At 35.5% G+C, this 71,526-nt stretch overlaps 5 protein-coding genes and 2 pseudogenes across 5 annotated transcripts in view; 5 read left to right on the forward strand and 2 right to left on the reverse strand.

Annotated features, from left to right (window-relative positions):
• Window positions 1-5,706: 5,706 nt before the first annotated feature.
• LOC149895169 (uncharacterized) lies at window positions 5,707-6,927 on the forward strand. The gene has a single exon (XM_090119235.1). The coding sequence runs from the start codon at window positions 5,722-5,724 to the stop codon at window positions 6,874-6,876; it is 1,155 nt and encodes a 384-aa protein (XP_089975361.1). The 5' UTR covers window positions 5,707-5,721; the 3' UTR covers window positions 6,877-6,927.
• Window positions 6,928-6,935: 8 nt separating this feature from the next.
• LOC149895170 (uncharacterized) lies at window positions 6,936-9,943 on the forward strand (annotated as a pseudogene).
• A 34,559-nt stretch (window positions 9,944-44,502) lies between these two features.
• Window positions 44,503-45,345, reverse strand: LOC149895171 (uncharacterized). The gene has a single exon (XM_090119171.1). The coding sequence runs from the start codon at window positions 45,343-45,345 to the stop codon at window positions 44,503-44,505; it is 843 nt and encodes a 280-aa protein (XP_089975297.1).
• Window positions 45,346-50,800: 5,455 nt separating this feature from the next.
• LOC149895172 (uncharacterized) lies at window positions 50,801-55,037 on the forward strand. The gene has a single exon (XM_090119232.1). It carries the CDS (start codon window positions 50,816-50,818, stop codon window positions 51,968-51,970), a length of 1,155 nt encoding a protein of 384 aa, XP_089975358.1. The 5' UTR covers window positions 50,801-50,815; the 3' UTR covers window positions 51,971-55,037.
• Window positions 53,078-55,037, forward strand: LOC149895173 (uncharacterized; annotated as a pseudogene).
• An 11,097-nt stretch (window positions 55,038-66,134) lies between these two features.
• Window positions 66,135-66,710, forward strand: LOC149895174 (uncharacterized). Its single transcript, XM_090119172.1, has one exon. The coding sequence runs from the start codon at window positions 66,135-66,137 to the stop codon at window positions 66,708-66,710; it is 576 nt and encodes a 191-aa protein (XP_089975298.1).
• A 4,420-nt stretch (window positions 66,711-71,130) lies between these two features.
• Window positions 71,131-71,526, reverse strand: part of LOC149895175 (uncharacterized) — a 1,953-nt gene continuing 1,557 nt past the window's right edge. Inside the window, exon 3 of the mRNA XM_090119173.1 lies at window positions 71,131-71,526. This exon is cut by the window's right edge and continues 16 nt beyond it. Coding sequence (XP_089975299.1) covers window positions 71,131-71,526 — 396 coding nt within the window.

Here is a 71,526-nt window from a genome sequence, read left to right on the forward strand (position 1 = left end):
GGATGGCATCTAATGATTGCTGTGAAAATCTGGAGAACTCAGACAAAGGACCGAGAGATCTGGAAGAAAATACTGGACCAGGCCAAGGCCCACTAGCAGCTGTAGAGCCTCAGATGATGATGATCACTCAGCGAGGAAACTCTTGTATTTCATGATAACTTTTTGGGTATGAATTTTTCGTTTTCTTTTTCATTTTCTTGAACCATTTGTAATATAAAATCATCTTTAATCTCTTCATAATAATGACCTAAACATAAATATTTAAACAAATTATTATTGAAACAATGACATAAACTTTAATACGCCATAAAATTAACTTATCAAAATATTATTAAAACGGCCTATTTATACATAATACACTTAAACAAAGAAAGCATTTAATAAAGTACAGGCATAACGAGAAATATGTCGTTACCTTTAGAATAGTTGATAATACAAAAATGACTTAATATGATTTAAGTCACAATTCAAAAACTGCATTTTAGTACAAAAGTGACCTAATACGAATAAAGGTCTTGTTAGGATTAGAACATTGACATAATATTTACTTACCTTTCGGTAAATAAACGCCGCAATCAGGATTAAATCACTTTAAAACTAAGAAATGTAATCACCGTGCCGACATAATACTAAAACGGTCACTATTTTAGCGGAGGGACGTTTAAAATACGCAAATTATAAAGAGACGCAACATACGTGTTTTTCGGTTTCTAGGTGACATAGGATAGTTTTTGATTTATTAAATGATAGAATACCTTATTCTGAGTCATTTTATGAGTATAACTCATTTTTGCAAAATTTTGAGTTAGGTCACTTTCGTTCTCAGCGTGCGAATTATCTTACACATACAAGCTTAAAATTTTGAATTAATAAAGATTTAGTATTGATATATAGTTTTTTGTCTCTCCTGAAAAGTGCTGTTTTTGAGTTATTCCCTTATTCACTGGAGGCACAGAATATATGGACGCCAATGTGAATTTGAATACATAAGTAATTACTTATTTCTTTATTTGAAAGAGTAAGGTGTGCAGATAGTATACCTACCAATAAATCACACAAATTTTTATATTATATAATATATTAACAATCCCAGATGAAAAGTTAATCAAATAAGAACCAAAAAGTAAATTAGATTTAGATACATTTATTTCAAAGGATTTACAATTCACTTCTAACGTTTTAGAATAATATTATAAACTTGTACACCTTGACAAAAAGTAAAAAATTGCGGGTGAGTTTATTTGAAAGAGTAGTAGTAGTAGTAAGAGTAGTAGTAGTAGAGTAGAGTATTCCGATGTAAATGTCTCGTTAAATAGTACGTGGTTAGAATTCTGGAAGTAGGATCAGAAATTTAAAGGAAAATGGTATGGAAATATTCAAGAAGATTTACAGAGAAGACCTTGGTATGATGAGCTGGATGTAACTAGTCGTGAGTTTATCATCACAATCAACAGATTAAGATTTGGCCACAATAAACCAATAAATCACTTCACACCTTGCAAGACTGAACATAATTAATAGCAATATATGCACTTTCTGTAATGAGAAGATCGGCGATATGAAATTATTATGAACCATCAACCTTATTATTTTCTTTGTTTTCATAATCTTCAACAGTCAACTGTTAAAACCATGCCAAACGCCCAAACAGCCAAAATACGCAAGTCGCAACTTGTAGGTACGCAACATTGATTTGAATTTTGACGTCTATCAAATTTATCTTCGAAGAGAGGTAACCTGCTTAGAAAGTGAAACATCGATTATAGTGAATTAATCGGTACTGACTAGAAACATGTGTCGCTCGAACTTGATACACATGTCAATTTTAAAATTCATCAAGCGAATCCCTTTTAAAGTAGTATACTTTCTTTCGTAAATTTAAGGAGCAAAAAAGGGCAAGTATAATAAAATAATTTGGAAAATCCAAAAGTGCACGCCTCATAATTTTTTTTTTAATAAATATTTATTAATTATTATTTTTGTTTATTTAATAACAATTAAACCACATCGAATCAGACCCTGAAAAATGAAAGGGTTCTATTCCTGAGCATACTCAAGCGTAAGAGAAAAAAAAAGACTCGATTAGTAAAGTATTTCGGTCGCTATCGTGTTAACCCTTAACACGGCAAGCCCTGAAATAATGTACCCAGATATGACCTGAATTGGTTTTTGTGATAGTTATTGATTAAAAAATACTATAGTAGAGAAAAAAATAAAACAAATTTTCTGTAAGTAGGTTTTTCAGGATGTCCGTTAAAACGGCCTTTGCCAAGAACCCCGTCTTCAATGCTGTCTCAAAAAACGGACAACGCTGTCATACAGCTTATAAAATAAGAGTGAAAAAAATAAAATTCACTTAATATAACACAATTGAAAACAATTTCAAGTAGCATTTTATTGTTTTATTGTAACACAGTATTTTCACTATCTAATAAAACAAAAAATTCTTCAATTTTAACTAAATACCTAACAAATGATAATTGAGCCCTCTCGAGCTCAATCACACTATTTAGTTGTGTACAATACTACAATTTCCACTATCTTTAGCGTAAATCTGCGAAAGCGCCAGTAACGACTTTCAATTACGCATTTAGATGTTACTTACAAAATGAAGCAACAGCTGATCCCGACGAGGCAAAAATACCTCAAACTCAAACCTTTATTTATTCAATTAGAACTCTGCAGAAGCACAATTGAACCATCTTAACATAGAATTGCCACCTGTCTCAACTCACACAGTATTAACCCAACCGGACAAGAAGAGACCTTGGTCCTTACTTTTGGGGTCAGAAATAAATTTAAAAGGTCACCCCTTGAATAAGGCAATAAAATATCAAAACAGGTAAACGGTTTTAATTATAATACAGATTTTTAACATCCAACCAAACCGTGCGGTATCTATTAATGTTTAGAGCCAACGCCACCAATCATAATCTAAACATGGCTAGTACTTTCAGTACAATGCATGAATTATTTATTTAAAACTGATAGGTCATAAACTCTGTACTGGAAACAAATATACTGAACTCAAGAGACTAAAATGATAAGGAGCTTATCTGTGTCCCAAAACTGCAATTACTACAGCCAAGTACGTTACTTTTAATCAATTCGGTTTTAAAATATAATTATGATTTACATCAGAACTTATATACCGAAAGCCTCGGGCTGACTTATTTATAATAATTGTGTTTGTGCATAACACTAGGCAGTCAACAGCTATATGAACGTCAGATAGGAAAAGAGCCAAATTTATCCAGTCAGTAACAAAGGATTTTAACTATAGGTACTTTATTCTAATTCAACCAACTACTACTAGCTACTCCGTATGTCTTTTGGGTAGACGGAGGCAAATAGGATTTTTATTCCAACTATATCATTTGATATTTTGAAAATGTACGTTCGTGTACGGTAGGTACATTTTCATACCGTCAGAGTCATTTTGCAGATTATAGTGGTGCAGCACTGAACACTGTCTATTAGGTGGCTGGTGCTGCCGACCGGGCCTTCAGTTCCGCTTTCCAGAATACCTTCACCCTTCTAGGTGCTACTACTACTGAAATAGCGGTACTCTATCGCGTCGTTCAGGTCTCTAACTGACAGGATTTCTCATATTATCGTAACAACCTCGCTCGTTCTAACGAGAACAAATTATCGCCAAGGAATTCTGCTGCAGGATAATGGCAAGAGAGATTATAAGCTTAACTATGCATTATTATGTTCAGGAATATGGTGGATTTTGAATACTATCGTCGTCTGAAAGTATCTCCTTTCGATAAACTTCATTAAGGATGCAGATCTGATCCCATCTTTGTTCCGTAGGAATGCTACGACAGTCTAAACGTTACACTGTACAAAGAAAATTGCCCTAAATATAGTCGGTTGTTCCAACATCCGTAATATGGCTAGCCTGCCTTGCTAGCCCTTGATTGTAACTGCTACCAATGGAGGCATTGCTCTTGTGTTGTCCACAGTTGTGCGAGTGCAAAAATGAAGAACTGAGCTCGTGGGGAGCTATGTCGAATGAATCTGTGTTAAGATTATGACAGTATAGGACAGTTAGCTGTGGATGCGAAGACAGGACATTACTTTATTCATCCGTAAACACGCGAGGCAGCCACGGACAGCGATATAGCAAGAACTAAACCAGCAAAGTTTAGTTCGCTTACCAGACTTATATTTTAAAAGCCGTATAGTCTGTACATTTCATTTATTGCCCCCCCCCCCCCCCCCTAAAAGCAAAGAAATGAGAAGTCATTTGGCGGAGCTTTCTCGTAAAGGGTAGGGGTTCCAAGTTTAAAGCAGATACGAATCTAACGCATTCTCATTTCAGTCACCTGTCGCACCCACTGCACTCACACCTTACGCTGGCTGCAGCGAGGCTCTCCGCGAAGCCTTCTTACGGAGAAACATCCCATCGGAAGCTGTCGAACTAATGTTGGCATCGCTTTCCAGTAACACTAAGAAGCAATATAACGTAACTTATAAACTATGGTGGCAATTTTGTCTAGATAGAAATATTTCCAATTTTGAAAGTACAGTAGCGACAGTTATATCGTTTTTAACAAATGAGTTTAACAAAGGGGCTTCATATGGTACTTTAAACTCGCACAGGTCTGCCTTGTCTTTAATCTTAGGAAATAATATCGGGTCGGATGAATGCATAAAACGACTCCTAAAGGGAGCATTCAAATTGAAACCCAGTAATCCTAAATACAATAATTATTCTTGGGACCCACAATTAGTTTTGAACCATATCTCAAGCTGGTTTCCTAATATAAACATTAATTTGGAGCAGTTGACTAAAAAAATAGTAATTTTACTTGCGCTGTGTACAGCACAGCGGGTCCAAACTTTATCCCTTATCAATCTTAATAATATTTATTTCTCAGACAGTGGAGCTAAGATTTTCATAACAGACTTGATAAAAACTTCGGCTCCGGGTAGAGATCAACCCCTTCTTATACTTCCATACTTTAAAGAAAATATAAGTATTTGTCCCGCTACTGCACTTTCTGATTATATCAATGTCACAAAACATTTGAGGAATGAGGAGGACAATAGATTAATACTAACTTTTAAAAAACCTAATAAACCCGCCACAACTCAAACAATCAGTCTTTGGATCAAAAACGTGTTATCGGAAAGTGGTGTGTTGTGTTTTTTATTTCATTCCCACTTCTGTTCCTAAATTCAGAAGAGGGATAGTGATTCTCACGCGTCCTTAACCGTTTGCTTTCTGAAAATGGCAGTTTGACTCTTCAAACGAATTAGTTCATTACACTTTTAAATTACCCTCAATAATACTTTATAAACTTTTCATTGTTTCGTTTAAGTGAAATTAAAATAGTAGTTGTGTGGCTAAGTATATAACGCAAAATTTTGGTGAGTATATTCCGATCATTTGCTATCTAAGGAGAAGCGAGCTTCTTATCAATTTATAGCTTAAAGCAGCTTTGGTATAGTAATTGAAGCATTTATTTAAACCTTTTGTGATTTATGTGTTTTGTTTAACAAAATTACAGCATATGATTTAATTACGCTTATTTCACCTTTGTATAGTACGATACGTATTCTTTTTTAAATGTACCCGCAACTTAGTTTTTTTCTTTACGTTAACGAAATATTAAGTTAATAGTTTTTTTTTCTTCATATTTAATTTTTATCGTTTCCTTGTATCGACATTTTCCTCCATTGTAAAAAAAAAAAAAAATTACGTACGAGATGCCTAATAAGAAGCACAAAGACCGAAGCCGTTCTAGGAATCGTAGTGCTACACCTCCTATACGCAGCCGACGACGGTATAGTCCTTTCAACGATGCATTAACACAACAAATGCAACAAATTTCAGATAGACTAAAGTCGTTAGAAGAACGTCACTCTTCTCCGTCACGACGAGGATCCAACACTGGCGGTGTGACAACAACGCCGCCGAGGTCACGGATCGTCGAGCCCGTCGCTGTGCATCCGGAGCCTGCGGCGCACTCAGGGTCGGCGGTCCCTTCTTCACCGGGACATTCCGGGAGCGCCACAGTCGGCTGCGATCGTAACGCTACTAATCGTATTGTTGATGCTATACGATCAATCAATACGACGGTGAGGTTGAGCCAATCTTATTACATTTCAAATTTTGATCCGAGTATAAACGATATAGAAACCTGGTGTGAGGAGGTCGATTGCGCTAAGGTTATAAATCAATGGAATGATAATGAGTGTCTATCTCGTATAGGTAATTGTTTAAAGGGAGATGCTAGGACCTGGCTCAATGAATGGGTAACATCAGACCGTAGTTGGAGCAATTTTAAAAAAGAATTTAAACCTTTGTGTCCTAAGAAACCTGATATCGCGAATATTTTATATGACGTTATGAGTACCAATTCTGATAAATACCTAACGTATGCAGACTATGCTCGTCGCTCTCTTCTAAGGTTGCGTGTTGTTAGGGGGTTAAGTGACGAACTTATATCTGCAATAATAATACGAGGGATTACGGATCCGCAGATTCGCGCTGCAGCCATTAATGCAAAGCTAACGACAAATGAATTGGTTGAATTCTTTTCAATTTACGTTAAATCCAATTCCTCCTCAAACAGACATTTTGATCACAGGTCGCGCTATGATCGTTCTTTAAAATCTGAACATGTAGTTAATAATCGTAAACGACGATTTAACGAACAGAAATGTTTCTTGTGCGGTCAACATGGTCATACACAATCAAATTGTTCTAAAAAAGCTAAGTCGATTCTTTCTAATCAAAGTAATGACCATAAATATTTTTCTATTAATAATTCGAATAAATCTGTATTGTGTGATTTCTGCAAAAAGCCCGGCCATAAAACTGAGGCGTGTTTTGCAAAATTAAAGTCGGGAGGCACGTAATACAAACAATGTTAATTTTTGCGAAGAAAACCCGAACAGTAAGAATAAAGATTGTTGTAGCTGTCATCCAGGGAATCCCAGTCGATGTCTTAATCGATAGCGGCTCTAGTATATCATTATTTTCCTTATCATTATTAAAGCATTTGAAATGTGCGCGAATGCCTGCATTTAGGATCTTGCGTGGTATTGGTGGGCAGGAAATTGAATCGACTTATTTTGTCACTTTACCAATAGAGTTTAATGAAATTACTTTAGAAGTAGATTTACACGTAGTTAGTTCAAAATTGATGAATACACCAATCATCATTGGCACCGATATATTAAATCGTGAAGCCCTAGTTTACGTCGATGATGTCCTCATTATGAGCGGTACGGTTGAGGAGGGTTTGTCGATTTTACGTAGAGTTCTTAAAACTCTTACAAGCGCGGAGTTTTCCATAAATTTAAAGAAATGCTCTTTTCTATCTACTTAAATCGAATATTTGGGACGTACGATTAGTCAGGGTCAGGTACGACCGAGTGGTCAAAAGATTAAAGCTTTGGTCGAAGCACCGATTCCAAAGACCGTTAAACAAACCAGACAGTTCAAGTTATTTTCGACGTTACATAGCTGGCTTTGCTATAAAGGCTGTGCCTATTACAAAGTTGACGAAAAAAGGGGTACCTTTTATTTGGAGTAGTGAACAAGAAGAAGCACGCCAAGTAATTATTTCTCATCTTACCAGTGAACCTGTGTTAGCTATGTATGATCCGGCTTTACCTATTGAAGTTCATATAGATGCCAGCTGTATAGGATATGGTGCAGTGCTTCTTCAGGTTCATGAAAAGGGGCATAAGCGGGTGGTGAGTTACTTCAGTAAACAAACTCAAGGTGCTGAGCCAAGGTATCATTCCTATGAGCTGGAAACTTGAAACTTTAGCCGTTGTAAAGGCCTTGCAAAATTATAGACACTATCTGGTTGGTGTTATTATTTGTAAAAAAAAATACATTGACCATTGTTTGATATGTATAGCACATAAAAACGCACATTTTTCCAAATACTGTCTTTTGTAATTTGTATCCTATGTTTGGTCAAGATTCCACTGAATTAAAAATATTTTTTTATAATGTTATCTCTTTGTTTGGGACCTCTAAAATTATTTGTGGCAGATCGGGGTCGAATGTTTCAGAGTTCAGAAATAACAAAACTTTTTACTGACTTGGGCATTGACATGCATCTCATAACACCAGAGATGCATAATTCAAACGGGCAGGTTGAACGTTATTGTCGAACCTTACTCAACATGGTTCGTATAGAATGCAATCACCGACAAAATGATTGGTCTGATGTCATATGGCGACTACAGCTGGTTCTGAACATTACAAAACAGAAAACTACAAGCTTTTCACCTCTGAATCTATTGGTGGGTATTAAAGCTGCGTGACCTGTTTTACGTTACCTCATTGGTGACATCGCACTAGAAGGCTCTCGTCCCAATCGCGACGCATTACGAGAAATGCGTAGACAACGTGTTTCTGAGCGTTTAAAAAAAATATAACCAACGTTGGCAAGACAAAACTGTGAATGCTAGCCGAAAGGCATCACGGTTATTTGAAATTAATTCTTTGCTTTTTGTTATAAAACAGGCTCAAACAACTGGCAAACTCGACTCGGGTATGCGCGGCCCATATCGCGTGGTCAAAACGCTTCCCCACGGTCGATACGAGCTGCAGTTACTGGAGGGCTCTTATGGCAAATCGACGCAAGCTGCGACAGAATTCATGGTGCCGTGGCGTGGGGAGTGGACTCCTGAGACATGTGCTGCGTTTTTTGAGGGTGAGCTGATCCCTAATTTGTGATAAGCGAACGACGTGCCTATGTCACAAATTATAGTTTTCCCATGATAAGCTAACGTCGTGCCTATGTCATGTGGTTGTTTTATTTTCTATGTGTAACGTATAGTATGCTAACGTCGTGCCTATGCTATACAATTGTCTTGGACTCATGATAAGCTAACGTCGTGCCTATGTCATGTGGTTGTTTTATTTTCTATGTGTAACGTATAGTATGCTAACGTCGTGCCTATGCTATACAATTGCCTTGGACTCATGATAAGCTAACGTCGTGCCTATGTCATGTGGTTGTTTTATTTTCTATGTGTAACGTATAGTATGCTAACGTCGTGCCTATGCTATACAATTGTCTTGGACTCATGATAAGCTAACGTCGTGCCTATGTCATGTGGTCGTTTTATTTTATATGCGTAATGTATAATATGCTAACGTCGTGCCTATGTTATACATTTGTCTTGGACTCATGATATGCTAACGTCGTGCCTATGTCATGTGGTCGTTTTATTTTATATGCGTAACGTATAATATGCTAACGTCGTGCCTATGTTATACGTCATTTGTTTTGGACTCATGATATGCTAACGTCGTGCCTATGTCATATGGTCGTTTTATTTTATATGCGTAAAGTATAATACGCGAACGTTGTGCCCATGTTATACTGTCATTGGTGTCAGAGATAGCGAACGTAGTGCTTCCTCTCTGTGTATTGCGCTTACCTGTTATAAGGGGAGTGTAATGTTTATTAGTTGCTAATACCTTATCATTAATCCTTCCCAGATGCTGCCAGTATTGAAGATGAGGAGTCCACAAATGACCCAGTCGTTGTTGTTGAACCTGCATCAGGCACTTCGAGAGGAGCCTGTACTTCTCCGCATAAAACAAAGGAGAACGAGGACGTCCTCCAGTCAGGAGAGGCCGTGTTAGACAAAAACTAAAACAGCGCCAATAGAGGGGATGACAAGTGGTGGCGGATTGCAGATAAAAGCGCTGGCGCGCTCATTCGCGGCACCATTCGTCGCGAGTCAATTGACATACTACAACTCTGCCCGTTTGTGAAGTCAACTGCCTAGTTATTTTCCTTTGTATAAGATTTTTTTACTGTAATGTTTAAAGAAATTATTGTGGAATTAGTGTAAAATTATTTTATAATTTTGTATTTTGTATTTCGTGTTCTTGGTTTTAAATTTAAATGGTATTAGTGTTAATAAAGTTATTAACGAGTTTTGTAAATAATTGTAACGTTGTGTTTTTTATTTCATTCCCACTTCTGTTCCTAAATATACAATATTTTCAACTGATATCGAAATGTACGAAAATAGTAATAATGTAATTGAACTGAGAACATAATATTTTAATATTCAGACAAAGCTGTATTGTTTCGATATACGTAGTTTTTATTGTAAACTGCACATATTTTCATAGAAAAATACTGTAAAACAACAGATGATGAAATTTTCAAAAAGAAAAAAAAAATACAAATTTGCCGCGCAATTGACATTAATTGACAGTTTTAAAAGTCGTATTTGCATCCAAGGCACCTTCAAATCTGTGCTTAATTTTTTCATAAAATCTTTGCGGCTCATTGTATTTTATTTATTTATTTATTTTTTTATTTTTTATTGTGTGATAGGGAAGCGCTTGACCACGATCTCGCCTAATGGTAAGCTGAGATGTGGCCTATGATGGAGCGCGCTTCCCTAGAAGGAAGCATTAGCATTTATCTACATTATTTTGATATTATATGATATAGAAATTGTTAAAATTCTATATCATGCCGTAAAATATCGCCACTGACCACCTATAACTTTTCCTGTATTAACTGAACATACAGGAATATGGTTTTCGGGCTTCTCTTATCTCTTTATAGTGCTTGTATCCTCAATGTATACCACCATGACATTGTGGCGTTGCCACTTTTATTATCTATATTTTATGTGCGGATCCTTTTTCTTGTTAACACGATAGCGACCGAAATACTTTACTAATCGAGTCTTTTTTTTTCTCTTACGCTTGAGTATGCTCAGGAATAGAACCCTTTCATTTTTCAGGGTCTGATTCGATGTGGTTTAATTGTTATTAAATAAACAAAAATAATAATTAATAAATATTTATTAAAAAAAAATTATGAGGCGTGCACTTTTGGATTTTCCAAATTATTTTTTGTCTCGTGTCACTAAAATTATTAATATTTTGTTTTTCTTTTAAAAAACCCTCTTGAATGGCCTAATGATTTTACCACTTTGCATTTTGTGTACTGAAATGAAATTAATTATATTGAAATAGATGGTAGTTTCTCGACTGAGCAAACCACGAGCAAATATTTATAACAGTGATACATAGATACTCAAAAATTAACGAATCGATTTTATCTCCGGTGCGTGAAGTAATACTAAACTTAAACTAAAGTAATCCTCTTGGTGAATTATAATTTCAGTTCCTTTGCTAAAACTAACGTTATAGGTTGTATATATGTATAGCGGTAAGAATTACATTAAGATGTAGAAAAGTTATTCCCCGACAGGCTGCAGTTAGGTTAGGAAACTCGCATAAATTCATTGAATTTTTATTTCATTCATTCACGATCATAACACGTCACTGTTAAACCGAATGCCGAATAGGTTTAACAATAAGCATTGTAAATATCATTATCATGTAAGAATGGTTACTTATTTTTTTTATATTTTAAATTTTTTATGTGTGCATGGCGAAATCATTTCATTGGGAGGACTCAAACTTAGGGTGTAGCGTATTGAACAGATTATAAGGTACCTGCGGATAGACCGCGTTGTCGCGGTTTAGAAAAATTAATATCTATATGTATATATCTATATGTATATATCTATATTTATATATCTATATTATCTACATATAATAATATTAAAAGAGGAAAGGTTTGTTATTATGTATGTATGGTTTTCACGCATAAACTACTGGACCGATTTCAAAAATTCTTTCACCATTAGAAAGCTGCAACTTCACTGAGCAACATAGGCTATATTGCATTTTCAATAAAATTAGAGATCCTTACCAAAAATGCAATAATGTAACCCAAGGTGTAAAAAATTCCTCAATAAAAATTCTGTCATCGCGTGCGCTGCGGAATCGAAGTACGAGCTTGAAGTACGAGGGTGGTTCTTATGAAAAAAAAACGTAAACATTTAGGTACCACGGGCGAAGCCGGGGCGAACCGCTAGTATATTATAAGTTACGTAAAAGTACCTACAGCAGTTTTCGAGATATTGGTCGTTTTCGAATATTCCAACCAATACAACCCTTTGAAACTTAACATGAAATATATTTTTATGAACCGCCACAACGTCCACTACCCGCTAGTGTAAAATTATCCATTCATTACGGAACACCCTGTATATTGGTTGGAGTTCACATCGGCGGAGCGGGGTTGGGGCTCCACATTTGAGAAAAATTGTATAATATATTGTGTAATTGTTGTGCATATTACTTATAAATTATTGAATATATAGTTGCTCTTGTATTTATTTATAAGGATGTGCACAGATATTTTAATATGACTTGAATATATTTTGCCTACGCGCTTGTTAGTTATTTTATTATTGCGTAGTTTTCTCTCAGTGAAGTATTTTGTAGATTACAAGGATATTTTTTCTTCTTTCCATTCATGCATCTGTGCCAATGACTTATGTTATATACTTTTTATTTATAACAATATAAGCGTGATCCGGGGGACTTGTAGATATGGTTGAAGTCCACGTTGGCTAGCGGGGCGGAGCTGCCAAACTAATTTCATGAACTGGGCTGTGGGCTTTTGATATTTCTCAAATAAACCATCCACCCTAAGATGCGTTTCCACCAGAGATGTGCGAGGATGCGCAGCGAGGGATGGGTTTGTAAAGAACCAATCATATCATTTCATATAGCGTTTGAGGCGATACTATTGGTTCTTTACACGTGCCTCGCTACGCATCCTAGCTTATCTCGTGTGGAAACGCAGCCTTAACCTGAAATCTCAAAATGCTTCAGATATTGTGTGGTGGCCGGCATCTTTGACCGATTTACATGAAACATGGCTAATAAAAAAACCGCATTCATCCTTTTTAGAGCTAACAGATCTACAATGCCACATAAAGATACACACACGGACAGTTATTTACGTCAAACTTATATACGACCCTATTTTTGTGTCTGGGGTTAAAACCACAGTTTAAAACGCTAGTAAGACTTGAGTAGTAGTAACATATTAGATATTTAGTGAAACTAATTTCGTGAACCAGGCAAATAGCTAACATTCCTCTAGTAATCTTTTAAAATGAAAATTATACATCATTCAAGGATACGATACAATCCTTTAAATAAAACATCTGACAGTCATAAATCGATACAACTTTACACATATATATATATAGATACAAATTCAAGTCTAGTTCATGGAAAGAGTGTTAAAGAAATTATTGGTCGTGTTCATTGAATTTGTACAAGTTTCGGAGTTGGACTTGTACAAATTACGATTTTCATTGAACAGTAATTTCTTAGTATACTTATGTAGTCTTGTACATAGTAGTGCGTAGAATTAGATTTCTATAACGTAAGTATTAGTACGACGAAATTTTTTTTTGTCTCGTGTCACTAAAATTATTAATATTTTGTTTTTCTTTTAAAAAACCCTCTTGAATGGCCTAATGATTTTACCACTTTGCATTTTGTGTACTGAAATGAAATTAATTATATTGAAATAGATGGTAGTTTCTCGACGGAGCAAACCACAAGCAAATATTTATAACAGTGATACATAGATACTCAAAAATTAACGAATCGATTTTATCTCCGGTGCGTGAAGTAATACTAAACTTAAATTAAAGTAATCCTCTTGGTGAATTATAATTTCAGTTCCTTTGCTAAAACTAACGTTATAGGTTGTATATATGTATAGCGGTAAGAATTACATTAAGATGTAGAAAAGTTATTCCCCGACAGGCTGCAGTTAGGTTAGGAAACTCGCATAAATTCATTGAATTTTTATTTCATTCATTCACGATCATAACACGTCACTGTTAAACCGAATGCCGAATAGGTTTAACAATAAGCATTGTAAATATCATTATCATGTAAGAATGGTTTCTTATTTTTTTATATTTTAAATTTTTTATGTGTGCATGGCGAAATCATTTCATTGGGAGGACTCAAACTTAGGGTGTAGCGTATTGAACAGATTATAAGGTACCTGCGGATAGACCGCGTTGTCACGGTTTAGAAAAATCTATATCTATATGTATATATCTATATCTATATGTATATATCTATATCTATATATCTATATATCTATATTATCTACATATAATAATATTAAAAGAGGAAAGGTTTGTTATTATGTATGTATGGTTTTCACGCATAAACTACTGGACCGATTTCAAAAATTCTTTCACCATTAGAAAGCTGCAACTTCACTGAGCAACATAGGCTATATTGCATTTTCAAAAAAATTAGAGATCCTTACCAAAAATGCAATAATGTAACCCAAGGTGCAAAAAATTCCTCAATAAAAATTCTGTCATCGCGTGCGCTGCGGAATCGAAGTACGAGCTTGAAGTACGAGGGTGGTTCTTATGAAAAAAAAAAGTAAACATGTAGGTACCACGGGCGAAGCTCGGGCGAACCGCTAGTATATTATAGGTAAGTTACGTAAAAGTACCTACAGCAGTTTTCGAGATATTGGTCGTTTTCGAATATTCCAACCAATACAACCCTTTGAAACTAAACAGCTGAAATATATTTTTATGAACCGCCACAACGTCCACTACCCGCTAGTGTAAAATTATCCATTCATTACGGAACACCCTGTATATTGGTTGGAGTTCACATCGGCGGAGCGGGGTTGGGGCTCCACATTTGAGAAAAATTGTATAATATATTGTGTAATAATATATTACATACAAATTGTTGAATATATAGTTGTTCTTAGTATTTATTTATAAGAATTTGCACAGATATTTTAATATGACTTGAATATGAATTGCTTTTGCCTACGCGCTTGGTTAGTTATTTTATTATTGCGTAGTTTTCTCTCAGTAAAGTATTTTGTAGATTACAAGGATATTTTTTCTTCTTTCCATTCATGCATCTGTGCCAATGACTTATGTTATATACTCTTTATTTATAACAATATAAGCGTGATCCGGGGGACTTGTAGATATGGTTGAAGTCCACGTTGGCTAGCGGGGCGGAGCTGCCAAACTAATTTCATGAACTCGTCTTTTGATATTTCTCAAATTAGACAAATTATAAATCTCATGATGCTTCTAACCAAAGAATATCAAACTATACAAGTGATAGAAATACTGCGAGCCCACGAAGTCTATAAACGCCAAATTTCTTCAACAGCCTGGCAGCATTAACAACGAAGTAAAATAAACACATGAAATTTCAATCCTAAATATCCAAAGCACGATTAAAAGAAAAGTTCATGAAATTATTGATAAAGAAATTATTGCCTAGGTTCATTAAGTGGTCACAACACCTACAGGAGAAAGCTACTATTGACCTGAGCAGTAACTTCTTTCGTAGAGTAGAATTCTTTAGTGAGTAGAATAAGTACGTATTAGTATATTGCAAATCTAGAAGTCGTTTCTCAAAAGTTAGTAGAAGAATTGGCACATATGTCCCATTTTGATTGACACCCAAAACATCGGCGGTTCTGAATTTTCCGATTTTTCTTACAACAAAATTAGAATCAAATTATCATCATCAACATCAGAAGGAAATCATCTCATCCTCACGGAAGATCAGCATGGCACAGTAAGCTATACTATGACGAGTGAGGTGGCTGGAGACCCATTCTCCTATAACTGCAAAAATGTAATGTTAATGCTGGCGAAATCGCGAATGCTTCGCGCAAAACAATGCGAATTGATGCTCCTAGTGAAAAGCTACTTTAACTTACTTTACTGGTTTACTGCATACTAATGCTGTTTGTAAATATAATCTGTGAACCACATTATAGTTGTAATTGTAGATATTGCATGCGAATAGTGAGTAGTAATTGTATATAAAGCGTGGCGAAAACATGTCTAGGAGGACTCATGTACAGGTTATGGTTGGAGTTCATACCGATGGAGCGGGGTTGGGGCTCCACGTTAAAGTAAACTGAATAATTCAGCTTATATATTTATTTTGATTAAAACTTCTGGATATGTTTTATTTCACTTATCTATCGACTGCAATGATATATATTGCATGAATATATCAATCAGAAAGTGTAAAATAGGCTATCAATGAATTTATAAGCACGTCGTGGCCAAACTAGCGGACGGATTTTGCTGTGGAATTTTTGTCTTTTATTATTTTTGTGCTATTGTGACCGTGCTTACCTTCTAAAATAGGGGTTATCGAGAGGTCTTGCGTTCGATTCCCGGTGAAGGAGAATAACAAAAATAATTTATAAAGTTAAAGAACACACTTAAACTCATGAAATTATTATTATCACAGATCATTAATAAGTTTATCAAAATCGCGTAGTAAAGAGACGGTTAAATATTATAAACTTATTTGTGAAGTTAAAACAAGCGTGTTAAAAAGATCTTCGCCAGAAAACTGAATTATTAGTTCGCAAAAACTTGATTATTGAAACAAAAGTAGGTATAACACGTTTGCCCTATATCTCTTAAAGGTAGGGTAAACGGAATTGCAAAAATATTTTTATCTACTTAACCTTAATTCAAAAATGCGTATACATATATGCTTAATTAATTGCATATGGAATTAGTTTATAAAAAGATAATTCCGGGGGACTTATTTTAATGGTCGAAGTTCACGTTGGAAAGCGGCGGTGGAGCTCTCCAAACCTTTTCATGAATTTACTTTCTTCAAGAAGGTTATAAATATTCGTGAAGAGGGAGCAAAAGTTATCAGGCATATTATTATGGTAAAAGGTAGATATAGGTAGATAGAAGGTAATATTATAAGATAGAAAGGCTTAATAATACCTATATAAAATAAACATTAAATAAATTATTAAAAATACGCCCCACTGTTGTGCTATTTAAATCACATGTTATTTTAGACAGAACGGTGAGGTGTAGTAAAAAATCACAAAAAAATTAAATAAACATGAAAAACCAAACAAAAAAGATTTATTGTATCCGTAGCGTATTATATAAATTTAAAGATAATTTAGTTACGTATTGCATAATATGCCTGATAATATAAAATTAATCTTACTATCACATCTAACTAATTATTATTATTAATTAAAAATAAATACTCGTAGAAATTATAAATAGTCTTAAATAACCCAGAAAAGAAACCATTTCTTCTTTCATTTAATTAAAGTGATCTAATAGTACTTAATAAATAAATTTAAGTATGTAATCATTTGTGTTTAAGAACAAATAATATAAAAACAAAATAAAAAGGCAAAAGTAAAAACCAAAAAAAAACAAATAGAATAATGAATAGTTAGGATAAAATTGCGAATATGCGAATAAAGTGAAAACGTGAGAGCGAGATTAATTTTATTAAGATTGATTAGTTGTATCGTAGGAATCATAAATAGATCAATTAGAAAACTTAATTATAAAGTAAAAACATATTAAAAATACACAAAAAATCATAAAGGTTACAAAAATACAAAAAAAAGATAGTAATAAATTGTTTGGAACTAATCTTAGGGGTCTTCTATAGGATTGGCGTATAAGATGACATTTTATCTTAACATGATATAACATTAAAATCGATATAATCTTAATATAATATAATATATAAGATTAAGTTAGGATAACAAAACGTCTTCTAATTAAGTTTGTGTATTGTTATGTTAGATAAAATAAGTAGTCCATAAATGTAAACAAAAATAAAATAAAAAGGAAAAAACGAAAACACAAAAAGATAGTAGATATACAGGGTTACTTGTAAAACACCAGCAACCTCGCAGGACAAGATAGCTAACATCATAAGTAACAACATTTGTTCTACGACTTTTGATAATTTGTTAGATTTTATTTTCATACAAAAATAAATATAAAATATTCATTTAATTTTCCTGAATATTATAAACTCTACGCGCATCCCAAAAATTACGTAAACAAGAAGCGAACGAGAGGGGAAAGGAGGCGTCGCGTCGTCCTTTCGATAATGAATAGAACATAGACTTACAAATGTTAGGAGAGTACAATAAAAACTTTAAAAAAATCATTTAAAAATAATGTATTGCGTTATGCCAAAAGTCGTAGAACAAATGTTGTTACTTATGATGTAAGCTATCTTGTCCTGAGAGGTTGCTGGTGTTTTACAAGTAACCCTGTATAGCTGAAGGTTTCGGGAGGACTCACGTTGTTTTAATTAGAAAAAATACGGAGTAAGGCTTCTAAATGACGTCTTAAGCCCGTATGTTTCTAAGTAAAGCAAGGCATACCATGATGTCTCTATAACTGATTATAAAATGCAGAGTCAGAAATATGTGATGTCTCTCTACAAACTCAGATTTCGTTAGTGACGTCATGGCTAGATGGGTCGGAGTTCACCGTTAGGAGCGGGGCCGGGGCTCCTAAAACTTAATAAAACCACGGAATCTGACACTTAATGTAGGCCAACTACATGTAAACAATGACATAAATTACATCGATTGCTATTGTGCGAGCAAGACAACAACAAGACGTATTTGTATTATATTATTTATTTGCGTATATTTTGATCTATATGTATATATATCTTTCTATTTTTTGATTTTAACTTGTTTATTTGTATGTATTACTACTAGATATTGCAAATGCGAATTATTTCATTGATATTTGACACGTTCGAAACATTTAGAACGTACGACATTTTTTGCGATTGAATTAAAAACACTGCGCTATGAAATGCCACAAACGTCTATTATCTCCAAGGAACTAAAAAACATAGCTATAAATGTTTTTAATTGAATCACAATGACATGAATCAAGCGACTTGAATATGCGAGTTGAATCCTTAATGACATGTGAGCGGTAGCGGGGCTGGCTGTAGTTTGTGAGGAATAAAAATGCGTTGGGGGCGTCGGGGCAAACATTTTTAATGAAGCTAAGATATATGACTGATGTATTGCAGCGCTTTTCACCAAATGGTTTTATTGTACGCTAAGCATGCGAGCGAAGCCAAGATAGGTATAGGAGCTAGTAGTTAGAGATTATCTCACCCAAAAAAACAGTAAAAAACAAAAAAATATAAAAAAAATCCAAAAATTGATAAATAATTAAAAAGAATCGCTTGTCTTAATAATGTTATGGTGAAAAATTTATAAATAAAAAAAAATATATAAAAATTATAAAATAATAAATAAATGCTTGTCTTAATAATGCTATAATGTTAATGTATTTGAAAATATTTCATCTATGTAGGTTAACATATTGACGTAGCGTAGTAAAAAAAACCTAATTATAGGTAAATAATCGATGAAAGTGTATTGTGATATGATGTAGATTGTTATCACATAAATGAACTCTTCTTTAAGGCCTATTCAGATTAGAGCGGTATCCGGCTACCGCTGTGGGTAGCAGTATCCCGATCAGTATAGTCGGATAGGTACGCGATTAGAGTCTCTATAACATACTGTGTAAGAGATTTAATCGCGTGTCATCGGGATACCGATACCCACGGTGGTAGCGGGTACCGCTCTAATCTGAATAGGCCATTAATGTGGCAAGCATTGATGAGAGGAATAAAATAGATGTAGAGTTAATTTCCATGTAGTTTTGCGTATTACAATTAAACATTTTTTTCCCGACTAAAAGGAAACAAAAAATATGCTTATTCTAAGGCCTATCCACATTTTGTGTACGATTTCATTATTTAGCATTTGCAGTTAAAATGGTGTGTATTTTACTGAAGATATTTGAAACAAAACCGGTTCATATTGCAAATTACTTTCAAATATTTTAAATTATACTTGCGATTAATTTCTATAACTATAATATCATAATGACATCTTTTTATTATCTACGCGGAGAAAATAAAGAGCTTATTCGATGACTAACTCTGATTACAATAATTCATACTGTAACAAATTCTACTCGTAAATCTTAGTAATATTAAACTCATACTTCCATTTAATATGAAGATGCAACATTATCATGTTAAATTATTTATGAAGAAAAAACCATTTAAGGACCTTGTGCTTTACGTGGTATTTTTTCTGTAATTAATTTTGTTTTACACGCATACATAGTGGATTCAAATTAAAAAAAAGAAGTTATTGTTTAATCATAAATTTCCATAACGTTCAAAATACACTACAAAGGATAAAGACTCATTCACATTTTTCATATACTATAGTTAGTCATAATGCTTACATCCTTGTGCCTTTTCTGTACTGTAGCAAAATTGTATGAATGCGAAGGCTGACATAACTTCTGAGACAGGATCCATCATCATACAGTATGGGAATGGTACATGGATGTTTAATTTCCCGTAGTCAATTATAGATGTAAGTGCATACTAGAGTAAGAATAAAGTTCATATGAGTATAGGAATAGGAATGACTATCAGTGATTCTATTTCAAATTACGTATGTAATTTTTAGAAAATAACTTAGGTATAATAATGCTTTTTCGCTTGAATAGTTTAAGGCATATTAGCCATATTAGGTACTTATTATTAGACATATGATTAAAAGTTAATGTGTACTAAGAAATTGCTAAGATTATAGATGGTTTCACATTGAATATAAGTATGTAGTAAATAGTGTTAGATATCGAGGTGTCGACTAACTCTTTATCTGTAGGTTTATTATATAATATAATCTTTTTAAAATCTAAGCCCTTTCGGGCATTCAGTATATAAAACGACTGGTGTTATATATTGTTCCTAACGTTCTGTAATTTATATATTTCATAAATATTCTCTTTATTTCAGAGATAATCCTGCCTAACTATTTTAAGTGTATATAAATAAAAATTTCTCACTTTCATTATATTGTAAATTTCATTAGAATAATTACTGTTGTAAAACGAATGCATCCAAGGCATCAACAGCGTTAAGGCGAAGGCCGTGTAAATACCAACAAACGTACAGAATAAACGAACGTCAATTCGCAAACACGACTAGAATCCGGCTCGATAAAATTTATCAATATAATCAAAGTACCACAATATTTTATCAATAAATCACTTTCGATATATCGCATGATTTTCGCTACTGTATAAACGAGTCAGATACGTGAATGATATATGATTTGGCGAAACCAATAAAGTAGATTAGTTACGTATAATTTTTGAGTTACACAACCTAAGAGTCATGCTGTATAATATCTTTGTAGGTATAATAATAACTTCTCGTAATATATCTCATAATATTATAATATTATGTACTACGTAAACGGTTACGCATACTTGTATATTTCATTAGTATCCATTTCTGAATATATTATGTAGAAACATACAACAAACATACATACTTCCTCTAATTACATTTTAAATAGGAATATATAAACGACATTTCAACATATACTTTATAAATATTATTTCTTATTATTCATATTTAAAAAAATCTTGTTATTGTACAAGTATATTGGAAGAATTAACAGCAAATTGTTATTTCTAATCACACGTTAATAAATAATAATTAACTCCAATTGAGATAAAAAATCATCAAATTGTTTTTATTTGATGTTTATCAAAATATTGAATTTGCAAAGCTCTGTTTTCAACGATATTACCATACAATAAAATATATACTCTTGAAGAACATCTCACGAAATCCATCTAACGTTTGGATTATTTTATGTCAGTAGTTTTAAGAAGTTCTTATAAGTAATCTAATATTGTGTAATTGTATACGTAAGTTATCATTAGTAAAAGTATCATAGTTGATAATTATAAAAACACAAAAAAAAATTGTAGCTATGTAGTTTCGCAGATTAAAAATGTAACAAAAAAACAGTGTGTAAGTTTCTTTTTAAAATAGATGATATAAGATTAAAATGAAAACAACAATACATACCTCCAATAATAGATTTTTCATGGGAATCATAATACATAATGTCACTAGTACGGTCGGTTAATTATTTGCACAACACTAAAAGCTCATATCCTATCGTATTTATCGATAGTTTTACAACACTACGAAAAAAATGAAAATAACATTTTTCCAACTTCACAGAGCATAAAACATTTAACTACATAACAACATTACAACATATTTTAATGTAGCCTTGTAGGTATGTAACCGTTGGTATGCGATATGAATTTCAAAGGTCTTGATAGATAGACTGATAGACTTACGGACAACTAAGTGATCATAAGGATTTAGTTTTTCAGTTTTGTGGTTTAAAAGCCTAAAAATTAAATATCAGAGTTTAATTGTAAAAATTTGTCAGGATTGGCCGAAGAGCATGTACTGTGCGAGATGTTTTCTGTGTTACAGCACCCACAAACACGAGGACGTGTTCAGCGCAGGATGGCCGTGTCGGAGACGGTCAATAGCGCGGATGTAAAACGACTCTAAGCACGAGTTCCAGGGAGGTGGCAGCACAGTGAAGTTGGCGGCTTACTTCATGCTTGTACCGGGTCGAGCCCGTGAAGGCTCGCCCTCGGGACGGCACTTCACATTCGAACATCGAAGAGTTCGGATCTTCCACTACTAGGAACTGTTAACCATTTCTCTGCTAGTGTTTAATTTAAATGTGTAACGTAACGGTTATTAAAATTGATTGTATTTAAAGTGATTGTATTTAAAATGACTGTATTGTAAAACTGACATGATTAAAAGAGCAACTATGGAGTTTCTTGCCGGTTCTTCTCTGTAGATACTGCTTTCCGAATCGGTGGTAAATAAAGAAATGATTGAGTTTGAGGTGTTTCTTTGCTCGATTACCCAACGCAACGCCCACAGCTTGAAAATAGATTCACAATCTACACCTTGCTCCGACATCAGAATTGGGATCAAATCGAGCAAATGAGAAAACACGTGGCGATAACCTCGATACGATATACGATAACCTGATTAAAAGTCAAAGCGCCGCAACCACGTGGCACTTCGATCCAGTTTCAACGGGAAGAAGCATCCTACAGATCTACGAGCATACGTGTCACTGAGCAGCCGGAGACAAAGGGAGAGCTCGTTATGTGCGGGCAGGGTGGCAACTTCGCCTCGCGCTGCACGGATGACACTGCCGCTCGCATCACCGCGTCGGAAGCCGTATCATCGAGAGCAGCGCCGTGTCATCATGTCGTGCACCGTGCCATTGCGTCGAGCGTCCGGCTTCGAGCATCATGCGTCGATCGTCGAGCATCATGCGTCGAGCATCATGCGTCGAGCGTCGAGCGTCATGCGTGGCGCCATGTGGTGCTGCATCCATACTGTGCGCCGCGGCACCAAGCTGGGCTCCGCGACACCACGCCAGGCGTTGCGCATCCACGCCAGGCACCGCAATATCACGCCGGGCGTCGCGCTACCATCACTACCATCAACACGTCGAGCCTGAGATCACCGGAACCAGAGCGACGTGTCGACGTGTCGTGCAACTATCCTTCAATCTCATACAAAACCGGTCAGTAGATAACATTCCACTTTGAGTGTACAGTAAGATAAAGAAAGTAGGTTTTCAAAATGTAGTAACTTCAAGTAACTTATTCGAAAGAAAAAGAAATTTATTGCCAAAAACATTAGTTACAAAATTTATTTTAAATTAATTGAGGAAAATGGTCACAGCCGCGGCAAAATGCTGCACAACAAGTCAATAACTGCGTTAAAAACAACCGACTTCAAACTTGCACTTGCAACATTTACAAATACAGACAAAAATGCTCATAAAATAAAACTACGGGGCCTATCCGAATAAAATTTTTATGGGACCAATTCGACACCATCCCGCATCGAACAAAAAAAGAATCACGTAAATCGGTTCAGAAACCTCTGAGTAATCGGTGTACATACATAAAAAAAAAAAAAAACATACCGGCCGAATTGATAACCTCCTCCTTTTTTTTGAAGTCGGTTAAAAACAGTGCTGATTTACAGGTTGTACCGAATGTAACGATTAGATTTTGTTAAAAGTTGTAGCCTACAGACCAGTGTATAGTTAAATCGTATTGCATTACATTTAACTCAACTTATTTACGCAGTGTTGTTGTTATTAGGTCGTGCGATATTGCTTTACGGTTTTGTAGTTAGTTAAAACTTATTCCATTACATTCAGCCCATCTTAGTTACGCAGTGATAAATTAACAGTACCTATTTCACTTATTCAGGGACGGGTTCACTTTAGTAGGTAATTCACGTAATTTTAAAAAATACTTTGTGGCGTAAGCACTGCCATCAAGATAAATTAAGTAACGAATTGCTTTAATGTTTGTTATTTTGTGAGCTAACACTAACAAAGAAAGCACATTAATTGGTACACTGCATCCAGATCCTTCAATCGAACGTAAACAATAAACATTCACTTGTCCGTGTATCAGAACAAAAACAGTATGCGAATTACTTTCAAATTAGTTTCTTAACTACCCGCGTTAGTTTCTTGACTACCCGCATTAATTTCTTAAACTACCTGCGTTAGTTTTTATTTAGGCTATAACCCTTGACAAATAACAATTAATTGCTACACAAAGACAGCCTTATTGCTATTCGATTAAAAACGAAAAGTAATGCCTTAACTAGTGCATTAGAGGTTTAAAAAAAAAACTTTTCGTAGGTTTTATTTAAGGTGATATTTGAGGTAATTTCTTAAAATAAAGTTGTGAACAATTCACAGTATACAGTTTTACGATATGAAGTTTTATGAAATGTTACAGATTTACTTTGATCGAATAAAAGGTAAATCGAGGCATTTAGTTTTGAATTTTTACTTGGGAGAATTTATTAGGTCCTTATTTAGGCAGTTCATAATACAATGTCGCAGATAATTAGCGTGTTCAAATAACAGCTGGCCTAAGATAAATGTTATGATTGGAATACGGGTCTAGATTTAGTTTGAGTACGTAACTTGATTGCTTTAAAATTATTTTAACTATCTCATCGACGTTTGGGTCCGTTCAATGTAAAGATATTAAGATTTAAGACTGTTGAAAATAATCTTAAGGTTAATAGCGCCTTTACAGTTTACATACTATCGTCAGATAATGTCTGTTTAATTGCATAGAGAAAAGAAAAACCCATCCAGGTTTTCTGAAGGTTTTTGAAGTGAAACTTCTTTATCGGGGTTGAAAAAAAATTTAGCGTGACATTTTTCCGTTACGCACCATTTTTTTTCTTATCCCTATCACGCGTGATTCGACATATTTCTGTAAAGTTGCATATAGTAAATTATTTTTTTTGAAAAAATAAGGTCATAAAGAAGTTTCATTTCGTGCGTAGTACACGCACATATTCACACCTCGATCTAGAAATAAATGCATTAAAACAACACGTGCGCTATATGGAACAGCAGCGTCTGGATACCGTCATAGAAGTTGCCAACATTCCGTCTCGTCCTAATGAAGACCTTAATGACTTATGTAACAAGTTAGCTGATAACCTAAATCTAACCAAAGAAGGAATCTCCAACGTGAAGCGCCTGGAAGGAAGAAACGGACAGGATGGATGTATTCAACTGGAGTTCAAACAGGAGGAATTATGTAATATGTGGGTACGTGCTTCCAGACGCAGAGAGGTACTTGTGGGACAGGTGGTATGTGATGAAGCAGTACCAGCAGCTAAAACCAAAGTGATAGTACGCAAAGCCCTAACTAAAGCGAATAAAACCCTGCTGTGGCAAGCTAAGCAAAAATTAACACCAAATTATAAATATGTGTGGTTCCAGAATGGGAATATATTAATCCGTAAATCAGAGAATAATAAACCTATTGTGATCAGAAGCGAAACAGACATTGAAAATCTCCTCAACCAGGCAGCACCAGCACATCATCGGCGGTAATAGATATAGTATTTTATGTAGGTCACCATAGTTCAGTCGAATATCCCAAGCAATAATTTAGAACTTTTTAATTGTAGTACATATAACTCATTTTGTAAAAATGTTCCATCGTTAGCGAAATCTCAATTTAAGTTAAATTTAGTCCATATAAATGTAAGATCACTAATTAAAAATTTTTGTTATGTTTTAGAATTAATAAACAGTTCATGTTCACCAATAGATATTCTCATATTAACTGAAGTAAACATTAAAGATAATATCGCAAATATGTTCAATGTAAATGGCTATATAATGCACAAAAAGTTACGTAAGAATAAAAAAGGTGCCGGTATTATAATATACATACGGAACGTTCACGTATTTACATTCAAACATCACACTTTAAATCACTGTGAATCAATCATAGGTCATTTAACGACTAATCACAAATACGTTGCAACAATTTGTGCAATATATAGGCCACCCAACGAAAGTAAATACTTGTTCGTAAGGGAGATAAAGGATCTTTTATCTAGTAAACCTTTTAAACACTTAGATATTTTTGTTTTAGGAGACATGAACATAGATATAAAAATAAAGGGTAACATTCAAGATTTTTACATAAATAGCATGGCCGAGTGCGGTCTAACAAGTGTTATAACCGATTATACAAGAATTGAAATAAGAAACCAAATAATAACGCGTAGCGTAATCGATCACATTTTTGTAAGGACGCAATTGTTAGACCTGTACTCGGGCGCGCTCGGCACTGCAATGGCTGATCACCGTATGATCGTATTGTCGTGCATTGGACAATCATTAGCACATGTACAGGGTGACGTTAAAGTCATTCGAAAAATAGATAACAATAAACTTAATAATTTGCTTGATCATGTTAGCTGGGATGATTTTACGAATACAGAGTGTCCATATAAATTATATGATAACTTAAAAAATACCATCCAAAATTGTTATAATCAATCACAATTTGAACAAATAATTTCAACATCAAGTAAAAGAAACAAAGATCCTTGGATTACTAGCACCATAAAAACTATGTGTGAAAAAAAAGATTTATCTTTTATTGACTGGAAAAATGACCCGACTAATAAAATACTTCGATTAAAATACAATAAATTACGTAATAAAACGCGTAAATTCATAGAAAAATCAAGAAATAATTACTATCATAATCAAATAATTAATCAAAACTACAACAATAGTCACGCTTTATGGCAAATTTTGAATTCATTAACAGGTCGCTGCAAAAATTCAATAGACAACTGTATCTTAAAAGCATTTCATAAAAATAACATAGACATTAAAACAATTGCTAATAATTTTGCACAAGAATTTTATTATAGTATTAAAAAAATCATTCCTAAATGCAATAAGCGTCTATTATGTGAAAATGATTATTATTATCCACAAAATAAATCAATGCTACTTAAAAAAGCTAACAGAGATAAAGTATGTAATATAATTAAAAAACTTAATATCAATAAAGCTCCCGGATTCGACAACATTCGATGTATTGACATAAAAAATATATGCACTAAAATCGTAGATATTATAGTTAAATTTATTAATGCATCTATTGTTAATGCTAAATATCCTTTAGAGTTAAAAACTGGAATAATCCGACCTATTCACAAAAAGGGTACGCGAAGTGAGTATGAAAATTATCGCCCGATTACCATTCTTCCGGTATTAGACAAAATCGTGGAAAAATTTATAGCCGAACAAATGCAGAATTTCTATGCCGAAAATAAAATTTTATCTGTCTCTCAATTTGGATTTCAACCGTGTAAGTCAACTTCACAACTTTTGTCAAAATTTACAGATGAAGTAAACTCATGTCTCGATAACAAAAAACATGTACTGCTATTATTTATCGATTATAGTAGGGCATTCGATACACTCAGGCATGACACTCTTATACACAAACTAGACAACTCCGGTATCCGTGGACCTCTTCTGGGATGGTTTAAAGATTATCTTGCTAATAGAAAATTTCGTGTTAAAGTAGGCGATGAAATGAGCAATGAAATGACCATCACCGAGGGTACAGCACAGGGCTCGGTGTTAGGACCTTTATTGTACTTGGCGTATGTAAATGATATGGAACATGTCATCAACCACTGTTCTATCTATCAATATGCTGATGACACCTGTCTAATAGCCTCAGACAAAAATATTAATACTGCAGCTCAACAGTTACAGGAAGATTTTACGCGTATCCTAATGTGGTCGCACGATGCGGGTCTTGTCATAAATGTTAAGAAAACAAAAATAGTACATGTACACTCGAGTCATTTGAAAAACTTTAATAATTTTAAAATCACGGCACACAATCACGTATGTCTTCACAAAGCTACATATTATAACCCGGACTGCTCGTGTGAATGTGTGGACCAAGTGCCTTATTATACTTACTTAGGACTGATTGTTGATAACAGATTTAATTGGAACCATCATATAGACCATCTGTGTGATAAACTTAGGGCCATACTCTCAAAATTATATATCATCAGAAATAAAGTACCATACAAAATTCTTCTCGGTATCTATAGATCATTGGCAGAATCAATAATACAATACGGTATCACAAGTTATGGACGTACATTTAATACTTACATTGATAGAATCACAAATTTACAACTAAGACTAATAAAAAAAATTGTACCTATTAATATTAAAAACAAGTTTAAAGATAAACCTCTCGAACTATTTAGCTATTGTAATGTACTGCCAATAAGACAAATGTTTCAAAAGATTTTTCTCATAGAACAATTTCATAACATAAACTTTCAAAATCCCATTTCGCATCAGTTTGCTACCAGACAAATAACTAATAAAAAATTAATTATTCCTAAAGTACACAATCTTTATGGGAAGCGTACGGCTAATTTCTTATTACCCACTATACTTAATTCTATGCCACAAAAAGTCAAGAAGGATGTTAATATTAAAAACTACAAAATAATATACAAAAGATATTTTCTCGAATTAATTAAAACAATAAAATAAACATAATAAACAACATTGTAATGAACACCCTGTATTTGTATGTCATGAATAGATAAGGAACCGGTTTATGTAGTCACTTCTTTTGTCTTCCTTGCGAATAACAAACCATCCCAGAAGAGGTCCACGGATACCGGAGTTGTCTAGTTTGTGTATAAGAGTGTCATGCCTGAGTGTATCGAATGCCCTACTATAATCGATAAATAATAGCAGTACATGTTTTTTGTTATCGAGACATGAGTTTACTTCATCTGTAAATTTTGACAAAAGTTGTGAAGTTGACTTACACGGTTGAAATCCAAATTGAGAGACAGATAAAATTTTATTTTCGGCATAGAAATTCTGCATTTGTTCGGCTATAAATTTTTCCACGATTTTGTCTAATACCGGAAGAATGGTAATCGGGCGATAATTTTCATACTCACTTCGCGTACCCTTTTTGTGAATAGGTCGGATTATTCCAGTTTTTAACTCTAAAGGATATTTAGCATTAACAATAGATGCATTAATAAATTTAACTATAATATCTACGATTTTAGTGCATATATTTTTTATGTCAATACATCGAATGTTGTCGAATCCGGGAGCTTTATTGATATTAAGTTTTTTAATTATATTACATACTTTATCTCTGTTAGCTTTTTTAAGTAGCATTGATTTATTTTGTGGATAATAATAATCATTTTCACATAATAGACGCTTATTGCATTTAGGAATGATTTTTTTAATACTATAATAAAATTCTTGTGCAAAATTATTAGCAATTGTTTTAATGTCTATGTTATTTTTATGAAATGCTTTTAAGATACAGTTGTCTATTGAATTTTTGCAGCGACCTGTTAATGAATTCAAAATTTGCCATAAAGCGTGACTATTGTTGTAGTTTTGATTAATTATTTGATTATGATAGTAATTATTTCTTGATTTTTCTATGAATTTACGCGTTTTATTACGTAATTTATTGTATTTTAATCGAAGTATTTTATTAGTCGGGTCATTTTTCCAGTCAATAAAAGATAAATCTTTTTTTTCACACATAGTTTTTATGGTGCTAGTAATCCAAGGATCTTTGTTTCTTTTACTTGATGTTGAAATTATTTGTTCAAATTGTGATTGATTATAACAATTTTGGATGGTATTTTTTAAGTTATCATATAATTTATATGGACACTCTGTATTCGTAAAATCATCCCAGCTAACATGATCAAGCAAATTATTAAGTTTATTGTTATCTATTTTTCGAATGACTTTAACGTCACCCTGTACATGTGCTAATGATTGTCCAATGCACGACAATACGATCATACGGTGATCAGCCATTGCAGTGCCGAGCGCGCCCGAGTACAGGTCTAACAATTGCGTCCTTACAAAAATGTGATCGATTACGCTACGCGTTATTATTTGGTTTCTTATTTCAATTCTTGTATAATCGGTTATAACACTTGTTAGACCGCACTCGGCCATGCTATTTATGTAAAAATCTTGAATGTTACCCTTTATTTTTATATCTATGTTCATGTCTCCTAAAACAAAAATATCTAAGTGTTTAAAAGGTTTACTAGATAAAAGATCCTTTATCTCCCTTACGAACAAGTATTTACTTTCGTTGGGTGGCCTATATATTGCACAAATTGTTGCAACGTATTTGTGATTAGTCGTTAAATGACCTATGATTGATTCACAGTGATTTAAAGTGTGATGTTTGAATGTAAATACGTGAACGTTCCGTATGTATATTATAATACCGCCACCTTTTTTATTCTTACGTAACTTTTTGTGCATTATATAGCCATTTACATTGAACATATTTGCGATATTATCTTTAATGTTTACTTCAGTTAATATGAGAATATCTATTGGTGAACATGAACTGTTTATTAATTCTAAAACATAACAAAAATTTTTAATTAGTGATCTTACATTTATATGGACTAAATTTAACTTAAATTGAGATTTCGCTAACGATGGAACATTTTTACAAAATGAGTTATATGTACTACAATTAAAAAGTTCTAAATTATTGCTTGGGATATTCGACTGAACTATGGTGACCTACATAAAATACTATATCTATTACCGCCGATGATGTGCTGGTGCTGCCTGGTTGAGGAGATTTTCAATGTCTGTTTCGCTTCTGATCACAATAGGTTTATTATTCTCTGATTTACGGATTAATATATTCCCATTCTGGAACCACACATATTTATAATTTGGTGTTAATTTTTGCTTAGCTTGCCACAGCAGGGTTTTATTCGCTTTAGTTAGGGCTTTGCGTACTATCACTTTGGTTTTAGCTGCTGGTACTGCTTCATCACATACCACCTGTCCCACAAGTACCTCTCTGCGTCTGGAAGCACGTACCCACATATTACATAATTCCTCCTGTTTGAACTCCAGTTGAATACATCCATCCTGTCCGTTTCTTCCTTCCAGGCGCTTCACGTTGGAGATTCCTTCTTTGGTTAGATTTAGGTTATCAGCTAACTTGTTACATAAGTCATTAAGGTCTTCATTAGGACGAGACGGAATGTTGGCAACTTCTATGACGGTATCCAGACGCTGCTGTTCCATATAGCGCACGTGTTGTTTTAATGCATTTATTTCTAGATCGAGGTGTGAATATGTGCGTGTACTACGCACGAAATGAAACTTCTTTATGACCTTATTTTTTCAAAAAAAATAATTTACTATATGCAACTTTACAGAAATATGTCGAATCACGCGTGATAGGGATAAGAAAAAAAATGGTGCGTAACGGAAAAATGTCACGCTAAATTTTTTTTCAACCCCGATAAAGAACTTTCACTTCAAAAACCTTCAGAAAACCTGGATGGGTTTTTCTTTTCTCTATGCAATTAAACAGACATTATCTGACGATAGTATGTAAACTGTAAAGGCGCTATTAACCTTAAGATTATTTTCAACAGTCTTAAATCTTAATATCTTTACATTGAACGGACCCAAACGTCGATGAGATAGTTAAACCAACCAACTACAGTTTTGCTACCTTGCATACGTAAATTTAGTCGACATTTCATGGACATGCACAACTTCCACCTTGGAATTCTGGAATGAAGTAATGGATTATAAAGACGCAGCTGGTAATAACCCTTTTGCAGATTTATCACAGCTGGCAATATCATTATTATCACTACCACATTCCAACGCGGAAATAGAACGTGTTTTTAGCCAAATGAATGTCGTCAAAACTAAGCTTCGCAACCGTTTGTCGGTAAAAACTTTAAATGCCATTTTATACATAAGATTCGACCTAAAGAGGGCAGGAAAATGCTGCTACTCTTACACAGTTCCGGATAATGTACTGCGCTCTATAGGCACCAAGGAAATATATAGTCTTGGCAATGAGGCTTCCACGTCTACGTCAACATTATCGGCTGCGGATGAAGACCAAGATATTAATATTTTATTTGATAATAACACACTCGAATAAGAGATGTTATTATTTATGATGTCATTATTTACATATTATGTGTAAATAAATGTGTTGGATATATAAAATTTTAAGTAAAATGTCGTTTTATTTGACATTAAAAATTTTTAGCAAAATATTTAGCTTAATTATAAATCCTTTAGCAAAATTTTGGCAAAATTTTAACAGCCATTTAGCAAATTTTATGTTAGTCTTGCTGGCAACACTGGTCTCGGGCACAGAACAGTAAAAACCTCGGAGCAATTAAAACAAATAGAAGTGCTATAGTGTCATAATTATTAATATGAAAACCACTGTCGCCAAACCCACACATTTAAACCGATAGCTAAACACAAGTTTGATGCTAATTTTTGTTTTTAATCAGTGTTGCCAACGTAGGCGATTTTTCGCCATTTATGCTACTCCAGGGACAATTTTTTATACTACATATCGCTCATTTTGAACAACCTAGTTTTTCAACAACAAAATAACAATAACATCTGCAACTGTCATAACTCACTGTCAAGTGTCAACTGCCAATTCACACAAAAGTTGCCATAGATAAAAAAATTATATGAATATTTTCTGCTAATGCTGTGTCTACACGATCATTGATTAATTATGGCTGGAGAATGTTTGGCATGTAATTTGAACGTATTAGTGACGCATAAGAGAATCAAATGCACTAAATGTGGTGCACTTTATCATACGGAATGCGTTCTATCAACCAATTCTTCACAAGTGGCCCGTACTAATTGGATATGTCCCGCTTGTGTTGCTGCTTCTCGAAGGGGTGGTGACAACACAAACACACCTATTAGGCCTTCTCCTCGTGCAGTGACGTCCCCTGTGGCTGCTTCCTCCATTGGTGACTCCGCGAATTTTTCTACCATCTTGTCGGAGCTCAAATCATTCCGTAGTGATATGCAATTGAGATTAGACAAACAAGAAGAGAAGATAGACACTTTCAGTGGGGCTCTTGATTGTTTACAATCTGAAATAATCGAAATGAAAAAGTGCTTTCAGTCACTTCGCACCGATCTAGACTCTGTAGTGGAATGCTCCAGTAAATTAAAAGATATAAGCAATCGTAATGAGGCCGCTCTGAAGTGTACGAAGAACTCAATTGTGGACATTAAAAACAAACTAGTTGAACACGAAAGCTCACTAGAATTTCTCTCGAAGAAGTTCGACGATATGCAAGCTGATTCCTCGTCACAGACATTAACTACAACTGAATTAAAAGTCAGTACTTCTACTATTGACAATAATTTGAAAACTCTTCAAAATAAGGTTAACCAATTGGAACAAATATCCAGAAGACATAATTTTGAATTACATGGCGTACCTGAAAAAAAGGATGAGAACTTAAGTTCAATTGTGTCTAACTTGTTGGATAAAATATCTGTCTCGCTTCCCAACGATGCTGTTATTTCTTGCTATCGTGTGGCCAAACGGGTGAAAAGTACCGACCGCCCGCGCACTATTTTGGTTACATTGATGACTCCTAGGCATCGCGATATGATATTATCAGCAGTGCATCGCTACAACAAATCTAACTCCAGGAATGTATTGAACTCGCTTGACCTCGGTGTTGTAGGTGAAGTTAAACAAGTTTATGTAGCTGAAAATCTCACACCAGAAATGAGACATATTTTCATGGAGGCTAGACAAGCTTCTAAGACACTTGATTACAAGTTCGTGTGGGTTAAGTTTGGGAAGGTCTATATGAGAAAAAACGAACATTCTCCAGCTGTAATCATTAATAGTCTAGATAAGATTAAAAATCTGCCATAGTCTTTACATAATTATCTGCATCTACATTTAATTTTTATTATTATTATTTTTTTAACCGCTGCATTATGCTAATTTTTTACCAGAATATAAACAGAATTAGAAGTAAGCTTCAGGATTTCTTTTTAAATGTATTAAACTGCAATTACGATATTATCTGTTTAACAGAAACTAATCTCGATCCTTCAATTAAAGATAGTGAAATATTGGATAATCGCTATAGAATTTTCAGGAGAGATCGGGATAAGTGCACTAGTCATAAAATTTCTGGTGGAGGTGTTTTAATTGCAGTAAAAAAAGATTACATAGTTAATAGAGTTTTCGAATGGGAAACTAATGTGGAATGTATTTGGCTAAGCTTAATTAACTTTAAAAATAAACACATTAGCAAAATTATAAAAATATGTCTAGTGTACTTACCACCGGATCTTTCCATTGATAAACTGAAAGCTTTCTATAATAATACTACTGAGATTTTGTCAGGATCCGATGATTCTTTTATTTTACTGGGGGATTTCAATACTCCTAATTTAGATTGGATTAATTGTAACGCGACGAAAACTGCTACTCCTAGACCTTTGTTTAATGACGTTAAAGTCAACTTAATTTTAGACTTGATGACTTATGGCAACCTTAACCAGTACAACTTTATCAAAAATGACAATAATCGCACTCTGGATTTATTTTTTGCCCGTTTGATTCCGGTATCACTTGAACCCTCAATCGCACTTAGTAAAATGGACGTTCATCATCCACCTTTTGAAGTGTGTGTGAATGACATTCACGTCCCGTCCCTCGAACCATGTAAGAATAATAAAATCTTAAATTTTAGAAAATGTGATATAAATAAATGTAAAGATGAACTTAGGAATATTGATTGGAAGGTTCTCCTTTCCTCCGCGGATATAAATGAAAATCTAACACAGTTTTATGACACTCTAAATCTCATCATTAAAAATAATACACCTTATAAGCAACAAAGAAATTCATCAATACCTATTTGGTTTAGTAACTCTCTAATCAAATGCCTACGGGAAAAAGAGAAATTTCATCATAAATTTAAAATGTATAAAAACCCACGTGATTATGACACTTTCTCTCTTTTGCGTAAAAGGTCTAAAAAGATGATGAAGGAGTGTTATAACAATTATTTAAAAGATGTTGAATCGTGTCTACATAAAGGTAACATTAAATTATTCTGGAATTACGTAAAGAGTAAAAATAAATGTTCAAGTTTTCCCCAACTAGTTAAATATAATAACATTGTTGCTACTAAGGGTAGTGATATCTGTCAAACATTTGCTAAATATTTCCATTCTGTATATGAAAATAATGCCATTGTTGAGGATCCCTTCCACAACAATTGGTCTAATTGTCTTAACAAAGTAGTAATTGAAGCGCATGATGTTAAAAAACTTCTTAAACAATTGGATCCGAACAAGGGTCCTGGACCGGACGGTATTCCATCTCATTTTGTTAAATCTTGCTATAACGAACTCACCTTACCACTTTATATAATTTTTAATAGATCTCTATCTACAGGCATCTTTCCTGACTTTTGGAAGATCGCTCACGTAATTCCAATATTCAAATCCGGCGATAGATCGGACTGTTGTAATTACAGACCTATCTGCATACTAAATTGCTTTGCTAAAATATTTGAACGTGTTATTTACAATCAAATTTATAATTTTGTTAAACCTTTACTTATTTCTGAACAACATGGATTTGTCGCGCGTAAATCAACAACATCTAATTTAACTGAATATGCTGACTATCTCCTAGAAACTTTGGACAACAAAGGACAAGTGGATGTCATTTACACCGACTTTCAGAAGGCGTTCGATAAAGTCAACCATGAGCTCCTGATTAAAAAGCTGATGATTTGTGGCATACATGGGAACTTATTGCGTTGGATCATCTCGTACATTAAAAACCGCACTCAAATAGTTGCTCTCAACGGCTACCTATCTGAACCCTATTCTGTTCCTTCCGGTGTTCCCCAAGGTTCCCATCTTGGCCCTCTTTTGTTCGCGGTTTTTATAAATGATGCACCCTTACGATTTAATATAGGTAGTAAATGTCTACTTTATGCGGATGATCTGAAACTATATAGAAAAGTCGATAATATTGCTGACTGTCAGTTGCTTCAAGAAGACTTAATTGCTCTTCATGCCTGGTGTAAGAGAAATTTAATGAAATTAAATACCTCTAAGTGTCATGTTGTCACATTTACTAATAAAGTAAACAGTATTAACTTTTCGTATCAAATTTCAAATATTATCTTAGGTCGTAAAGAATTCATACGAGATCTAGGGGTGACATTCGATAAAAGTTTATCATTTATCGATCATGTCGAATCTACTGTCAAAAAAGCCAATCAAAATTTAGGCTTTATATTACGAATGTCCAGATCTTTTAAAAATAAAAATAGTGTCCTAATTCTTTATAAATCTCTGGTCCGTAGCACCCTTGAATATGGCTCCTCAGTGTGGTCTCCATTCTACAAAACACATATCGACAAGCTCGAATCGGTACAAAAACGATTTTTACGTTCTCTATGCAATCGTGAACACCTTAGAAGATCCTTGCCCACCTATGACATTCGACTTAAATATTTCAATTTGGATTCACTTGAAATGCGACGTAAATTCATTGATTTAACCTATATGTATAAAATTATCAATAACCTAATTCACACCGATATACTTTGTAAATTCTCTTTATATTGTAACGCTCGTGTCACTCGGAACGCTAAACCCTTCTATATACCCGCCACTCGCTTATATATTTCTTATAATAACCCAGTATATAGGTTATGCCGACTATATAACGAAATAGTTAATAAAGATAACACTATTGACATTTTTTCAAATAGTCTAACCAGTTTTCGTCGCCTAGTACTTACTGCTCTGCGTAGCACCTGAAGCATACGGATTTATGTCGAATCTTGTTAGCCTATAAGTATATCTTTTATTGTATTTTTTTTTTTTTTTTATTGTTGTGGTAACAGTATTTTTAATTGTTTTTACATCTTTCACACTCTAAACATTTGTGTATCCATAGAATAGGCTTATACATAGAACGTTATTAATTGTACTTGAATAATTTGTTTGTTATATTGTTGTATAAGCTGTTTGGAAACTAATAAAATAAAATAAAATAAAAAAATTTGCGACAAGAACGTGTTAACGAGCATATGTATCGTTATGGAATAATGACACAGTAGAATCCGGCGCATCGCGCTCTACTTTCTGCTAAAACGCGATATTTCTAGCTCCAAAAATGACCGAGTTATGAGGGAAAAGGTCGGCGACTATCGGTTTAGCGAAATCTCTTTAGGCTCTTGAATTTAATGCAAGAACGGTTCATGTCAGTTGTTGCTACTCCCTTGAGAAGGAAACTGCTGCCCGATTGCGGTAAAATCGTAACAGCTTATTGTGTCACGGTTTTGCTGAAAGGTAAGTACAGCTTTTTGTTTTTTTAGTGATTTATATTTTCAACTATAACGGGACATTTGCATGTGGGTCATTATTGTAGTAAAAATAGTATTCGCATGCTACGGTTTACATAGGAATGTCCCGTTGTTGCTGAAATGAACAATGTTTTTTGTTGGTTAATTTAATATGTTCCGTTACAGTTGATAATAAAAGTACAAAATGTTTTGTCTTTATGTTGGTTATCTCAAGTTAACACATTTTTCATGAAAAATAATACATTTTTACAACGAATACACTACAATGTTGCATTATAAATGATAAAAATGTTGTCTGATTACTTAATTTATTTTTCAGATGAAAGGTCTGAAGGTCTGATGAAGAAATGAAGGAAGATTGTAAATCTTGTCCCAGGAAATAATGAAAATTCACTTATGCTAGAAAAATTAAAAGATCATACTGATTCTCGAATTACTAATAAAGTTCTGAATATAATTTGATTCAAAAAAACGAGAACGTTTTAATATGTTATATTGAGCTGAATAGTCTAAGCATAATAATTAAAAAGTTACAGGAATTTTAAACTTTCAAATGCGTTTTCCCAACAATTGAGATTTTGACTTTGTCACGTTATAGAAGCAAATGAGCGATATTAGGTAAATAGGCATACAGCCGGTAATCAGGCCGAATACTCTGAACACAGATAATTATATAAAGTATAGGTAAATCGATGAATTTTGTGACTGCTTGAACCAAAAACGAATCACACTGGCGAATTTTTATATGGATAAATACAATTTGTACACTTAATTAAATGTTTATTTAGTTATCTCATTTCATTTCGTGTTCACAGTTTAGGCATGACTATCATCGTAATTCTTCTTCTTCTTCTTTTTTTTTCAAATGGCAACTCCTGATCCCAGATCATCGTAATTAGAATTCTTTTAATTCACGTCTACCCTCTTCAAGAGTATTTTTTTAAACACGATAATCTCATTTAATTGTTAAATCAAACAAAACTCTATTAATTAAATATGTCGCGCTTAAGTAATGAAGAATATTTTGAGGAGGAACCAAGTAAGTTGAGACAATATTTATTTTATCAAAATAGAAGCCTGTACTGCTATTAGTATTTTTTAACCTCTTATGGCTAATTTTGCTGGAGATAATGATGATGAACCGCTGCCCTACCTCAAATTCGACTAGCTACGGCCCTGTGATGAAGTCCACTTCTATGAGGGATATCATGTGCAAAAGATACTTGTAGTTTATGTTTGCTCATAAACTATTCTTTATATTATATAAACTAGCTACCCGCCCCGGCTTCGCACGGGTGCAATGGCGGCCGGCCGGTACCGCCGCAAACGCTACGTCCCGCAATTTTTAAAGTAAATGACAAAAGAAAGTTATTGTGGGTTATCCATAAGAGATAGACATAATATATACCATCACGGACTTTTCTGTAGACCTTTTCAATACTTAGTACATTATTTTGATAAAACTCGTAGGGTTTAGCCTGCGTTTGCAATGTAGGTAAGAGGAAAAAATGTAATTATTTACGGCATCACATTAGAAACCTCAAAAATAACAGTACTTCTCCACTATTTAATTTAATTATTATACATATACACCTTCCTCTTGAATCACTCTATCTATTAAAAAAACCGCATCAAAATCCGTTGCGTAGTTTCAAAGATTTAAGCGTACAAAGGGACATAGGGACAGAGAAAGCGACTTTGTTTTATACTATGTAGTGATTCCAATGCGATCGGAAAAATAAAGAAAAGGTATAATAACTAAATCATTGTTCATTTACTTTCAGGGTTATCTCCCTCATCAGAATCGCGAGAGCGACGCAGCAGTACTGACTCGAGTGAATCTTTACCAGAGCTAAATATTGAAGTGGTACCTAAAAGAAAAGATGACGATGACCCAGAAGAGTTTTATCAGGAGTTAGAGAAAAAAATGAAGGAAATTATATCGGCAGATCGAAGAGGGTGTGATGCCCCGAAATCTGATACTATTGACAAAGAATCAGTAGAATTAAATGCAGTAGAAAAACCCAGTAGTCCAGAGATATAATTATGATCTCCGAAGTTTATATATGTAATTATGATAATTTTACGGAATTTTAAAAGCATATAAGTAGTTTATTAAATGTTACTTCATTACATATACATAATTGTAAATAAATAGGTCACAATGGTTATTTTATTGGTATATAATTGTTTATTTAATTATTTAATAATTACCTGCTTATCCAGGAGGCTATTCGAGATAATAGCACGATGGATTATTAGTTGAATATCAACTTACCTAAACTTAATTAATTTTAAGTAATTTTATAAGTACCCTCGATAACAATACTTTTTGCAATATCACGCGACACTCCATCGTATCGCATTCAAAATTGGGAATCGGAGTGCGAGGATCTGTGGTTCATGACTGAGGTATTGTTAAATGGTAAGACAATTAAGTTAGCTATATAACGACTTATGCCCTTATGCACTATGTTCATAATCGCACAACACGACTTATATTATTGCCAGTTTTGGTTTTATAGAAATGATGTGACTTATTATGCTTGAAATTTGTGTTTTTGTGTACTTTATGACTCAATTGAGGCTTTTTAGTGGAAAAACTATGCACGTAGCTTGAAAAACGAATGAAATCAACGGGTTTTTTTATCGTTATTAGATAATAAAAACAAAACATCATTTAGGTATTTATGCATTTAACCCTAGAAGTCCAATCTACGTAAATTTGACGTATGAACTCTTCTATATTTACCATCGAATCGCTGCAAAATCCAGAACCAACTCATTAGCCGTCGAGACCTAGCAGTACATAGTTGGCTCATCCATGTAAATTCCGCCATTTGGTTGTAAAGAGGATGTTGTGCGTCATTTTGACGTAGGTATAATTGGGCTTTTCGTAACTTTTAAAATTGTTTCAAATTTTTATTTTGTGATTTATTTGAATGATTTTTTTCCAAGTCACGTTTCACATGATATCTATAGTATTATACTATAGATTGAGTATAAAATGGGATCCAGACAACTTTTATACTAGGACGAAAAACCTTCAATTTTAGTAAATGACGATTATTGTCCTCCGCTGGATTTGGACTTCAAGCAAAGGGATTGGGTGGCTGAAGATGTTGTCCGGAGTAAAACCGAATATGTTATGGGGTTTTGTTACCCATGTATAATGAAAGCCGTAGATTGTAAAATAAACCTTTAATCGATCTTTCAATAATACAGTACTATGTTGTTAATGCTATACAATGTTTCACCAGTCACCACAATGAGTCTAGTCTGTACAGGTTAGCAGGAGACAATCATTGAGTATTGGTATTAAATACGTATCAACTGCGTATTGCGTTTTGCGTATTAACTATTGTCCTAGTGAATCATTTTCACTATCGTCGAATCAATTTAAAATTCGATCAAGTGCGTTCCGTTTCGGAACGCCACACATAATAAAATATAGATAATAAAAGTGGCAACGCCACAATGTCATGGTGGTATACATTGAGGATACAAGCACTATAAAGAGATAAGAGAAGCCCGAAAACCATATTCCTGTATGTTCAGTTAATACAGGAAAAGTTATAGGTGGTCAGTGGCGATATTTTACGGCATGATATAGAATTTTAACAATTTCTATATCATATAATATCAAAATAATGTAGATAAATGCTAATGCTTCCTTCTAGGGAAGCGCGCTCCATCATAGGCCACATCTCAGCTTACTGTGGAGTAGGTAAGGAGTAAGGTAAGTGCCGAAGACTGATGATTGGAATAATGACACGAAGAATAGAGGAAGACGTATATATTTGTAATTACGTTTACAATAAATTACGAGATCAAGCGACATGCGCTCCGCGTCGAGGTCAGAACACGACTGCCTCTCTGCGGCCGGCCTGCGCTCGCGCAACGTGATGCGCCCCCCGCGCGCGGCCCCGCATCGTACGATTGGTCGAAGCTTATCGCGACCTAACGGTACTCCTCGGTCCTAGGGAGGACATCGTTCGATAAAACCTTATCGATAATTTAATAAAGTTAACTATCGATAATTTATTGCTTGTACGCATCGCTTGTAATGATAAAATGTTAATATAATATAATATGTATATATATTATAATATGTATGTATATGTATGTATATGTGTAACCTAATGAGTTACCTACACCACCCCCCTCCAGAGACCGTCAAGGGCGATAAAAATCAGTAAATCTTACCCGGCGCCCAGAACGAGTGACATACTCTTTGGGTATAACTGGCGGAGGTTCTTCTTTATGGTCAGACAGTATGAAGGCCGGTTTAATACGGTCTATCGATACTGTGACCTCGTTGTTCTTTAACAATATCTTAAAAACTTTACTTCCCCTTGATAAAACTTTATGTGGACCTGAATAAGCCGGTGTTAGAGACCCACGTGATGCGTCTTCACGGAGGAAAACGTGATCACAAGTGGCGAGATCCTTATAAACGAAGGTATTCGGCTTACCATGGCGAGTTGTTGGTGTTGGCTGCAGCTGTCTGGCAAAATTTCTGATGCGAGCTATGAAATCAGAAGTATCGGTAGTACCTACTGTGACGGGGTTAAAAAATTCACCCGGTAACCTCAGAGGTTCGCCGTATACCAGCTCAGCCGATGAAGACTGGAGATCTTCTTTGATTGCTGTTCGAATGCCTAACAGCACCCATGGTAAAGACTCGGTCCATCCCTCATTCCCATGACATACGACAGCGGCTTTGAGTTGTCGATGGAAACGTTCCACCAGCCCGTTGCATGTTGGATGGTAAGCAGTTGTATGCTTATGTTCGAACGCGGCTATCTTGGACAAACTTTGGAATAGCGCCGACTCGAACTGACGACCACGGTCGGTTGTAATATTTGTAGGGCAGCCGAATCGAGCTATCCAGCCCGAGAGCAAGGCTTTGGCAACTGTCTCCGCTGTGATGTCCTCGATCGGTATTGCTTCTGGCCAACGAGTAAACCTATCTACCGCCGTCAAACAATACCGGTAACCATTGGAGGGAGGAAGGGGTCCCACAAGGTCAATGTGGATGTGTTTAAACCGTGTCCTGGGTAAATTGAACGTACCTAATGGAGCAGTCACGTGGCGTGTTACCTTGGCACGTTGACATGGAATGCAGGCTCGTGCAAACTCTCTGCAGTCCTTGCGCACTCCTGGCCATACGAATCGCTCAGCAACTAATTTAGCCGATGCATTAGCGCCAGGGTGGCTGAGTGAGTGCAGGCTGTCGAAGACCTGCTTCCTGAAAAATTTGGGTACATATGGTCTGGAAGTCGGCGTACTTACGTCGCAGTACAGAGCTATACGACTTCCAGGTATGTGTAGTTTCTCCAGGCGCAATGATGAGCCCTCTTCTAGTAACTTAGAAAGCTCGTTGTCCGCAGCCTGGGCCTTGGCTAAAGTCTCGAGGTCGACAGGCGCTCCCAGTTCCTCGATCCGCGACAGGGTATCAGCAACGACATTATCCTTACCCGCTATATGTCGTATATCAGTTGTGAACTGGGAAATGAAGTCTAAATGTCTATACTGCCTGGGTGAACAGTTTTTCTTCCTTTCATGGAATGCAAAACTGATCGGCTTATGATCAGTATAGACTATGAAGTGTCGGGCCTCGAGCATATGCCGGAAGTGTTTTACCGCTTCATAAATGGCAAGTAGTTCCCTGTCATAAGGTGAGTACTTTACCTGAGAAGGGCTTAACTTTCGTGAGAAAAAAGCTAACGGCTCCCACGAGTTGTCCTTAAATTGTTGAAGAACTGCACCGATCGCCTTGTCTGACGCATCAGTCACCAGGGCGAGCTTAGCAGAGCAGTCTGGATGTGCTAGAAGAGCGGCGTTAGTCAAGCTCTCCTTACAAGCTTCGAAGGCAGCTAGGGTCTCCCTTGTGAGCTGGATAGGGTGTGATCCTTTTACTGAACCAGTCAACAACGCGTGCAAAGGGGCTTGAACTTCAGCAGCGTGAGGAAGAAATCTCCTATAAAAATTAAGCATGCCCAAAAATGCCCTTAGTTGCCGGACGTTGGTGGGTGCAGGGAAATCCTTAATCGCCTGGACTTTGACGTCAAGTGGTCGGGAGCCTCGTTCGGAGATGCTATAACCTAAAAATGTTACCTCTTTAGCCCCGAAAACACACTTCGACGTGTTTATCACCATGCCGTAGTCCCTCAGCCTACCAAAGATGATCCGGAGGTGCTCTTCATGCTGCTTGCCGTCGCGCGAAAACACTAAAAAATCGTCGAGATAGCAGTACACGAAATCTAGTCCCCTGGTCATCTCGTCCACAAACCTCTGGAAAGTTTGGCCCGCATTTCGAAGGCCAAAGGTCATGAAAGGGAATTCAAATAATCCAAACGGTGTGGTTATTGCCGTCTTGGGAATATCCTCTGCGCTGACAGGTATCTGATGATAGGCTTTGACCAAATCAAGGGTGCTAAAGATCTTGCAACCAGCTATAGAATGGGCAAAATCGTGAATATGACGAATTGGGTACCTGTCGGGCACAGTGCGGGCGTTCAACATGCGGTAATCGCCGCACGGCCGCCAACCGTTGTCCTTCTTACACGCTAGGTGAAGCGGAGAGGACCATGGACTCTTCGAAGGTCTGGCAATCCCGCTGGCGAGCATGGACTGAAATTCCTGCTGAGCAATTTTTAATTTATCAGGCGCAAGACGGCGGGGTGATGAGGAAACTGGAGGCCCTGGCGTCGTGAGTATGTGATGTGTGGTGTTGTGGAGTACTGTGCGATGCGTACCAGCTGGTCGAGTGATCTCTGGGAACTCGGTAAGAATTTTGTGATAAGGAGTATCACCAGTTACAACTTTGACAGAATAAAGGCTAGTATTACAATCAGCTACGAGGCTAGCTACAGCAGTTACAGAAGTAGTATTATCAACTAAGCGCTTATGTCTACAATCTACCATAAGATTATAAAAGTTCAAAAAGTCTACGCCTATGATAGGTTTTGATACATCTGCTACTACAAAACGCCAAGAAAAGCATCTGCGTAAGCCAAAGTCTAAATTTAAATGGATGTAGCCGTATGTTGAGATATTGGACCCGTTGGCGGCGCACAGTTGAAACCCTGTTGGAGCACGACGATCTCGCAGCACCGAGCGTGGGAAGACACAGAGGTCGCTACCAGTGTCGACCAGAAATTGCGTCTTCGAGGATCGGTCGGTGACGAAGAGGCGACCAGTAGAGGATGGGCAATCGTCAGTCGCCATTATCGACCGCCCATGGAGTTTTCCGCCTTGAAGTCACAGGGGCGAATGCATTTACTGGCCCTGTCTCCAAATTTGCCGTGGTACCAGCAAAGTGGGTACTTTCGGTACTGGGACTGCGATCGTTGCCTAGAAGTTGACTGGCGTCGCGGTCGAGCAGTCCTGGATCTCGATCTTCCACTTCTCTCCGACCCCAGCTTCTGTAGTTGTCTCCGGAGTTCGGCCACCTCACGCGTCAGGTCGCTGAGAGCGGAGCCGGCGCTTTCCTGGCTCACGGAGGCGACGCCAGGATTTGAAGTCGCCAGGTCGTAGACCCGGTCCGCTAAATCGGCGAGATCTTCTAGTTTAGCCGTCCCTGGTTGACCCGCCAAGACAGTCTGCGTGCCATAGGGGAGACGGCTGATCCAGATGGTTTTTAGGAAGTCGTTCGGGACATCGGATCCTGCCAAGCTCTGTAGGTGTCGAAGGAATCGGGAGGGCTTCCTGTCTCCAAGCTCCTCGTGCATCAGGAGTTGCTTCAGCTTCTTTTCGTTTGACTCAGTCAGGCGTTTGATGAGCGTCGCTTTTAATGTCTCATATTTGTTTTCCTCAGGAGGATGTATAATGATGTCCTTTACTTCTTTGGAGTATTTGTTATCCAGTTGGTTGATAACATGATTGAACTTGGTTTGGTCACTAGTTATTCGGTTGATTGCAAACTGTCCCTCCACCTGGGCAAACCAAATCTCCGGCTCTTCTGGCCAAAATGGTGGGATACGCACGCTCATCTTGTACACCTCGTTGTCGGAATCTATCGACACTTTCCCCTCACTAGACGACTCCATCGTATGTGTTTTTTCCGTCATGATGTGTTCTTCACGGGGTCACCAGTGTGGAGTAGGTAAGGAGTAAGGTAAGTGCCGAAGACTGATGATTGGAATAATGACACGAAGAATAGAGGAAGACGTATATATTTGTAATTACGTTTACAATAAATTACGAGATCAAGCGACATGCGCTCCGCGTCGAGGTCAGAACACGACTGCCTCTCTGCGGCCGGCCTGCGCTCGCGCAACGTGATGCGCCCCCCGCGCGCGGCCCCGCATCGTACGATTGGTCGAAGCTTATCGCGACCTAACGGTACTCCTCGGTCCTAGGGAGGACATCGTTCGATAAAACCTTATCGATAATTTAATAAAGTTAACTATCGATAATTTATTGCTTGTACGCATCGCTTGTAATGATAAAATGTTAATATAATATAATATGTATATATATTATAATATGTATGTATATGTATGTATATGTGTAACCTAATGAGTTACCTACAATTGTCTTACCATTTAACAATACCTCAGTCATGACCCACAGATCCTCGCACTCCGATTCCCAATTTTGAATGCGATACGATGGAGTGTCGCGTGATATTGCAAAAAGTATTGTTATCGAGGGTACTTATAAAATTACTTACGTTTATCGAAACGTTTTTTGCTTAAAACGGTTTCACAATGCATTTTTCTAATTATTATTTTCATTTCAATAATTAGTTACCTAGCCAAATTATTACAAACAATATTTTCACTCCAACTCCAAGGTATCGTATTACGAGTAGGTACGAGTTAATTGTGTCTTTATGAAGTATAGTAATAAAAAAAACAAAATAAATCTCGTGTAGAGCCATTTAAATCTCGATAATTATTTCTATTAATATTACCTATAGGTACAAACTTTTAGAACTGTCAATTAATGTCGATTGCGCGGCAAATTTGTATTTTTTTTTCTTTTTGAAAATTTCATCATCTGTTGTTTTACAGTATTTTTTTAATCATAATGATTAAAAGTATTAGAACTTATGAGATTGGTTCAAGTGTACCTTAGTTAACCTTTTGGGCTTGAAAAGTTAAAGTTACTACAATTTCCACTATCTTTAGCGTAAATCTGCGAAAGCGCCAGTAACGACTTTCAATTACGCATTTAGATGTTACTTACAAAATGAAGCAACAGCTGATCCCGACGAGGCAAAAATACCTCAAACTCAAACCTTTATTTATTCAATTAGAACTCTGCAGAAGCACAATTGAACCATCTTAACATAGAATTGCCACCTGTCTCAACTCACACAGTATTAACCCAACCGGACAAGAAGAGACCTTGGTCCTTACTTTTGGGGTCAGAAATAAATTTAAAAGGTCACCCCTTGAATAAGGCAATAAAATATCAAAACAGGTAAACGGTTTTAATTATAATACAGATTTTTAACATCCAACCAAACCGTGCGGTATCTATTAATGTTTAGAGCCAACGCCACCAATCATAATCTAAACATGGCTAGTACTTTCAGTACAATGCATGAATTATTTATTTAAAACTGATAGGTCATAAACTCTGTACTGGAAACAAATATACTGAACTCAAGAGACTAAAATGATAAGGAGCTTATCTGTGTCCCAAAACTGCAATTACTACAGCCAAGTACGTTACTTTTAATCAATTCGGTTTTAAAATATAATTATGATTTACATCAGAACTTATATACCGAAAGCCTCGGGCTGACTTATTTATAATAATTGAGTATTTGAATGAAAAATTTTTTTGTGATAAATGGAAAGATCATATATTAGTTTTATAACAAAACTGTTTTTATTTTTATTTTTTTTGCAATAATTCAAAAGTTATTTCAAAATAAAAATTAGTCTTTGAATCCAGTACCGAAGACACGCCGACAACTCCCGAAGCGTCACCCGAATGCGTGTGACGTCATAATGTTAGTTTTCACTCATTGCAGTTGATAGAAAAATAAATATGTATTGTAGTTTGAAAAACTAAACAGGATAATAAGATAAATTCATAAAATTATTGTATTGTTACCGGGTTTTTATAAGTATACAAAATTTAAATTAAATCCGTCGGTTTATAGTGGGTCTAAATCGAATCGAAAGGAGAATTGGTTACTTACAAACATATGTTTTAAGCTGATCCTGGCGATCCTTATCAGTATAAAAGGATAAATTTATGATATTATTGTATTGTCATCGGACCTTGATAGAACAAAACCCGTCGGTTTTAAGTGGGTCAAAATCGGGTCGAAACTTCGAAAGGAGTCGGTTACATACAAACATACAGATGAAGCTAATAAAAGCGTGTTAATAATAAATACAGGGTTTTGATCTATTTAATTTTGTTGTCATTATTAAATTACATATTAATTATATTAATTTTAATTATATTATTTAAATTTATATTAAAAATGGCGAACCTCAAAAGTTATCGTTTTGTACCATTATGTACGAATACTACAAAGGCAACTCCTGACAAAAATCGGTGATCATAAATATATCAACATCAAGAATATTATTTTCGTAACTAACTAACTAATTCGGAACCAACAAACAAATCGTATCTTAGCAATAAATCAATATTATTGTAATAGCCGTAAACGTTATAACATTATGACGTCACAACTATATGGTGACCAGTCATGGCGCGTTTGTAGTCACGTGATTCTAATTTAAATTTCATCAATTTTTAATTGCTTATAATTAACGGAAAAAAATGTTTTTGAAGTTATTTGTATTAAATATCAATATTATTAATAATAAAGTTTCAAAATACATAAAAAAAATCAATAATTTTTTTTTATTCAAATACTCAATTGTGTTTGTGCATAACACTAGGCAGTCAACAGCTATATGAACGTCAGATAGGAAAAGAGCCAAATTTATCCAGTCAGTAACAAAGGATTTTAACTATAGGTACTTTATTCTAATTCAACCAACTACTACTAGCTACTCCGTATGTCTTTTGGGTAGACGGAGGCAAATAGGATTTTTATTCCAACTATATCATTTGATATTTTGAAAATGTACGTTCGTGTACGGTAGGTACATTTTCATACCGTCAGAGTCATTTTGCAGATTATAGTGGTGCAGCACTGAACACTGTCTATTAGGTGGCTGGTGCTGCCGACCGGGCCTTCAGTTCCGCTTTCCAGAATACCTTCACCCTTCTAGGTGCTACTACTACTGAAATAGCGGTACTCTATCGCGTCGTTCAGGTCTCTAACTGACAGGATTTCTCATATTATCGTAACAACCTCGCTCGTTCTAACGAGAACAAATTATCGCCAAGGAATTCTGCTGCAGGATAATGGCAAGAGAGATTATAAGCTTAACTATGCATTATTATGTTCAGGAATATGGTGGATTTTGAATACTATCGTCGTCTGAAAGTATCTCCTTTCGATAAACTTCATTAAGGATGCAGATCTGATCCCATCTTTGTTCCGTAGGAATGCTACGACAGTCTAAACGTTACACTGTACAAAGAAAATTGCCCTAAATATAGTCGGTTGTTCCAACATCCGTAATATGGCTAGCCTGCCTTGCTAGCCCTTGATTGTAACTGCTACCAATGGAGGCATTGCTCTTGTGTTGTCCACAGTTGTGCGAGTGCAAAAATGAAGAACTGAGCTCGTGGGGAGCTATGTCGAATGAATCTGTGTTAAGATTATGACAGTATAGGACAGTTAGCTGTGGATGCGAAGACAGGACATTACTTTATTCATCCGTAAACACGCGAGGCAGCCACGGACAGCGATATAGCAAGAACTAAACTAGCAAAGTTTAGTTCGCTTACCAGACTTTGTCATGTTTTAAATGCAGTATATCCTCTGTATAGCATTGCATTTATGACTATTGATAAACTTAATTCACCCGTAAACACGAGAAGCAGGCACGGATAGCGATATAGCAAGAACTAAACCAGCAAAGTTTAGTTCGCTTACCAGACTTATATTTTAAAAGCCGTATAGTCTGTACATTTCATTTATTGCCCCCCCCCCCCCCCTAAAAGCAAAGAAATGAGAAGTCATTTGGCGGAGCTTTCTCGTAAAGGGTAGGGGTTCCAAGTTTAAAGCAGATACGAATCTAACGCATTCTCATTTCAGTCACCTGTCGCACCCACTGCACTCACACCTTACGCTGGCTGCAGCGAGGCTCTCCGCGAAGCCTTCTTACGGAGAAACATCCCATCGGAAGCTGTCGAACTAATGTTGGCATCGCTTTCCAGTAACACTAAGAAGCAATATAACGTAACTTATAAACTATGGTGGCAATTTTGTCTAGATAGAAATATTTCCAATTTTGAAAGTACAGTAGCGACAGTTATATCGTTTTTAACAAATGAGTTTAACAAAGGGGCTTCATATGGTACTTTAAACTCGCACAGGTCTGCCTTGTCTTTAATCTTAGGAAATAATATCGGGTCGGATGAATGCATAAAACGACTCCTAAAGGGAGCATTCAAATTGAAACCCAGTAATCCTAAATACAATAATTATTCTTGGGACCCACAATTAGTTTTGAACCATATCTCAAGCTGGTTTCCTAATATAAACATTAATTTGGAGCAGTTGACTAAAAAAATAGTAATTTTACTTGCGCTGTGTACAGCACAGCGGGTCCAAACTTTATCCCTTATCAATCTTAATAATATTTATTTCTCAGACAGTGGAGCTAAGATTTTCATAACAGACTTGATAAAAACTTCGGCTCCGGGTAGAGATCAACCCCTTCTTATACTTCCATACTTTAAAGAAAATATAAGTATTTGTCCCGCTACTGCACTTTCTGATTATATCAATGTCACAAAACATTTGAGGAATGAGGAGGACAATAGATTAATACTAACTTTTAAAAAACCTAATAAACCCGCCACAACTCAAACAATCAGTCTTTGGATCAAAAACGTGTTATCGGAAAGTGGTGTGTTGTGTTTTTTATTTCATTCCCACTTCTGTTCCTAAATTCAGAAGAGGGATAGTGATTCTCACGCGTCCTTAACCGTTTGCTTTCTGAAAATGGCAGTTTGACTCTTCAAACGAATTAGTTCATTACACTTTTAAATTACCCTCAATAATACTTTATAAACTTTTCATTGTTTCGTTTAAGTGAAATTAAAATAGTAGTTGTGTGGCTAAGTATATAACGCAAAATTTTGGTGAGTATATTCCGATCATTTGCTATCTAAGGAGAAGCGAGCTTCTTATCAATTTATAGCTTAAAGCAGCTTTGGTATAGTAATTGAAGCATTTATTTAAACCTTTTGTGATTTATGTGTTTTGTTTAACAAAATTACAGCATATGATTTAATTACGCTTATTTCACCTTTGTATAGTACGATACGTATTCTTTTTTAAATGTACCCGCAACTTAGTTTTTTTCTTTACGTTAACGAAATATTAAGTTAATAGTTTTTTTTTCTTCATATTTAATTTTTATCGTTTCCTTGTATCGACATTTTCCTCCATTGTAAAAAAAAAAAAAAATTACGTACGAGATGCCTAATAAGAAGCACAAAGACCGAAGCCGTTCTAGGAATCGTAGTGCTACACCTCCTATACGCAGCCGACGACGGTATAGTCCTTTCAACGATGCATTAACACAACAAATGCAACAAATTTCAGATAGACTAAAGTCGTTAGAAGAACGTCACTCTTCTCCGTCACGACGAGGATCCAACACTGGCGGTGTGACAACAACGCCGCCGAGGTCACGGATCGTCGAGCCCGTCGCTGTGCATCCGGAGCCTGCGGCGCACTCAGGGTCGGCGGTCCCTTCTTCACCGGGACATTCCGGGAGCGCCACAGTCGGCTGCGATCGTAACGCTACTAATCGTATTGTTGATGCTATACGATCAATCAATACGACGGTGAGGTTGAGCCAATCTTATTACATTTCAAATTTTGATCCGAGTATAAACGATATAGAAACCTGGTGTGAGGAGGTCGATTGCGCTAAGGTTATAAATCAATGGAATGATAATGAGTGTCTATCTCGTATAGGTAATTGTTTAAAGGGAGATGCTAGGACCTGGCTCAATGAATGGGTAACATCAGACCGTAGTTGGAGCAATTTTAAAAAAGAATTTAAACCTTTGTGTCCTAAGAAACCTGATATCGCGAATATTTTATATGACGTTATGAGTACCAATTCTGATAAATACCTAACGTATGCAGACTATGCTCGTCGCTCTCTTCTAAGGTTGCGTGTTGTTAGGGGGTTAAGTGACGAACTTATATCTGCAATAATAATACGAGGGATTACGGATCCGCAGATTCGCGCTGCAGCCATTAATGCAAAGCTAACGACAAATGAATTGGTTGAATTCTTTTCAATTTACGTTAAATCCAATTCCTCCTCAAACAGACATTTTGATCACAGGTCGCGCTATGATCGTTCTTTAAAATCTGAACATGTAGTTAATAATCGTAAACGACGATTTAACGAACAGAAATGTTTCTTGTGCGGTCAACATGGTCATACACAATCAAATTGTTCTAAAAAAGCTAAGTCGATTCTTTCTAATCAAAGTAATGACCATAAATATTTTTCTATTAATAATTCGAATAAATCTGTATTGTGTGATTTCTGCAAAAAACCCGGCCATAAAACTGAGGCGTGTTTTGCAAAATTAAAGTCGGGAGGCACGTAATACAAACAATGTTAATTTTTGCGAAGAAAACCCGGACAGTAAGAATAAAGATTGTTGTAGCTGTCATCCAGGGAATCCCAGTCGATGTCTTAATCGATAGCGGCTCTAGTATATCATTATTTTCCTTATCATTATTAAAGCATTTGAAATGTGCGCGAATGCCTGCATTTAGGATCTTGCGTGGTATTGGTGGGCAGGAAATTGAATCGACTTATTTTGTCACTTTACCAATAGAGTTTAATGAAATTACTTTAGAAGTAGATTTACACGTAGTTAGTTCAAAATTGATGAATACACCAATCATCATTGGCACCGATATATTAAATCGTGAAGCCCTAGTTTACGTCGATGATGTCCTCATTATGAGCGGTACGGTTGAGGAGGGTTTGTCGATTTTACGTAGAGTTCTTAAAACTCTTACAAGCGCGGAGTTTTCCATAAATTTAAAGAAATGCTCTTTTCTATCTACTTAAATCGAATATTTGGGACGTACGATTAGTCAGGGTCAGGTACGACCGAGTGGTCAAAAGATTAAAGCTTTGGTCGAAGCACCGATTCCAAAGACCGTTAAACAAACCAGACAGTTCAAGTTATTTTCGACGTTACATAGCTGGCTTTGCTATAAAGGCTGTGCCTATTACAAAGTTGACGAAAAAAGGGGTACCTTTTATTTGGAGTAGTGAACAAGAAGAAGCACGCCAAGTAATTATTTCTCATCTTACCAGTGAACCTGTGTTAGCTATGTATGATCCGGCTTTACCTATTGAAGTTCATATAGATGCCAGCTGTATAGGATATGGTGCAGTGCTTCTTCAGGTTCATGAAAAGGGGCATAAGCGGGTGGTGAGTTACTTCAGTAAACAAACTCAAGGTGCTGAGCCAAGGTATCATTCCTATGAGCTGGAAACTTGAAACTTTAGCCGTTGTAAAGGCCTTGCAAAATTATAGACACTATCTGGTTGGTGTTATTATTTGTAAAAAAAAATACATTGACCATTGTTTGATATGTATAGCACATAAAAACGCACATTTTTCCAAATACTGTCTTTTGTAATTTGTATCCTATGTTTGGTCAAGATTCCACTGAATTAAAAATATTTTTTTATAATGTTATCTCTTTGTTTGGGACCTCTAAAATTATTTGTGGCAGATCGGGGTCGAATGTTTCAGAGTTCAGAAATAACAAAACTTTTTACTGACTTGGGCATTGACATGCATCTCATAACACCAGAGATGCATAATTCAAACGGGCAGGTTGAACGTTATTGTCGAACCTTACTCAACATGGTTCGTATAGAATGCAATCACCGACAAAATGATTGGTCTGATGTCATATGGCGACTACAGCTGGTTCTGAACATTACAAAACAGAAAACTACAAGCTTTTCACCTCTGAATCTATTGGTGGGTATTAAAGCTGCGTGACCTGTTTTACGTTACCTCATTGGTGACATCGCACTAGAAGGCTCTCGTCCCAATCGCGACGCATTACGAGAAATGCGTAGACAACGTGTTTCTGAGCGTTTAAAAAAAATATAACCAACGTTGGCAAGACAAAACTGTGAATGCTAGCCGAAAGGCATCACGGTTATTTGAAATTAATTCTTTGCTTTTTGTTATAAAACAGGCTCAAACAACTGGCAAACTCGACTCGGGTATGCGCGGCCCATATCGCGTGGTCAAAACGCTTCCCCACGGTCGATACGAGCTGCAGTTACTGGAGGGCTCTTATGGCAAATCGACGCAAGCTGCGACAGAATTCATGGTGCCGTGGCGTGGGGAGTGGACTCCTGAGACATGTGCTGCGTTTTTTGAGGGTGAGCTGATCCCTAATTTGTGATAAGCGAACGACGTGCCTATGTCACAAATTATAGTTTTCCCATGATAAGCTAACGTCGTGCCTATGTCATGTGGTTGTTTTATTTTCTATGTGTAACGTATAGTATGCTAACGTCGTGCCTATGCTATACAATTGTCTTGGACTCATGATAAGCTAACGTCGTGCCTATGTCATGTGGTTGTTTTATTTTCTATGTGTAACGTATAGTATGCTAACGTCGTGCCTATGCTATACAATTGCCTTGGACTCATGATAAGCTAACGTCGTGCCTATGTCATGTGGTTGTTTTATTTTCTATGTGTAACGTATAGTATGCTAACGTCGTGCCTATGCTATACAATTGTCTTGGACTCATGATAAGCTAACGTCGTGCCTATGTCATGTGGTCGTTTTATTTTATATGCGTAATGTATAATATGCTAACGTCGTGCCTATGTTATACATTTGTCTTGGACTCATGATATGCTAACGTCGTGCCTATGTCATGTGGTCGTTTTATTTTATATGCGTAACGTATAATATGCTAACGTCGTGCCTATGTTATACGTCATTTGTTTTGGACTCATGATATGCTAACGTCGTGCCTATGTCATATGGTCGTTTTATTTTATATGCGTAAAGTATAATACGCGAACGTTGTGCCCATGTTATACTGTCATTGGTGTCAGAGATAGCGAACGTAGTGCTTCCTCTCTGTGTATTGCGCTTACCTGTTATAAGGGGAGTGTAATGTTTATTAGTTGCTAATACCTTATCATTAATCCTTCCCAGATGCTGCCAGTATTGAAGATGAGGAGTCCACAAATGACCCAGTCGTTGTTGTTGAACCTGCATCAGGCACTTCGAGAGGAGCCTGTACTTCTCCGCATAAAACAAAGGAGAACGAGGACGTCCTCCAGTCAGGAGAGGCCGTGTTAGACAAAAACTAAAACAGCGCCAATAGAGGGGATGACAAGTGGTGGCGGATTGCAGATAAAAGCGCTGGCGCGCTCATTCGCGGCACCATTCGTCGCGAGTCAATTGACATACTACAACTCTGCCCGTTTGTGAAGTCAACTGCCTAGTTATTTTCCTTTGTATAAGATTTTTTTACTGTAATGTTTAAAGAAATTATTGTGGAATTAGTGTAAAATTATTTTATAATTTTGTATTTTGTATTTCGTGTTCTTGGTTTTAAATTTAAATGGTATTAGTGTTAATAAAGTTATTAACGAGTTTTGTAAATAATTGTAACGTTGTGTTTTTTATTTCATTCCCACTTCTGTTCCTAAATATACAATATTTTCAACTGATATCGAAATGTACGAAAATAGTAATAATGTAATTGAACTGAGAACATAATATTTTAATATTCAGACAAAGCTGTATTGTTTCGATATACGTAGTTTTTATTGTAAACTGCACATATTTTCATAGAAAAATACTGTAAAACAACAGATGATGAAATTTTCAAAAAGAAAAAAAAAATACAAATTTGCCGCGCAATTGACATTAATTGACAGTTTTAAAAGTCGTATTTGCATCCAAGGCACCTTCAAATCTGTGCTTAATTTTTTCATAAAATCTTTGCGGCTCATTGTATTTTATTTATTTATTTATTTTTTTATTTTTTATTGTGTGATAGGGAAGCGCTTGACCACGATCTCGCCTAATGGTAAGCTGAGATGTGGCCTATGATGGAGCGCGCTTCCCTAGAAGGAAGCATTAGCATTTATCTACATTATTTTGATATTATATGATATAGAAATTGTTAAAATTCTATATCATGCCGTAAAATATCGCCACTGACCACCTATAACTTTTCCTGTATTAACTGAACATACAGGAATATGGTTTTCGGGCTTCTCTTATCTCTTTATAGTGCTTGTATCCTCAATGTATACCACCATGACATTGTGGCGTTGCCACTTTTATTATCTATATTTTATTATCTGTGGCGTTCCGAAACGGAACGCACTTGATCGAATTTTAAATTGATTCGACGATAGTGAAAATGATTCACTAGGACAATAGTTAAATATTCAGACAAAGCTGTATTGTTTCGATATACGTAGTTTTTATTGTAAACTGCACATATTTTCATAGAAAAATACTGTAAAACAACAGATGATGAAATTTTCAAAAAGAAAAAAAAAAATACAAATTTGCCGCGCAATTGACATTAATTGACAGTTTTAAAAGTTTGTACCTATAGGTAATATTAATAGAAATAATTATCGAGATTTAAATGGCTCTACACGAGATTTATTTTGTTTTTTTTATTACTATACTTCATAAAGACACAATTAACTCGTACCTACTCGTAATACGATACCTTGGAGTTGGAGCGAAAATATTGTTTGTAATAATTTGGCTAGGTAACTAATTATTGAAATGAAAATAATAATTAGAAAAATGCATTGTGAAACCGTTTTAAGCAAAAAACGTTTCGATAAACGAATTATGTTTTTGAATGAAATACAAATTATTGCATGCTTTTAAAATACAAGACTTAACTATCTACTAATGAAAGTTTTCATGCATTTTGTTCGAAACACGGTAGGTCAGCCGTGTTTTGTTACTTTAAAAGTGACATTCGAAAATGAAACAATGATTTACGGAAAAGCACAGATAGAAACGCGTTTAATCGAGATTGGGTATCTAATATTAAGATAATTGGAATACTTAATGAAAATAGGAATTGTAGAGTCAGTAATAATTCAGATTAGTTTATTGATATCATATTAGATACTTACTTAGGTCGAGTGAACGCGTTTTTACAATTCGTTCTATACAAAGTATGTTTTTAACTAAATTTTCGAATTTCATCGTGTATTTTACAATAATTTTGAATGATTTGAATGCGAAATGTACTAATGTATGATCAAACGAACTTCAGAGTGAAGTTTGATCATTATTATATGAATCGTTTCATTCGAAGATATTATTTACTATGTAGTTCCCTTTTTCAATGCTAGCAACTACGCACGCCTTTAGATTTTATTTTTTTTTAATTGTGGGTATTACGACCTGACAAGTATTTGCTCGCTTTGTACGATATTCGTTATTTTTAGAGTCTGTAATCTTACAAAACTTTGGGTTAGGGTGTGGTGGGTGTTAATATCTTCGAATGAAGCGATTCATATAATAATGATCGAACTTCACTCTGAAGTTCGTTTGATCATATATTATATTTCATCGCTTCATTCTTCAGATATTATTCACTATGTAGATGTTAAGAGATAAAAGTTTTGTAAGAATCATTTTGGGTGCAAGTTTAGAATAAAACATATATAGATATTATTAGTTTTATTTTGTATATTAACAAAAATATAATCAAACATTAAACAAGCCGGGTCATTTTGACCCAACCTCAATGACGCCGGGTTAAAACGGTTTCACAATGCATTTTTCTAATTATTATTTTCATTTCAATAATTAGTTACCTAGCCAAATTATTACAAACAATATTTTCGCTCCAACTCCAAGGTATCGTATTATGAGTAGGTACGAGTTAACACTAGAGCGCTCGCGCCTAAAATTTTCCTTGAGTGCACGCGTGGGTCACATATGTCACCCAATACGACGCACGTTTTTTTCATAAAAATCGTAGTTAAAAAAGTAAACGAAGTACTTATTTATGAATCAACTTTATTTTTAAGTGATGAAACAAAAAAATATCAATATTTTCTCATTTTACTTAAATTATGAGCTAAACATAAACCTCTGTGAAAAGTAACTAATTTATTACTTATTGTGATCAATCAGTTTTTTTTACTTTGGAAACTACAAATTTGGTAAAAATAATCATCTAATTATAAAGTTTAAGAATAAGTTGTTCTTATCCAATAAAATTTTATTGTCAACTAGGTTTCCGCCCGCGGCTTCGCTCGCGCCGTCAAAGAAAACCCGCATAGTTCCCGCTCCCGTGGGATTTCCGGGATTTTCCCGGGATAAAAAGTAGCCTATGTCCTTCCTCGGGTATCAAAATATCTCCATACCAAATTTCATAAAAATTGGTTCAGTAGTTTAGGCGTGATTGAGTAACAGACAGACAGACAGAGTTACTTTCGCATTTATAATATTATAGTATGGATAAAAAATAAGTATGTCCTAGCACTCGAATATGAGTATTTTATTTCGATTTTCGTTACCCATATATTAATAATTTCTTAAAAGTATAAATTGATCATAAGAGCAGTAACAAATAAAAGCGGTATACTTGATTTTCACTCGTAATTGTATGATTTCAAAAACTTCCTAGAACGCTCGCGCGGGGGACCTGCGTCACCCATGTACTTTTATATTTTCGCAGTGTACACTTCGTTGCACCAAGGAAGCTGATACGCTGCTAAAATGTCCGGTGATTGGTAGTCGGGGAATACCTGAGACAACAACACTCAAGCACGATTGTTTAAAAAAATATTTAGCAATATATAGCACTGGGTGACCTATGTCCCACGCGCGTGCGCTCTAGTGTTAATTGTGTCTTTATGAAGTATAGTAATAAAAAAAACAAAATAAATCCTACTATTTTCGTACATTTCGATATCAGTTGAAAATATTGTATCATATAAAATTTTTGGTTAATGCAGCTGGTATAACAAGGTAATGCGCTTTCGTGTTTTAACTACATAATTAGTTCAATATTAATTTAGCCGTAAAATACGTTATTTTGTTATTAATTTGAATAATATTATTGTAAGGAATCTAATTCAGTGTTAGATTTTCAAAATTAGATTAAGGATAATTTGTAATAATTGAAATAAATATTTTTGGATGTACATACTGGTATTTTTATTTTATTCCCCTGTGCTCATATTATGTCATGAAACCTTTCAGTAGATACATGGACGAAATCGCAGCCAGCGCCCAGCAGCAATTAGCTATAACATACCTATAGGTATTAGGTAAGGTAATAAATAATAATTTGGAAAATCCAAAAGTGCACGCCTCATAATTTTTTTTTAATAAATATTTATTAATTATTATTTTTGTTTATTTAATAACAATTAAACCACATCGAATCAGACCCTGAAAAATGAAAGGGTTCTATTCCTGAGCATACTCAAGCGTAAGAGAAAAAAAAAGACTCGATTAGTAAAGTATTTCGGTCGCTATCGTGTTAACAAGAAAAAGGATCCGCACATACAGACACACGGACGTCCAAGACAGAACTTTTTTAAACTGTTTTTTAACTAGTTTAAATAACAAAAATGACATCAAAAATATCATGAACGTTAAAAATAGTGTTTTTTCTTAATATGTGTGTGTATGTATTATCTTACAAGTGCAATGTATGATACATAAAGACATTTTAAATTTGAAAAATCAGATGTTTTGCGCGAAGTGACAGTAGTACCCACCTCAACGCTTCGCTTATGAGGCGTGCAATAGCTCTATAGTTAATACGCACCTTGATACTTACCGTAGAGTTGTTTGATGTTGAATCCGTAATAAATAAAATTAACACAATACATAATTGAATGTTACGTTTGATACACAATACACACTACTTACTCAGAGCCGTATAGTCTGTACATTTCATTTATTGCCCCCCCCCCCCCCCTAAAAGCAAAGAAATGAGAAGTCATTTGGCAGAGCTTTCTCGTAAAGGGTAGGGGTTCCAAGTTTAAAGCAGATACGAATCTAACGCATTCTCATTTCAGTCACCTGTCGCGCCCACTGCACTCACACCTTACGCTGGCTGCAGCGAGGCTCTCCGCGAAGCCTTCTTACGGAGAAACATCCCATCGGAAGCTGTCGAACTAATGTTGGCATCGCTTTCCAGTAACACTAAGAAGCAATATAACGTAACTTATAAACTATGGTGGCAATTTTGTCTAGATAGAAATATTTCCAATTTTGAAAGTACAGTAGCGACAGTTATATCGTTTTTAACAAATGAGTTTAACAAAGGGGCTTCATATGGTACTTTAAACTCGCACAGGTCTGCCTTGTCTTTAATTTTAGGAAATAATATCGGGTCGGATGAATGCATAAAACGACTCCTAAAGGGAGCATTCAAATTGAAACCCAGTAATCCTAAATACAATAATTATTCTTGGGACCCACAATTAGTTTTGAACCATATCTCAAGCTGGTTTCCTAATATAAACATTAATTTGGAGCAGTTGACTAAAAAAATAGTAATTTTACTTGCGCTGTGTACAGCACAGCGGGTCCAAACTTTATCCCTTATCAATCTTAATAATATTTATTTCTCAGACAGTGGAGCTAAGATTTTCATAACAGACTTGATAAAAACTTCGGCTCCGGGTAGAGATCAACCCCTTCTTATACTTCCATATTTTAAAGAAAATATAAGTATTTGTCCCGCTACTGCACTTTCTGATTATATCAATGTCACAAAACATTTGAGGAATGAGGAGGACAATAGATTAATACTAACTTTTAAAAAACCTAATAAACCCGCCACAACTCAAACAATCAGTCTTTGGATCAAAAACGTGTTATCGGAAAGTGGTGTCAACATTTCAATATTTAGTTCACATAGCACAAGACACGCTTCAACATCTACTGCTTGTGCTAGTGGTGTATGCGTTGATAATATACGTAAAACTGCTGGCTGGAGTGTGTTATTATCAAATAAAATATTAATATCTTGGTCTTCATCCGCAGCCGATAATGTTGACGTAGACGTGGAAGCCTCATTGCCAAGACTATATATTTCCTTGGTGCCTATAGAGCGCAGTACATTATCCGGAACTGTGTAAGAGTAGCAGCATTTTCCTGCCCTCTTTAGGTCGAATCTTATGTATAAAATGGCATTTAAAGTTTTTACCGACAAACGGTTGCGAAGCTTAGTTTTGACGACATTCATTTGGCTAAAAACACGTTCTATTTCCGCGTTGGAATGTGGTAGTGATAATAATGATATTGCCAGCTGTGATAAATCTGCAAAAGGGTTATTACCAGCTGCGTCTTTATAATCCATTACTTCATTCCAGAATTCCAAGGTGGAAGTTGTGCATGTCCATGAAATGTCGACTAAATTTACGTATGCAAGGTAGCAAAACTCAGTTTCAGCCTGTACTAAAAAGGTTTCTTTAGTGCATAAAATCCAGAGTAATGCAGTTTAGTCGTAAGATCATCCTACTTCGATTATTTACAACTGCTACGTTCGTTACGCTAAGCTACGTATGCTACGTACGTGTCGTAGCATACGTAGCTGCTGCTGGCGTAGCAAACACACATAGGCAAACGCTACGCAGTTCAATTTGACAGGCGACTCGCTGAATTAAGAGACGAATTACGCAATTATTAAAAAATCTATATAATCAATTATTGAAAAATATATGTCGGAGACGGTCAATAGCGCGGATGTAAAACGACTCTAAGCACGAGTTCCGGGAGGTGGCAGCACAGTGAAGTTGGCGGCTTACTTCATGCTTGTACCGGGTCGAGCCCGTGAAGGCTCGCCCTCGGGACGGCACTTCACATTCGAACATCGAAGAGTTCGGACCTTCCACTACTAGGAACTGTTAACCTTTTCTTTGCTAGTGTTTAATTTAAATGTGTAACGTAACGGTTATTAAGTGATTGTATTTAAAGTGATTGTATTAAAACTGACATGATTAAAAAGAGCAACTATGGAGTTTCTTGCCGGTTCTTCTCTGTAGATACTGCTTTCCGAATCGGTGGTAAATAAAGAAATGATTGAGTTTGAGGTGTTTCTTTGCTCGATTACCCAACGCAACGCCCACAGCTTGAAAATAGATTCACATTCTACACCTTGCTCCGACATCAGAATTGGGATCAAATCGAGCAAATGAGAAAACACGTGGCGATAACCTCGATAAGATATACGATAACCTGATTAAAAGTCAAAGCGCCGCAACCACGTGGCACTTCGATCCAGTTTCAACGGGAAGAAGCATCCTACAGATCTACGAGCATACGTGTCACTGAGCAGCCAGTGACAAAGGGAGAGCTCGTTATGTGCGGGCAGGGTGGCAACTTCGCCTCGCGCTGCACGGATGACACTGCCGCTCGCATCACCGCGTCGGAAGCCGTATCATCGAGAGCAGCGCCATGTCATCATGTCGTGCACCGTGCCATTGCGTCGAGCGTCCGGCTTCGAGCATCATGCGTCGATCGTCGAGCATCATGCGTCGAGCATCATGCGTCGAGCGTCGAGCGTCATGCGTGGCGCCATGTGGTGCTGCATCCATACTGTGCGCCGCGGCACCAAGCTGGGCTCCGCGACACCACGCCAGGCGTTGCGCATCCACGCCAGGCGCCGCAATACCACGCCGGGCGTCGCGCTACCATCACTACTATCAACACGTCGAGCCTGAGATCACCGGAACCAGAGCGACGTGTCGACGTGTCGTGCAACTATCCTTCAATCTCATACAAAACCGGTCAGTAGATAACATTTCACTTTGAGTGTACAGTCAGATAAAGAAAATAGGATTTCAAAATGTAGTAACTTATTCGAAAGAAAAAGAAATTTATTGCCAAAAACATTAGTTACAAAATTTATTTTAAAATTAATTGAGGAAAATGGTCACAGCCTCGGCAAAATGCTGCACAAAAACAGTGCTGATTTACAGGTTGTACCGAATGTAACGATTAGATTTTGTTTTAAAAGTTGTAGCCTACAAGACCAGTGTATAGTTAAATCTGTTATTATTAGGTCATGCGATATTGCGTTACGGTTTTGTAGTTAGTTAAAACTTATTCCACTACATTCAGCCCATCTTAGTTACGCAGTGATAAATTAACAGTACCTATTTCACTTATTCAGGGACGGGTTTACTTTAGTAGGTAATTCACGTAATTTTAAAAATACTTTGTGGCGTAAGCACTGCCATCAAGATAAATTAAGTAACGAACTGCTTTAATGTTTGTTATTTTGTGAGCTAACACTAAAGAAAGAAAGCACATTAATTTGTACACTGCATCCAGATTCTTCAATCGAACGTAAACAATAAACATTCACTTGTCCGTGTATCAGAACAAAAACAGTATGCGAATTACTTTTAAATTAGTTTCTTAACTACCCGCGTTAGTTTCTTGACTACCCGCATTAATTTCTTAAACTACCTGCGTTACTTTTTATTTAGGCTAACCCTTGACAAATAGCAATTAATTGCTACACAAAGACAGCCTTATTGCTATTCGATTAAAAACGAAAAGTAATGCGTTAACTACTGCATTAGAGGTTTAAAAACTTTTCGTAGGTTTTATTTAAGGTGATATTTGAGGTAATTTCTTAAAATAAAGTTGTGAACAATTCACAGTATACAGTTTTTACGATATGAAGTTTTATGAAATGTTGCAGATTTAGTTTTATCGAATAAAAGGTAAATCGAGGCATTTAGTTTTGAATTTTTACAGAGAATTTATTAGGTCCTTATTTAGGCAGTTCATAATACAATGTCACAGATAATTAGCGTGTGTTCAAATAAACATCTGGCGTAAGATAAATCTTATAATTGGATCTACATTTGGTTTTAGTACATTAGATTGCTTTAAAATTAAGAACTCGTTAACTATCCCATCAACGTTAGGTTAGTTAAATGTTAAGATATTAAGACGGTTAAAAAAAAAAAAGAATATGAAAATAATCTTAAGGTTAATAGCGCCTTTACAGTTTACATACAATCGTCAGATAATGTCTGTTTAATTGAATAGAGAAAAGAAAAACCCATCCAGGTTTTCTGAAAGTTTTTGAAGTGAAACTTCTTTATCGGGGTTGGACAAAAATTTAGGGTAACATTTTTGCGTTACGCCGTACGCGTGACATTTTTGCGTTACGCCATACTCGTGACATTTTTAAGGTCATAAAGAAGTTTCACTTCTTACGTGTGTACTCTAGTACACGCATACATTTTTTTTCTTATCCCTATCACGCGTGATTTGACATATTTCTGTAAAGTTGCATATTGTAAATTATTTTTTGAAAAAATAAGGTCATAAAGAAGTTTCATTTCTTACGTGTGTACACGTACGCGTAGCACACGCACACATTTTTTTTTTTTGGTTTTTAGCTTCAAATAAGTCCTAAACGTGGAGTATTCGATAGTACCTAATCGATTTACATTGTGTGCATTTAATGTAATTTCTTGATAATAGTTTTTGTGACTAGCTGCAGTTTGACGTCAACTGAATACATCAATTAGGTAGTTGTACAGTAGTTGTTGAGTAGTTCATTCTTATTACGTTGAAACTAAAATTTAGCTCAGCCCTTTTGCCGTTCGATATTAGATTCACAGATGAGTTTAAGCCTACACTTATTAATTGTTTTAAGTTGAGTTTTCAAAAGTAAACATAACGTTAAGGAATTTAGCCATATGCAAATTGGCCGATAAAAAAAAAAAAGTTTTGAAGGGTTTCTCGCGATTTTTTTTTGTAGGCATCTTTATATACCTTCATCACCTTACGCGAGCCCCATTGTATTGGTAAGAAAGAAAAGTGGTGAGAGGCGAATGTGTGTTGACTACAGAGCCTTAAACAGCAGGACTAAGTGAGACCATTATCCTCTCCCTAGGGTAGAAGACCTTCTTGATCAATTAGCGGGCCATAAGATGTTCATATCGCTGGATTTGGCTTCAGGGTACTATCAGATTCCCATCTCGGAGAAGTCTCAAGAGAAGACCGCGTTTGTTACGCCAGATGGACAATATGAATACACCAGAATGCCATTTGGCTTAGCAAACGCTCCTTCGGTTTTCCAAAGAGCCATGCATAAGATTCTTAATAAAGCACGGTTAAGTTATGTAATTGTGTATATGGATGATGTTTTGATACCCGCGCGTTGCTTTGATGAAGCGCTGCAAAGACTAGAAGAAGTTTTGAACTTATTAAAAGAAGGAGGCTTAACACTGAAAATGCAGAAATGTAAATTTATGTTTGATAAATTAGACTTTTTAGGGTTTGAAATAAGTGGTAATGGTATCCAACCAGGCTCTGCGAAAACTGGAGCAGTCTCAAAATTTCCTACTCCCTTAAATCAGCATGACGTTAGACGATTTTTAGGTCTTGCCAGCTTCTTTAGAAGATTTGTCAAGGATTTTGCTCTGATAGTAAAACCATTGACGGGTCTTCTAAAGAAAAATGCGCCTTGGAAATGGGGGGAAGAAGAAGCAACTGCATTTACAGAGATTAAAAAAACGATTGACCAGCAGACCAATTCTCGCACTATACGACAAAAATTTAGAAACTCAGTTACACACGGATGCGTGTAGATTCGGCATCGCGGGTATTCTTCTTCAGAAAGACGAGAAAGGTTTATGGAGAGTTGTAGCATACTACAGTCGTCAAACCACGGTAGAAGAGCAGAAACTTCACTCGTTTGAGTTAGAAACTCTAGCTGTGATAGCGTCATTAAACAAGTTTAGGGTCTACTTGTTAGGCCTACGCTTCAAAATACTAACAGATTGTAATTCATTACGCACCACACTTACAAAACGAGATGTGATCCCGAAAATTGCAAGATGGTGGGTGCAGTTACAAGAATATGACTGTGAAATTGAGTATCGACCAGGAGATAAGATGTCACATGTGGATGCCCTGAGTCGAGCTCCATCAGACTCAAAAGTAGACGATTTGCACGTTATTGATATACTTAGTGTTACTGCTGAAGATTGGATTACTACTGTTCAATCTTCAGATGACGATATAAGGCGTATTAAAGAAATATTAAGTGATCCAGAATCCCCCAACATAGTAAGTACATTTCAAAATTACAAATAAAAAAATGGACGTGTATACAGGATCATAGCTGATGATAATATCAAATGGGTAGTGCCTAGAGGCGCACGCTGGCAAATTGTTAAAGCCAATCACGATGACGTAGGCCATTTTGGGTTAGAAAAGACTTTAGATCGTATTCGGGCATTATATTGGTTTCCTAAAATGAGAACCTTTGTCACCAAATATGTTTCAGCATGTTTAGAATGTGCTCACCATAAGATGCCAGGTGGTGCTCGACAAGGTCACCTACATTCCATAGAAAAAGTAGAAATCCCCTTTCACACGGTCCACGTGGACCATGTTTGGCCTTTCATTAAGAGTAAGAAGGGGAACTCATATATCTTAGTAATCATCGATGCCTTTACTAAATTTGTTTCTTTGGCTGCCGTCAAAAGTACCAAAACGTCGGAAACTATAAAAGTAATTAAAAAAAATCTTATTGGGTATTTTGGTACTCCAACACGCCTCATTTCTGATAGAGGTAGCTGTTTTACCAGCAAGAGGTTTAGGAAGTTTATACAGGCCTTAGGCATAAAGCATGTTATGAATGCAGTAGCCACGCCGCGAGCAAATGGTCAAGTAGAAAGGTCAAACCGAACTATATTGGCATCATTGGGAACCATGAACCATGGCAAAGATCCTAGAACATGGGATGATAATCTATCGGATATACAGTTAGGCATTAATACGACAATACACGACGTCACAAAAAAAACTCCTAGTGAATTATTATTTGGGCGTAGAGTTACAAATCCTTCGCAAGGTATATTAAGTGAAGTAATTTCGGATGTAGGACATGGAATAGTAGACGGTAAGATTGACGATATTAGATTAGATGCACGCTGCCTGATGAAACAGCAAGCGAAGGTCAGTGAAGAACGGTATAATAGAAAAAGAAAAGCGGCAAAAGTATATAAAGTAGGTGATCTAGTGCGAATTTTGAGAGCAGTTGCATCTGGCAGCGGGCAGTCTAAAAAGTTGGAACCCAAACTACAGGGACCGTACCGCGTAATTAAAGTTTTACCAAACGACCGTTATGTGGTAGAGGATACCCCTTTATCTCGAAAAGGTAGGCGGTACGAAGCTGTCGTGGCAGCCGACAAAATGCACCCTTGGTTAAATTTTAAATCGATGTCTGATAGCGATAATGACGGTGATGATAGTTGTTCTGATGCCATTGAGAATCAAAATAATTAAATTTTATACATACACATTAGGTAGTTTAAAGTTCTTTATGTATGTTGTAATACACATCCTTCTATAAATGACGAGTCAAGTCTACGTGTTTGGTATGAACGAAGAATGATCGACGTTTATAACAAACACATGGAATTTGAAATAGCTTGCATATTGTGGGCGTGCCGGGCACAATATGCCGCCCAACGAGAACCAAAATGCAGTATATGTGTGAACAGTGAGTACCGAGTGATTTTGTATGATTATTATGGGTATGCCGGGCACAATGATGTGCCGCCCAAAACGAATAGCTTACATACTGTGGGCATGCCGGGCATGATGTGCCGCCCAAAGAGTAACAATATGCAGTCTATGTGCAAGCAATGAGTACTGAGTGATTTTTATTACTGTTGAGGGCATGCTGGGTACAATGATGTGCCGCCCAAAGAGTAACAATATGCAGTCTATGTGCAAGCAGTGAGTTCTGAGTGATTTTGATTACTGTTGAGGGCATGCTGGGTACAATGGTGTGCCGCCCATAAGAAAGCAACAATTATTATTGTACATTGTTATTTTTGTGATCTAATTATTGTCAAATTTAAATGTATGAGATAGTATTATGTAATATAAATATAACATTATGATTGTATTGCAATACCTGCATAAGGTCACTAATATGTAAAAATGTATTGGTGAGCAATAAATTATTTGAATTTGAATTAGTCCTAATCAAACGGATAGAGAAGTGAGTTTTTGTTATACAAATGTTTGTAGCGATTGTCGAAGTAGTTCCAATAGAGATATATATATTTATTTATTTTCTTTTTTTTTCGAAATTTGTAAATCTTATTCTAGGCTTGTTTCCTTGTGTAATTTTGATTATTTGTAAAAGCTAATCATACCAATTCAAACTTCGGGAACTAGTTGTAAATACATATTATTATAAGTATTTGTTTCAATTTCATGTAAGTATGGTTGCATTTTGTTTTCCATATTTTAACATTTTATTTTTGTTTAAATTTAATTTAAGCCAACGAAGGCACTCGTTGAAGATCGGATGGCCGAGCTGTTACAAATCTTAAAATCATACATAGTACATTATTTTCCATAGACAAGGTTTTCTGTTATTTATAATCTACCGCCTGACAACTTAACCTCCCCTCCAGTCGGTTAGTTGTCAGTCGATCGCTCACATTTTTTGAAGAAACGATCAGCTAGCAATTGATCCTGAACAGCCGACCAGTGCGGTCAACAAGTCAGTGCCTTAGCCGTGCCTCATGCTTGTTTTAGGGTTATTTAAATCTATTATTTAAGATTGTGAAAGATTGCGAATATTATAGTAAAAAGTGAATGTAACAAGGAGGAATATTAAAATATCAGTTGTGAAGAAGGCGTTTCATTCCACAACCCAACAGCTTATTTATTAAAAAGTTATTTATCAGGATGTTTGGCCTGAGTCGATCAATTTTATTAGTTTTCTAGTATTGAACAAATAACTCTTAGAATACTTTTTACATTTTATGTACATTTAAAGTATGTTAATTTGATGATTATCTCCTACACTAATTAATGAACACATGTAGTGCAATCTAACAGTCTTATGACCTTGAAATTTTGAAAGTACATAATATAATTAGACGTGACAAATTAAAACCCCAAAAACGTAATGGTTCACATACAAAACACCACTCATCAAAAAATTTTGAAGACTTAAATATGTGTCGATTCTATTTTAAATCGTGTATTTCATCCAGCTTCATATTTCAATCAATTAATGTCTAATAATTATTATATAGATGGATCTGTATATACAAATGGAATATCAATCACTCACACTTTCATCAGATTTAAATAAGTGTAACTGTTACGGTTTTTGATAACAGAAGTACACCAAAAAAGGCTATTCTAGGGTAAGCTGTTATTCAATGAACTTTCCGGGACGTGTTATATTCCAAAATTCATACATTGTTCAAGTTAAACGTATGCAAAAAGTATATTAAAGTACCGTTATTTACTGATTGGAACGATGTTGAACATAAAATGATAGTACAATTTTTTTCATTCAATCCTCCACTCATTGGCTTGGGTTATAACTCGAGATTTATAGTAGAGTATGATCATAGTGTCTCCTTATAATATAATAACTAGGTATATGATGGCTTGTCCTGTCTGTATAACGTGTTAATAAAAAAAAATTGGTTGTCTGTAAAGTCGGTTTACTGACGATAGTTGAACGTGACAACGTCCGATTGTGCTTCTTTGTCGCTCTTTCCGCGCTCTCGCTTGCACTTCAAGACTTACATGGAACGCCTCAGAGCGAGGTAACGCTGCATGAGTCATGTTTTTTCGTGCGTGCAGCCGGCTATATCGAATTATAAGACGTTGTCACGTCAAAAAAATTGGTTGTCTGTAAAGTCGGTTTACTGACGATAGCTGTTGAACGTGACAACGTCCGATTGTGCTTCTTTGTCGCTCGTTCCGCGCTCTCGCTCGCACTTCAAGCCTTACATGGAACGCCTCAGATGAGTCAGAGCGAGGTAACGCCGCATGAGTCATGTTTTTTCGTGCGAGCAGCCAGCTTTATCGAATTATAAGACGTTGTCACGTCAAAAACGAAAAATTACTTATTGTTAATTATAAAGGAACTTGATGAAATTTTGAAATATACATACGCCAAAAGATTGTCTTTAATTTAAACAGTCTTGTATCGAATCTATATATATTTTTTTGTTATATTTTGCATGAACAATAAAGACAGACCCCTGTGAAACTGACATGTTTGCTTTATATACGTTTTTATTAACACGTTACATGTTATATCTTCTACAATGACATGTCGAATTCTACAGATTCTTACGCCTATTATGATGTTCTTATATTATAAGCGCGATTTGCTTTAACCCTGTCACAATAAGGGGTGTTTGAATTCTGCTACTTCTAGATGCTTCTGGCTGTAATTTGACTGGATTTTAACGTTAACGAAAATTAAAATAGCCTTACCTAACTTATAATATCTATTAGGACAGTCTTTTATACCCCAAATAGGATACATCAAATCCTTTATATTACTTAACTATCATAAGTGTTGTGCACATAATCCCATCAAATCTTAACTATATTGTGATACGCACCAGAGTTTATGATTTTTAAATGTTATATTTACAATGACGTCATGAATGAGAATGATTTATGAATAATGATTTCGATCGAATATCTTTCTTTAAGTTCTAGGCTTCATATGTTTTCTAATTAATGGGTATTTTTGTATTTCCAGTAATTGTTAAACGATTAGTTATGTGATGTTTTTATTATTTACCTGGTGGATGGAATTAAGATTAGCTTTTGAACTTTTGAAACACCTATTCGTCGATAACGTTCAAATGTTATTTATGTTCAAGGAATTGATTAATAAATATGTAACTTTTATACGCAGCAATGCATAAAGTTATCTTTGATGTGTTGAATTAAATTTCTTGACATTTTCTTGAAACACAAAAGAGAAAATAAACCATAATCGGGATTGTAAACCCCTTTTTACTTTTCAATATCGTAATCGAAAAAGTCATAAAATAAATGTATTTTAATACTTTAGATATTTAAACATTTTCAACGTAGTAGAGGCACTACTCGCCGACGCGAAGATTGTGAAGAGTGCCCATAAGAAGTTTATTTCTTAGTAACTATTTTTTTAAGTAATTCACATCGATATTGTGTTCAATCCCCATTGTGTTGCTATCGATAATGAGTAATGATGTATGCATGACTTTTTTTGTATTTTTTTTTATTTATTTAGTAACTTTTACAAAATTTACAATATATTCTAGAGTAATCGATATTATAGTGTGATGACAATTTGTAATGTTCCTATCAATAATAAGTAATAACGGGGTGATTTTTTTTTCATTTTATTATGTTTTTTTTTCTTATCAACTAGAATACAATTAGTATGATTTTTATGGTAATTAACCTAGACAGTTTAGTGTGTTTCTATTGTGTTCTTATCAATAATATTGAGACAGCGTGACTTTTTTTTTGTTTTTTTTTTTCATTTTTTTGGGCTGATGAATGAATGAATGAATGAACTAGATATAAATGAACAATAATTTAGCTCTATAGGAACAAATAACGTACTCACAGTGTACATGATATACAATCTTTACAATCTACTTGTGTGCAAGCCCTTGAAATATCCCACTTTTTTATTTAAGTACTTTATTCAAGTACCTTATCTTCTAGTTTTATTTCAAGACACGACTAAGTAGAAAGTGTCACTGAAATTTAGATAGAGTTTTTCAATAAGCACGTATTAGTATGTAGATTTTGGAAGCTTATGCCGGAAATTTCGTATCGATGCCATCTATAGTTAGGTATAAAATATATATTTTTATTGGTTGCTTATATGATAAATCAGTATGTATGCCAAATTACAGGAATAAACAATTTACGACGCTCTGTAGGGAACGCGAGGAAGCTGGGAGCGCTGCTTAACCGGTATTCCTCGGTAATGAGAGATCATCTCCTCAAGCTCTCTCCTGATTTTTTCCATGTCCTGGGCAGCTATTTCCTCAGTTTCCTCCGCTCCGATCGCATTGATCTCCACCCCGGTGTTCTCCTCATAAAGGACTGACACATCGGGTGGGTCATCAACGCGCGTCGGTTCAGGGGCTTCCGCGGAAACAGCCGCACATCCTAGTTGTTCGAGTTCGGAGGCGCTAAAGATGTTCCTGCGCAAGATGTATCGAACTCGGTCAACCAGATTTTGTTCAGTGAGGGCGATGTTGGGTTCCAAGGTGTTGAATTCGCGAAGCAGTCTCACTCGGTATCCAGTCCGGTTGGT

Source organism: Colias eurytheme, chromosome 32, assembly GCF_061535395.1.
Source record: "Colias eurytheme isolate Ceu_HAF_F1 chromosome 32, ilColEury1 Martin Lab GWU primary, whole genome shotgun sequence".
Classification (NCBI taxonomy): domain Eukaryota; kingdom Metazoa; phylum Arthropoda; class Insecta; order Lepidoptera; family Pieridae; genus Colias; species Colias eurytheme.

What these genes read in the sequence shown, in the direction of transcription:
- LOC149895174 (XM_090119172.1), top strand. Translation starts at nt 66,135, where the DNA reads ATGAACCATGGCAAAGATCCTAGAACATGGGATGATAATCTATCGGAT.
- LOC149895169 (XM_090119235.1), top strand. Translation starts at nt 5,722, where the DNA reads ATGCCTAATAAGAAGCACAAAGACCGAAGCCGTTCTAGGAATCGTAGT.
- LOC149895171 (XM_090119171.1), bottom strand. Translation starts at nt 45,345, where the DNA reads ATGACGGAAAAAACACATACGATGGAGTCGTCTAGTGAGGGGAAAGTG.
- LOC149895172 (XM_090119232.1), top strand. Translation starts at nt 50,816, where the DNA reads ATGCCTAATAAGAAGCACAAAGACCGAAGCCGTTCTAGGAATCGTAGT.